This window comes from Dermacentor variabilis, chromosome 8 (genome assembly GCF_050947875.1).
Source record: "Dermacentor variabilis isolate Ectoservices chromosome 8, ASM5094787v1, whole genome shotgun sequence".
In the NCBI taxonomy this organism is placed as follows: domain Eukaryota; kingdom Metazoa; phylum Arthropoda; class Arachnida; order Ixodida; family Ixodidae; genus Dermacentor; species Dermacentor variabilis.
The window spans coordinates 105,302,070-105,374,158 of record NC_134575.1 but is presented as its reverse complement, the minus strand read 5'-3'; the positions used below and the strand labels follow the sequence as shown (position 1 = coordinate 105,374,158).

The 72,089-nt window shown below is 44.0% G+C and overlaps 2 protein-coding genes across 5 annotated transcripts in view; one reads left to right on the top strand and one right to left on the bottom strand.

The window, feature by feature from the left end:
• The window catches only part of LOC142590511 (cytochrome P450 3A6-like), a 168,694-nt gene extending 147,528 nt beyond the window's left edge, over positions 1-21,166 (top strand). For 3 of the 4 annotated variants that reach the window (XM_075702694.1, XM_075702693.1, XM_075702696.1), the window contains 9 exons: positions 5,351-5,588; positions 8,090-8,220; positions 11,432-11,528; positions 14,757-14,820; positions 14,894-15,002; positions 16,160-16,251; positions 16,957-17,097; positions 19,968-20,130; positions 20,829-21,166. In XM_075702694.1, coding sequence (XP_075558809.1) covers positions 5,351-5,588; positions 8,090-8,220; positions 11,432-11,528; positions 14,757-14,820; positions 14,894-15,002; positions 16,160-16,251; positions 16,957-17,097; positions 19,968-20,130; positions 20,829-20,918 — 1,125 coding nt within the window. In that variant the 3' untranslated portion in view covers positions 20,919-21,166. The remainder of the gene's footprint in view (positions 1-5,350; positions 5,589-8,089; positions 8,221-11,431; positions 11,529-14,756; positions 14,821-14,893; positions 15,003-16,159; positions 16,252-16,956; positions 17,098-19,967; positions 20,131-20,828) is intronic. The other variant, XM_075702695.1, reaches the window with a different exon arrangement.
• Positions 21,167-57,609: 36,443 nt separating this feature from the next.
• On the bottom strand, positions 57,610-62,779 carry LOC142591209 (uncharacterized). Its single transcript, XM_075703571.1, has 3 exons — positions 62,648-62,779; positions 60,609-60,794; positions 57,610-57,957 (listed from the first exon to the last, which is right to left on the bottom strand). The coding sequence occupies exons 1-3, from the start codon at positions 62,682-62,684 to the stop codon at positions 57,674-57,676; spliced, it is 507 nt and encodes a 168-aa protein (XP_075559686.1). The 5' UTR covers positions 62,685-62,779; the 3' UTR covers positions 57,610-57,673.
• Positions 62,780-72,089: the final 9,310 nt, after the last annotated feature.

Here is a 72,089-nt window from a genome sequence, read left to right as displayed (position 1 = left end):
TCTCTAGGTGGCGTTGCTCTGCCGCACGCACTTTAGCACGCACTAGTGTTCCTGTGTATTTACCCGCAGGGACCAGAATTGCGCATCGGTCCGCCGTTGGGATCCAGCTCTGCTGTGAAGCAACTCCTCGAACGCGCAGGAGGCAAACGAAGCGCGATGTTTCATTTGCTTTCTTCTATGTTGGTCGCGAGCTACATGCGCCAACTGTTCGTAAGCCGTGAGCAAGATGTCACTCTTTAATGCCGGATACTCTCGAACGATTGGCGCAGCCAGAGGGGTGTCAAACCCCCGAAATTTTTAGTTTTTATGTACATATATGCACGCACATATACAAACACACGCCACAAACGTACATATAGGAGCCCACTTGATCCCTCAAAATAAAATCCTAACTGCGGCCGTGACTCGAACAGCTCTAAAATTCGCGTGTAAACGCGCATTACCTTGCAACAAAAAGCGGTGCAATGTTTTTCAGCATGCATATGAAGTTTTCTCACGGAGGCTGGAAGGCAAGAAATGTTTTAAAGGGCGTTTAGAGAAAACTTCGCACATGTGTGGTGGACAATTATGTGAGCACATTTTGCAAAAGAGAACTGTTGTGCCTGCAGTTATGTCCGTGACCGTTAACCGTGACCGTCATTCATCACTAACCGTCATTCACAGCTGCTGCACGTTTTCGATATATATGTGGTCCAGACACATACATTTAAACGCATTTCAAATATTCACATGTGCACATTTTAAGCGGAGGTTATTTTTACGATTCATACCGCAAACTTAACAGCTGCTTCGTAGCAGCAAATTTGTGAGTAGAAAAAGATTGAAGATGCACGAGCTTCTAGATCAAATTTATTTCGTACAAGGGAGAAATGGCTGGTGGCAGCAGGGGATTAGTGCTGGTTCTTGGAGCCTTGGGGGCAGAATTCAAAGCCACTGGAAAGGTAACAAGTTATTAAGAGTAAAAACACGTTATTTTTATTGCACTATAACCATATAAGATGGCAAACTTCCAAAGTAATTATTCACACATTGCAGACTGTAATATGACAACACATTTTTCTGTCTCTCTTTATACTACTCAGGCTAATTTACTATTAGACAGCACTTATTAAACGTACAAAAATAATTTCAAATTTCCTAGGTCGACTAAGACTGATCGAACAAGCGGCATATTGCGGGCGGTAAATGCTGAAGCTATCACGACTGTCTCATCAGCGGGAGCGCACGATGTTTTCGCATGCTACAAAACAGTGCACACGAGTACATTAATCGATCTCACATGAAAAATGAGAACTCCGCTAAAAAGAAACAGAGAAAAGCCAGGATACAGCGGGCAAATCGTATCTGCTAGTATTTACTTTGCTTTGGACATACTGTTATAGAACCCCATAGTCAGAACAATCGTACAGGCTACGCAGCGAATTGGGCTGGTTGGTGTGTTAACATCGTCGGCGTATATGTGCAGCGATACACAGACGTGTCGTCCATCCTTTGTTCCGCGTCTGTGTCGCGCTGCACATATACTACAAAAACTGCGCAAATGAACCTCTCATGCCAGACGTACGCATTTCACCGTGTACAGAGTATGTGTTACTTGAGATAAATGGTGCTTTAGTGTAAACAAGCCGAACTCACCTCTGTAAACAAGGTGAACGCACCTCGCATATCCTGCATTGTCCCTTTCGGAGCTGGCTGGTCTCGTCCATCCGCACGGCACCGCGTAAATTGCTTTGCCACCTTCCGTGTGATTTGGGCAGTTTGGTGCTCTGCACCCCATCATACTGGAATACAAGTTTCAAAATGATGTGTTTCTTACCACTTCACCACAGTTATTAATTTAATATCGTCGAACACCGTACCTGTAACGCGGAGCCGATCGGGGCAATGCACGCTTGAGGGTCCGCTGATTACAATTTCGAGGGCAATGACAGAAACGAGCCGGCGCCGTGCCCGTGAAGTTGGCTTCGCAACGGCGCAGTTGATCATTTGACGTCATTTTTGTACCACGTGAGAGCGCTCGGCGAATAGTGGCGTGAGCGGCTCCGGAAAAGTTATGCGCAACTCTGCTCCCTGCGGGAGCATATATGCGGCGTGCACACCGACGGACGTGCCACTGGTGGCGGCCTTGCGAAGAACACGCGGGAGAGGCGCCTGGCGCACGCCGTAGTTTGTTGTGTCGTTGATCGCGCTTCTCTGTCTTATTCACGTTTCCAAAGCAAGAAAGGCAACACCATTCGCACGTGTGGGGTGGCCAAAGCTTCAGGGAATGTCGAAGAAGAATTGTTGCAGGGTGGGGGGCTCAAATACCGGTGAAAACGTGCCGGCGATGCGGTTCTAATCATTTCCGGCAAAGCCTCATCAGCGGGAGCAACGGTAGCAAGAATGGTTCGTCGCTTCGAAGGGAAATTTCTTGTTCTCACCCTTTGCTTTGTCTCGTCGGTGTTTTTTTTTCACTCGATCATAGTTAGACGCGTGAGCAACGAAGTTCGTCTGTAGTGCAGCATGAGGTTTAAAGGCATTTCGTCAAAGTTCGGAATGCTGTTTGCCGCTTATATTGTTTTCCGCTTCTTTACCGCGTTGCGCTAGCTAGGCAGCACGACTGCACGAGCGCATTGCGTTGTATGTTAAAGCTACTGAAGTTTGCAAGAACTGAAATTGTTGGTTTCATGTGGCGCGGTAAATCCTCGCACCAGCTGTCGGGCACTTCATGTTTTTACATCTATATTATGCGTGGCTTCGCACATGTTTAACTGTTGCTAGTTGCTCCATGCATAACTCTTGTCGATTCTTTTGAGCTGCAAAGTATTCACCCTGCCTCGTTTGTAAAGGGTATAAATCACGCTGTGTCTTATCGGAATGATACCAAGGAAGTGCTTCTCTAACAGCTTTATTCTTTTTGCCCGAGGGCATCTTAGATATTGTTTGCGTTTTTGGAAATGTGTTTAGAAAATAGGTAGTTCAATGCGAGAATTGCTAATAGCTGCTGCATATGGTATTTTTGTTCCATTTCTCGCTGAAAAGTTCGCGTCCCGTTTGGGAAGTCATCACACCTCGATGCTGCCTGAGCAAACTTAACGCGCCGAGTGCCTTGTTTGTTTCACAACGTAGTCCCTTCTTGCATGTGGGTTTTGTACTCAACTGAATTCTATACTTACGCTGCAGACGACTAAACCGGGCCTTCCCGCCAGCGCTCATCTACTTTGTCTGGCGCTGCTCTGCCTTTAAATATATCATGTGGCACCTCTCTCTAGTAATATAAAAAATACTGAAAAGTTATTCAGTTTTTACCTTTGTACGTTTCCAAGCAGCTCCCTCGCGGAATTTAAAAATTGCACAAACTACAGCGGGAACGGCGGTTCATCGGCATATGCAGCAGAATTGCATGGGCGGTACAGCACTAACACGCGCTTTTATTAACCCGTGTGTTTGGTGACTTCGTTGGCTAGTGTACGCGTTTCCATCAATAAACTGGCAATTACTCTTCTTGAGGCGACTTCGACTGCACTTATTCGGCGATGTCACATGTATTCATCGGCAGAAAAATCACAACGGCATATGCAGAGATTGCACCGTGCGGATTTGTTTGATATAAGTCTGCACTAACGACGGGTGCATATTATTCAGGTACAGAAGCAGCATCGCGGCAAGGGTAGAATAAAAAAAAACCATCGCGAGATCGCATCCCTCAACAAAATTTATCGGCTAGTGAACATGAGCTCCACGTCATGTAAATGGGGTTCATGGCGTTTGTCTGCGGGACACACCTTGCACGTATGTGGACCATGTTGTCCCAAACACCGGTAACATCGTGTTCACACCCGCTAGCACAGAAGTCAGCATCTTCCCTAGAGCTGTCACCGCAGAAGAAGCACCCTGGCACCCGAACAAAGGAGAAATCGCAGCCGCGAACTTCAGCCATCCTTGCTGCAAAGGGTTGTCGTCTGCTACTGCTCCCGCGTGTACTATTGGAAGCGTCCGCTAGGTGGCTTTCAGTGGCGCCTCTATAGGCGGCGCACGAGGCAACACTAGCGCGCACAGCGCGCTCCGTACTTTCCCCGGCGCGCGATTCTCTTCTCCACCTCCACTCGCCTTCCTCATCTTGGCGTTTGCTTCCTTCGCTGTTTGAAGCTTCGGCAATTTCAGGAGCGCGCCATTTACGCTTGCGCGTAAAAGGGTAGTAGCAAAATGAGACAGAGTCTGTCATGAACAGGCAATTATGTGACGCCGCTAAGGCCTTACTATATAGCTCTTAATACGTAGTCGTGTTGTGTAGAACTTTTGATATGCTGCATGTTGTTAAATTTCTCCATTATACACAAATTATGTTCTTATCAAGTACTGCATGTTGAATTGATGGTCTCTGCAATTATTACTGAAGAGTATTTGAGTTAATAAATTACGTCAGCAGGAAACGCGACTCCGTCACATCCCCTCTTGTATATAATCACTTTTATTCATGGTACTTGTAGACGATCGTGTGCACCTCAGTTTATAAAAATTAGGGCATTTTTCTCAATATGTAGTGCGGTAGTTAAAGGGTGAAGCATGTGTTTGCATATAAATGTAAAGAAAGGTTTCAAATATGGCGTTCATGCAATGTTTTTGCACACATGCGCAAAGCAAGGTACCTATGAAGATGGGGACGTATTCTCGGGCGAGCGCTTTCGGCGATATCGCTTTCATTGCTCGCTTACGTCTCCTTGAGCAAAACCGGAAGAGCTGTTTGAGTGCTTGAGAAATGCACGTCAAAGCGATGGTATAGCGGAAAGTGGTCGTACGAGTATACGTCTCTGGTAGCGAAGGTTACGTAAGAGACCTTGCGTCGTAGGTAACTAATAAAAAATTTACCTTTTTGATTTCGCTAACACTTCGACTTGAAAACGCCGCTGCGTGGACACTGGCTCCGCCTCTGCAGTGAGCGGCATTCACGGCGGAAAAAGAAACACAACAACATAACGTGACATCAAATATATGCTGTGCTAGGCTGAGGTATAATTCCTTTACAATTTTCTATTTCTATGTTGCTGTTTCTGCATATCATAATTAGTTTTACTCGCCTGTACACCCACTCCTGCCATAGCTCTAACGGGCTGCAGTATGAATAAATAAATAAATAAATAAAATATAAAAAACATCACGCGTGCCCATAAGTTATCATAGCGATACATCCATATATAAGTCTGTGCGCTCGTGCGCGCGTATATGCACAGACGCGCACATACGCCCTCACATATTTGAAAAAGAAGAAGAAAGTCTACATTCCAGTTATTTAAAAATAAATTTAAGCAATGTCTTTGAAACCTGCCGAGTTGCCTAAAGAACTGGAACTCCTTGCTTATTCATGCCACAGGTGATGCCGTCTCTGCTGCACGCCCAACAGCAGTTCATCGATGTCCTGGGTGAGCACGCGGAGCGCGGCGTTGACGTGGACATCAACAGCCTCTGCGAGCGCTTCACCTTTGACGTGATTGGCAAGGCAGCGTACGGCATCGACACGAACGTGCAGCGCAATCCCGAGTACCCGTTGTTCAAGGACGCACTCGCCGTCCTTCCGAACGTCACTTCGGGCCTCCTCTACCATCTTGCCCGTGAGTGATAACAGTGCAGTTCATCGACGGGCTGATCTTGAGTATCAAGAACGAAGTGAAGCGAAGACGAGGCGAAATTAAGACCTTTTTTTTTTTTCGAAGCGATAGCTTTCAATAGCTACGCTCATAAGCTATCACCGTCTACGCTATCACAGTCCCTCTTATGAGGGACGGTGATAGAACACGGTAGGCGATGTGAGCGCGAGGAGTAAGCACGAGGAAGAGGAAGAGAGTAAGGAGTGGGAAAGGTAGCACGTGCGCAGAGGAGAAAGAAAGAAGGAGGTGGAGAAACTGTTTCGAGCGGAGCAGAATTGTAACACAGGTGGGAGAAGGAGAGGGAAGAAAATTGAGCGTCAGACCACATCCTCTCCAGACAAATGCAGCTCGGGAAACTCAGCACGGTAAACGTAAAGCTATCACTACTTTGATTGTCACCTTCTTATTCCTAGCGAGCTCCTTTATAGCTTCATATTATATTTTAGAGGAAAAAACTAACGAATAAAATAAAGCAAAACTGCAATGAAGGAAAGTACACCGTACCACCGCACATAGTACTCGTGTAGTTTTATGTCTCGGCTGTGGGTGATAGCCGTCTGAAGTCAGTTCTTCAAAGCGTTCATTAGCTTCCAGTCGAGCGCCTACATCGTATTGCAATGCGCAGTCATCCGTAAAAGGCAGAATTTGACGAGGAGGGGAGCTTGTATGATGAATACTTGGCGAGCAACTGAAGCGTAAACCCAAAGCCAAATCTGCCCCTCTTTACCCCTGGGTGTATGGCTTGCTCTTCCTTAATGGTGAACACGCCGTGGTTGCGCAGTGGCTATGGTGTTAGGCTGCTGAGCACGAGGTCGCGGGATCGAATCCCGGCAACGGCGGCCGCTCTTCGATGGGGGCGAAATGCGAAAACGCCCGTGTACTTAGATTTAGGTGCACGTAGAAGAACCCCCGGTGGTCAAAATTTCCGGAGTCCTCCACTACGGCGTGCCTCCTAATCAGAAAGTGGTTATGGCATGTAAAACCCCACAATTTTTTGCCTTAATGGCGAGTAGCTCAGCGGGCCGTAAAGATTGTTGGCTTGAGAATGAGGTTGCTATCGTTCGCCCACTGGTGATCATGTTGGTCGCCAAAATTTTTATTTATATTTACTCTTAGAAATTGATGGGGCCCTTTGCGTTATCAACGTCGTGTTTTCTCACAACGTTGTACTTAAAAAAATAGCGTTATTATCGGCCTTTTTAAGCTTTTTCTTGTCGACGCGAGATGGCGTCAAATCACAGAGACGTCTTTCAGATGCACTCCATACCTTGTGCTCGAAGATCTCTTCACTGTCGCCGTAGACTATATTCAATTCTGGAGTCGGAATGCACCCATTATATAAATGTAAAAAAAAATTTCCAGCAAATGACCACGATTGATTGCTGCGAGGAGGCACGATATGTTGCTTCGTTTTTCTGGAATGACAATTTCCTTTCTTTTTTTCATACTTCAGTTATGAACAGTATAAAACCGCAGTTATGAAAACACAAACGGAACGTGTTTAAATTGAGGAAACAGGTGAGTTGTGCTTACGCTCGTCGCGTACTGACAGAGAGCATCGCTCACACGAGATGTGGAGCGCACCGCATTCCTTATAATGATCGACACAATCACAGGGCAATCGGCTAGAGAATGGCCAATGTACGTAGAACGCACTTACACAAGTTTTGCGGGTACGGGCTCAGCGGCCCTATTCACAAGAGTCCTCTTACGTGAGTCCGCTTCATCACTGGGTCGTGTTTCTGCGGCCCCCACTGATAGTGATCGGCTTGATAACCGGACAATGGCCGCGGGAACGGTCATATTGAGTTTGTGCTTGAAAAGGAAATTTTTGCGAATGTGGGTGTGGGGGCATAATGAATGCGGTCCCATGAGTTAGGGAATGACACTAGAATCTATGACAAGTCGAAGATTTCAGTGCATAGTTCTTATAATTTTATTAGTTCATAGCTACTATTGGTGGTTTCAGCTTCTGTAAGCAAAAATGCTGTCTGTTTCTTTTCTGAAGTGGCACTAGCTGTTAACCTGCAAGAAATTACAACTTCTCTGCAAAACATGCAGACACTTCCTTCCAGGTTACAAGTGTATGAACTTATAGCCAAAATATCTTAAATAAGATCTGGAAAAGATGTGCTCACAGCATCACCAAACTGAGTGATTGTACACAAGCAGAAATCGAGCTTTTCTTTTTCTAAGCAAGGCCGCTTACATTAAGCCACGAAATTGATACATGTAATGGTTCCGAGCTAATAAAATGTTCCACTTAAGTATTGCTAACACTAAGAGCGTAATAAAGACAAACCATAGTGACTTGGTTTTCCGAGCATTGATATGTACGTCTCTTTTTATGTTTTCTTCTTTTGTTTTTTTTTTCCTCATATACAGGTACATATTTGTGGCGGTAACCCCAAAATGCTCCCGGGGATAACAAAGCCGAATAAATGTTCAAATATGTTTCGTTTCAGAGAATCTCTTCCACTGGCCATGGCTCCTTAAATTACCTGCCCTGGCTTTAGGCGCCTTCTACGCCAATCCTCTGGCGGACATGACTAGGAAGTCCACTGAAATTATCCAACATCGGAGAAACAATCCGCAGGTTCGTGTATGAAAGCTTACCTCTACGCATTGTATCCTGACTGATGTTTATAATTCATTACGACTTCTAAATGCGAACACTTTAGCAAGCGTAACATATTGCGTTGAACTCTCCTCGTGTTGGACGACCTTGCCCCCATTCGGCGGATGCAACTACAATGTCCCTAATTATATGTTTGATTTCGGCCTTCTATTCTGTCCATAGTGCATACTGCAAACCAAGAAAGGCTGTGATAAGATTTTCGTTGAGTACCCGTTTTTTCTTTCACCCGTTTATCTGTGCCGTTAATATATCTAGACTCATGCCGTCTCAAAACTTGGCAATGTGCCGCACGCATCTTGTTTTCAACGCCAGTCCTGCAAAGCAGCATTGAAAGATTATAAACGCAACAAAACGTGAGCCATTTCTGCAGTTATAGCTTTCCATGGCCTACTTATTCTCGTCTCATGCTTCAGAAATTGAGTAATCGCGCAACTGACAAGAAAAGCGCAACTTCTGGAAGCTCACTCCAACACGTACGCCAAGGTGAACTTCCTGAAATCAGACAACGCCAAATAAAGAGAGGGCTCTTACTAAGCCGTTGAATGACACCAGTTTATTGTAACCATTGGTTTACTGTTACGCTGGTTGTATTGTTATCGTTGCAGAATAAGCAGCGAAGGGGTACAGGCGTAAGTAACATATATCAGGATAAACTAGAGATAGGTAAGATTGTATACCGTGATGGATGAAATAAAACCTGATTATCTCACGCAGGCTTGGCGACTATTTGATGCCATCAGAAATCAGCACCACTATTAAATTTATCCCCTAAAATAGTAATGCAAACAAATTCACCAAGCGAGAACTGGAGGGTGTGTGCATCTTCCAGAAACGCTGTGGTTCGAAGCTTACGGGAGTGTTGACTGCTCAGCGATCGAGATAAGCAAGATACCGTTAGACTAGTGTTTGAAGAAAGAATAGATGAGATAGGAACGCGATCAGTACAAGCATAGATAATAATATAACATAAGAAGAGACAAGTTGAATTCTAGGTTGCGATACGGTAGCGCACAAGCAACACGCATAGGCTAGATGAATGTTTGTCGCTACCCGCATACAAAGGCTCAGCCACAACCTACCATTGTCATCAAGAACGCTATCAGTGGCGCACGCTATCTGGCTTGAATACTAGCATAGTGCGAAAACAGAGGAAGTTTCCTCGGACGAAGAAAAAATAGACCTGCACCTGCTCTGATCAGCAAGTTTATTAAAAGACCTTAGCAATATATATATCTAACACTCACTACAAACAAGAAGCACAGAAGCTAAACCTAACAAGAAACAGTAAGCACGCAAACTATAGATCTGTAATAACGCTCCCACGTACACATGCCCCAACACGTTTGCCATTTGTCGAGAAAGGATATATTGTTATCCACTGAAGCGGTCGACAGATGACTGATGCTTAATATTTTGTTTTCGCGATGTGGTACGCTTAAATGACGTAGCAAGTTACACGTTCTTTATGTTGCGCAATGATGATAGTACTGGCATAGTACGTCGCGCACGGACTGGTGCCACAGTACTGATGTATGTTATTGTTTATTCGCCCGTGTGAAATGGGCCTAGTTCATTTATGCATCTATACCAAATCACCCAGTGCCAGCTCTCACGAGTGTAATTTTCGTGCTAGATGGCATTAGCCCCTCCGACCAATGTAGATATAGAAACTAACATACAGCTATTAGCTGTCATCTTGTCGACTGAAGAAAACTCGTCCATCATCTAACGTCCATCACCCTTTGACATGCTTCGATGGCGCAGACTCACGCAGCGTCGTATCCGGATCCCAGGGAATTCGCCAGCTTCAAGGGACGATTATCATTTCTTGGTCCTAAGAAAAGACAACCACTACATTTTAATGGTGTTATTCTAGCTCATGTCAATCCATACTGGCGTCTAGGCGCAATAATTCGCACCAATTCCTGAAGCGCCCGTCACTTTTGTCGCAAGCAGTTTGACAAGGATACCACCGCGTGTACGATGTCCACACCGTTAGGCAAATTCGTGCAACGTTAATTTTCAGAATACGGTTCCTAGTGTAGTATTATAAGAACACGAACAAAATGAGAAGTATACCAGCCACCTGAAGCCACATTAACTGTATTAGTTTGTTTTGTTGCGTTTTATAGAAGGTGATGGCTCTGCTCGTTGTATAGCATCCTCCTAGGTAATGTACTGAATTTAGCTTAAAGAAGTTAGTTGCTATACGTGGTTAGTTCGTACGACGACAATGCAAAGTAGTCTGCTGTGGTGCAACGACAATGGCAATATTGTGTAGGTTGATTTCTCGCCTAAAGCTGCTGCATCACTTGAAAGCGAGACATTTCTCTCAACCTTATGGGTACAATACGAATGTAGTAAGAAGTTTTATAGTTTTCTTTTTATTACGTGCATTGTAGGCACCTAATTATGGACTATAATTTAGCTTGATATTTTCATTATAGTTTCCTGCTGGTCCGCTAGCCTTATTGACATGCCTTGCACTCCTGCCTTTAACCACATTATCAAAAGCTGGTGCACTACAAGAAGCTAGGTGGTAGTTTGTAGCGTCGAAGTTTGGCTTAAATAAAGCGACCCGTGCCAAAGACCACTATATAACGAGCTAAAACACCAATGAAGCATATTGGCAATATCGCTTATGCCCCAAGGTATCACCCTAGCTACATATCAACGACGATATGTGGGAAATTATGTAGCGTGTCACCAACCATGGCAGCCCATTGTCTATGACATTGCACTATTGAGTTAGAGGAGGCGGGTTCAATTCCGCCTGCATTTCGATCGGAGAAAAATGTAAAGACGCTCCTGTTTATAGGAGCGTTTTTACAAAAGTTAGTTGCACGTTTATGAACGTCATGCCATCAAAATTATTCCTGAAATCGCAGTTATGGCGTGTCACATTGACATACCGTAGTTTTGAAACATAAAACCTGAGAATTTATTTTCTGCAGCGTGTCATCAGAAATGATGTTCCAGGAACTATTTTGCCGAAGGAGCAATATAGTGAAAGAATATATAGGTTGTTTTGGTTTTCAGTAATATGGAGTAATTAGGACACTCACGTGTCGATTGGTAATGAATTCAAAGAATAAACATTCCTTGCTTGAAGTAGCATTGTTGAACTGTATGTTTACTCTACTGAATGTATTATTATTATGTTCATCAGGTGAGAGTACCGGACATGGCTCAAATTCTTCTCGACGGTCTGCTCAGTGCGGAAGAACCTGAAGTCGGGAAACATGACGTTACCGCAGGCAGTACAGGTACCACGTGAACTCCCAACTTCACATACCGACCAAACTCCTTGTGACAAGTCAGGCAAAAAACACCGAAACCCGGCAGAAAAAGAATCGGACGTCCTCACGTCCAGATACGAAATTCACGGAGATAACACAAGGTCCACTGATATACGTACCTTGTAAATTTTAAGCAGTGAGCCGAGTGTTAAACACGCCGATCGCGATGCTATTTTTGCAAAGTTGATGAACGTTTCAGGTAGCCTCAAAAAGTCCTCAGTGTGGTGTGCAACGTTTTAAGGAGATCAAATACTTCGGCAACAAATAGTTTTCGCCTCAATCAGGCCTATAGCTGCTGACGCATTGTCTCCTAATGAACCAAATGTTGAGAGCATGTGGCGGGCATCACAGGCGAATATTATCCATCTATTGACTAGTTTTACAGCCCTAGACAAGCATCGTCAATAGATGGCGCGGCTTTTCCAGAGAAAGGCGCCAAAGTTGAACCCGGCTCCAGTACGCGCCTCAAACATGAGGACACTTGGTGTGCCTCGATCGGTTAGCCTTCTTACCGTCCGCACGAGTCGCCGAACGGAGTTGCTTGCCATTAAAAAGCTTAAAGGACGCAAGTGCCTTCGCTGTGCGGCGGACCAGGCAGAGGCTGCACCTGCACCACCTGCAGCGCGCTGCCGAAACGGGCGAAGAACGATAATCATGTGTTAATCATCTGATGATCGTACTTGTCAGGGAAGTGCTTCTGAAAGAATCGAAAGGTGTCCGTAAGAAGCAGCCTGGATTGCTCCAAAGCGGAATATCGCTCGATGTGGTGCATTTTATGCATCGCACTTCCCACAATGTCAAGCAGACAGCGTGTATAGGCACAAGTAGCTGGCGTTATTTTCGCCCCACGCAAGCTTGCTTGCTTATGCACGGAATTGTCTCGAATAGTGAAAGAACTGGCAGTTGCTGCAAAAACACACGCTCAAGGCTTTTTCAAAATGCGCGATGAACGTTGCTTATGAAATTCGATTGTATTGTGAAAAGTCATCTACCTGGCGAAATGACCGCTGCGTTATTCATCGTGGAAGGAAACATGGGCTTTGGATAAGAAACAATGGCAATGCGCATTTGCTTGCGCATTGTCGAGTTTAAGTGCGCGCGCCGCGGCTTCGGGGGATTGAGATTCTGGGAGACGCAGGCATTCCACGGCTAGAGAGTTTATGAAAGCGTTTTATGCTGCCCCGAGAGGGAATGCATGTGTTAGGAAAACTTTTTTTCTTTAGCCGCGAGCAAAGGTTCATGCGCGGTACGTTGCGGAGTCCCCATAATTACCATACTCCTATTGCAAACACTTTGCTTTGTTTGTTGCTTCATTGCGTTAGTCTGGTAAACTCCTTATATCAGCGCGTTTCACGGAAATAACGCTTAGTTGAAAGATTGCGCTTATTAGTGTCGATGCTCATCCCCAGGAAGATCGCTAATCGCATTATAACGTCACCAATCATCTGCAAAGGATGCATGCGCCGCCAATTTCGCGCAACAAAGATGTTAAGGGGAGTTCTACAGCGGTGTTTGCGCGGCGCGGACGGCTGCGGTCCGTGGTGAGGGCCTCCGGTCAAACCTTCTGTACTCTTTTCCAACGTGCTCACCACATACGTCACACCATCGGCGGGAGCTGTCGCTCAAGCACCTGCGTTCCGTTATTTCTTTAAGTGCACGCTCCATGTCCTGCACTCCCCGGTATCCAGAGAAGAGCGAACGGCACAGCTTGCGGTGGGAGCCATGAAGCGGCCTTCTGAAGAGACAGTCCTGCTTCGTCCCGCAACGCCACCTGCATCGGAGCCCTGAATGTTCCAGTGTGACGACATTGCGCTAACGCGTAGCGTCGCGCTGACGCAAGACCACTGGAGTATGCCTTGGTTATAGCACACTACAGCCCTACTAAATGAAGTGAATTTAAAAAGTCTCGGATAAAGCGAAAGGATCGCACCGGATATGGCGAACCGTTTGCAAAGCATAGGGTAAGCTTTGGGCAGGGGCAATATAGACCTCTGCGACCTCCGAAGGGAGTGAGAACCATCTCACACTACTTGGATGCCTTGCCCGGATGTCTAACTCGCACGACTTGATGAGCGGCCCGCATGATAATATATCTGGGATCTTTCTAAGGCACGCGCCACTGTCTACTAGCGCACCAACTTGTTCGGTGCAGCGTTTCATTTATCTCAGGATTCTTGTGTCGGCAGCGATTATACCCACATGGGTAGCAGTTCTTTTTATACCGGATTACTCGCTGGGCATGACAAAGTTTACGGTAATCATAGGTCATCCTTCTAATTACCCCAGTCCATTCCTAAAGAAATGTCCTTTACTGTGTCGACAGCGTAATATCAAGAATAGGCTTGGTAAATAATTTTATCTGTAGCGATCACTTGAATTGCTTCGTCGAGTGGTGTAGACTCGCATGCGTGAGAGTCGGTCGCGACATCTATTGAGATGTGGCATTAATAAAAAATTCGCTTAGCCAACCGTATCAACGACGCCAAACTGAAAGGCTGCTTGGCGCGTAGAATTAGTCATGTTGCTCCGAAATGCGCACTTAGATACATGTATACACACACACAAAGTCGTGCGGCAATTTTGCGTGTATTCGCAGGCTTCTTTCACACTTGGAAAAACGCTTTGATGTAGCACATATTGATCAACAGAAAGCTGTATCGGGAGTATTTCATATTGCTCTACAATGTACTGACTGACACTTTTTGCGTAATTGTAACATTTGAGAAGTTTAATATTAATAAAGAATAACTATGCAATTAGCGAAATCCAAAAGTATATTCTGAGTGTCTTCAAACGAAGGCAAACAACATTTCCTTGGTTCTGTCCAGCTACGTGGCATTTTCGTATTTTTAAAGTTTGGTGCAAGTTAAGTGACACACCATATATATATATATATATATATATAAAACCGACAAAAGGATTTACGAAATATATATATATATATATATATATATATTTCGTAAATCCTTTTGTCGGTTTTCTTTAAACACAGTCAGAGCACCTGCCTCTCCAGCTCACACGGATTTCTTTACCTTGTTTTCCTTAATACGTATGTCAGTACGTTTACGGCCGAAAAGAAAGCCAACAGTCAGTAGGAATCAGTGATCACTTAGCTTAATATGCTCAGTATTACTGCAGTGATTGGCAGCGGTGTAATGACGCATTTCAGTAATCTTCCTTGTGTTTTCTTCAAAGCTCCACTACCACAAGATATACTAAACCAGCTTTCATCAAACTGCATGACGGTTTTCCTGGGTGGGTAAGTCTCAGTTTCAGCCAAATATGGATGCTGATACACTAAATAATTTATTGGACTTGTTTGGCAATCGCAGGTACGACACCACGAGGCTGGTTCTGACTTGCTGGTTTTACCTTATGGGAAGACATCCGGAGGTGCAGGAGAAAATGCGTCAAGAGGTGCTCGAAGCTTTTGAAAAAGAGGTGGGCGTCCATCTAAATAATTCATTTATCGAACCATAAGTACGCTGTATCTTCTTTTGCCGCCGGAGCCTACACCAGCTACATATAACTAAGGAACAAGGAAAGTGTGCTTTATTCTCTATAGGATTAGGTGATACTACTGCCATTGTTTTCTTGACTTTCCCGAAAATTCAGCGTAAGCGCAAGCCTCGAGTGAACCTATAAACGTCTTGTAAGTCAGGAAGCATACTACACAGTTGGTGTTCAACCCTTCATAATTCTGATATATTTCTCACAGGGAAAGCGTTAACAGTGTAAATTTTTGTATGATATGTTGTCAAACGACCACAGCGGTTTATTTTCGCCCATTAAAAAGGAAAAAAGAACTAGACAGATAATAGCCAATGCATATAGTCCTCACTAAAATGTGGGGAACGTACGGGTACGTCGCTGGCATGGTGGGACACAAATTCACAAACGTGCAGGCACACAAGTGACACCAAAAAAGTAAATCAGCCCACAACAGGACCTAACGGATCTGTAGCTTCAGCGAAAAAATATTCCTTCAGCCGGTACACAAATGTATTGTTTTGATTTATTTCACTACGACATGCAGCACTACCGTGAATCGCCGCTCAAATTGTACATTTGCTCTCGCTGCTGGAAAAAAAAGGACACAAATCAAGAACCAACTGATTGAAAAGCTGCAATTATTAAAGTGAATACTAAATATTGAAAGCGGCTCTGTGAACTATTCAGCGGTAGAATTTGAAATAGTCGGGCTGTTTCATTTATTTGCAAACGATGCGCTAGTAAGCAGCTTTAACCATAGAAAAACAACGATACAATATCTGCCGTCGCTGGCATTTGGCTACTTCCCTCTTAAACTGTATCTTTGTGTGTTTTTGGTGTGTGATGTATAATAATGTACAATGTTCCCACTACTGCTATATCCCTATATTGGGCTGCAGTATATGTAAATAAATAATAAATAAATAAATTATCGACCCCAGCGGTACATGTAACAAAGCCTATAGTTACTAAAATGTCGTTTGAGGATCGGCGAACGTTGTTCCTGATACTCACACATCGGCCAACAAATTCATCGCGAGTTCCAGTGGTTTAACCGTTTAACCTTTGCTGTGCTATTTGCGTGTCTCCTTCTATTCGTGCTTTAGGGAGATCAGCTATCTTTGCGTACTCTGACGACGCTTCCCTACTCCAACCAAGTCATTTCTGAGACCATGCGGCTATACCCTCCTATAATCACGTGAGAATTTTTCGTTGGCTACCCGCAATTCACTGCCGCTTCTACGCTATCGCAATGTTGGGCTAAAGAATGGAGGTTTTTTTAATTGTGTAATCGATAAAAGCAAGAACTTCAACTTGAATCTCCGGACAAGAAGACGACATTGTTAAAATGCATCGTAGACACGCGAGCAAGGCTTTTCAATTAGCACTGTTTCAAACAACATTCTTAAAGAGCTATGCAAATTGTTCATTATTGAAATATATCTGTTTCGTTCCTAATAGCCCTAAACCGACGTAGCATTACGGTGCAAACAATGAAAAGTGGGTTACAAGGTCAGCGCGATCATTTCCAAGGCTATATCATCAACGAATTCGGCCACACAGAGCAGTGCAAATCATAGTTCGTGGCCACACAAGAACACAACTAAGCTGACACAATTTTAACGGCAGTAGAAAGGATAATAGGGTCGCCGACAACATCTATCACTTTTTGACGGGTCATAATGTCATAACGAATCCTCAGACGGTGAGAGGACCAGGTATGCAGAGCTTCGCTGTAAAACGGCCCATACAGCTCAAAGATATTTCAGATGCATGAAATCTGTGCTTTCAAACGGCTGTTCTGCGGCACAATGAATCTGACCTAGTCAATGATTAGTACTCGTTTCAATCTGTATTTCGGCGGCATAATAATGTTCATGATTTCCAAATCCATCATCGCCAGATTTACCTCACGTTGTGCGGATGAAGACTATCATTACGGAAAATTTGTCATCAAAGAAGGAACCTCAGTTCTGGTGCCTACGTACCAGCTGCATCATGATCCACAATACTGGAACGAGCCGGAAAAATTTGACCCAGAAAGGTGAGCGCATGTTGATTATCTTGAAGTGCCATCAATTTAGATCAATTAGCAGTTTTCGTATTCTAGTGAACCTTAACAAAAGAACCAACCAAACGTGACAGGAGATACATAAATCAGAACCCGAATTTGGCCGTCTCTACAGAGATTAACGTGTGCTTGCCGAAGTCTTGATAACCATCTCATTAAATTTTGTACCATATCAGAAAAGGTATATTTTCACGACGTTTTACCTCATTTATACGTGGTAAATACAGCTGTCGGAAAGCGAAAAAATGAAATTTTATGCACTGAAGTTCTGTCAGGCGTTCTCTTACCTTGGCTTCGAATGTCTACTTTCTCACTTGCTTGTTCTATCTCTGGAAACACAAGATCGCACCTTCATGCGCCTACTGTAATGATGACGGCGGTGCGATGTTTTACAGAGCCGAAGACAGATAAAGGAAAGTAGTGCCTATTCGGAGGCGTGTAATAAATGCGATGGAATGTCGGCAGTAAAATGTGCCTACCATCGTCCCCATGCTGCTCAGAAACAGCAATTTTTAAGCAATCATCCCAGATTTTTCTTTTACTGACTGTACTTTTCTTAATACTGCAAACGGAACACCACGCCGGTCAAGCTGGTAGTATAACAGAACGAGATTGAATGTTACTAGGTGACAGTACTAGAGAATGTGACAAATGCTTCATCTTGTGGATTTCTGAAAACTCATCTACCATGTTTCCGCGCTTCGAGGTGTCGAATCATTCAGCGTCGCTCTATCAATGTGCTAGCTTCCTGATTAGCTGAGATGTTGGAACGATTGCCCCGAGAAGGCGTTGGTCCCTCATTCAATCCCCGCACTTAGACAAATGTTTTGGAAAGCTTTCTTACTAAAAGACCCATATGGGTGTTTTATTTAGCTTCGGGCGCCTACTGTGAGAATCAGATTTTTTTTTCTGCTGCGAACGTACTGCTATGATGTTCATGTTAAAGATTCGGGCTGGTGAATTTTGATTATTTCTGCGACGGCTATCAATAAACTGCTTGTGGAAGAACAAGGGTCGAGTAACGGACCCAGTTATTCTTGACGTTGTATTTCGACTGTGCACTTGGGAATATTGTGCTGGCGTTTGTGGTTCTTTATCGACCGACGCACTGTCTGAAACTGAAAGTGTGTGATGTAGGTTACTGGTAACTGGTGGTACCCGTGGTGTTCTCGGCGCATTATCTCTGGAAACTGCGACATAGCTGTTCTAGAGCAGTGTCGTTTTCTGTCAGGAGCACACTGCTTATGACTGTTGGTAGCGTGCAACGTCCCGTATGAGTGAAGCACTGTAAGCGTGCGCAATTCTAATTGTATGATGGCAAACACAATCAAATCGAGACCACGGCACCTACACGTTGCATAAGGTAACAGTAATTCATTTTGGTGTCACATTTTGCCCCAAGACTGCACTTTGGTTAAGCGGTCCCTGACCCGAGTTACAACTTATTAAAGAAGCGGATTATTTTAGATTTAACATTCGTGGCGCGGCACCACCCTCAAAAAAAGAATATGATATATCCAGGGCATCATAGAGCATCTGCTTGAAAAGCTCTAAGTAGTGAGGGACTGGATTGGTGCGCTACTGAACGAGGCTAATTTTCTGCGTGAGCAGTGCACTGCATAAAATTCGAAGCATCAGGGTCGTGAGATGCCTTGAGCGCTATCTCGATGGTTCTTCGTTCGGCGCTTGCTAACTGAACGGGCATCGGACATAAAAAGTATGTAATCTGCCCAAGGACGAAAAATATCAGTTACAATTTTCTCATTGTATCGTAATGACTCATTAGGAATGAACTTCGCCGAATTCCAGCCATATATTAATAAAATAGTAGGTTACCAGGCATATTGAATGAACAACCTATAAATTAGAATTTGTCACCGCGTCGCTGACATGTGGCCCAGTATTACCGAATGACTCGCTACTACGGGTAAAAAAAAACGGTAATTTGTCAGCATGGCTCTCAGCGGGATTTGATTTTTTATGATCTCCGATGCCCATTCAGTTACGCAGCGCCTAGTGTACAACCACCGACAGAGGGCGCAAGGTGTCTCGCCTGACTCACGTCTCGCTTTTGTGTGTTTGTTTTAGATTACGTGACCATTGACCCCGCTCTAAATAGGACTACCATGCTGAAGATTGTGCAACGCAAAACAGGAGTTCCTCCAACCATAACCTATATGGGCAATAATTTTGTTCCGTAAAATGCCCCACTGCTCTAATTCAGGCAGTTCAATCGGAGCTGAAGTATTTAATAGCAGAACTCAGCTCACTAGCTCGGCTTAAATATTTAGTAAATCAACGTTCGCCATACAGTTACGTATTTGCCGCGTCTAGAAATGTGGTGCCACACAAAAGACATTATAGTTTGCATAAGCAGTGTTCATGACACATTTACGCTACTGCCTTGTCTATACTACGGTGCCAAACCAACGATATTAAAATCACCATTGCATTGTCCAAAACATATCACTGTATTCTTTTTGAGGCAGGTCTCACTTCTTTTATTCGCAAATAATAATCCTTAACCTACTGAGAGTTGGTATACGGCTCTCAGCATGCCATTAAACAGTGAATAATTTTCCTAAATGACTGGAATGCTAGCTGCTTCACGAAAGGTGATGTCTGACGCTAAGAACTATTAAACACCTTACATGCAGAAGAAAATTCACTGAAACGTGACAGTTGTGTACCCATCTTCTCCGGAGCGGTGGTATCGATGCAAAAGAAGTAGAATCGCATTTTACTTTCTACCGCTTTCAATTATTATATGCATGATTCATGCTCAGACTGAAACACCACCAACTCATTAAGTTAGTCACCATTTGAATATCTTCTAATTGCAGGTTCAGTCCGGAAAACAAGCGCTTCATTAACCCCACAGCCTACCAGCCTTTCGGCCTGGGACCGCGCATATGCCTCGGTCAGCGACTAGCGCTTGCTGAGCTGCTCTCAGTTGCCGCGCAAACGCTTCGCCACTATCGCATCACCCTGGCCAGGAGTCAGAAGGTATTGGAGCATTGTTCACTGGATCAATATTGTGAAGATTATTTACTTTTACACAGATAAATGTAGTTCTTATGCATAATGCTTTTTTTTTGGAAATGCTAAATATAATTTGTTTTCCTTCACTCGTCAAGAGTATTCTATTTGACATAACTTCATTGCGTCCTTATCAGTGTCGTTCACATTCAAATATAACCGACCATTTTCAGAGACTAAGCTTCTCGGACCGTGGCCCCATGTGTCACAGGCTTACAAAGCGACGCGGGCACTGATACATTTCATGAAAGCGACTGGCCTCAATGACTAAGTATAGGCGTGAAGTTATATACATCTCCCTCTCTCCCTCTCCTTTCTTTTCTTCCCTTAAACCCCTTTCACTGTGCAGTGCAGCAAACCGGACGTGCGTCTGGTTGACCTCCCTACCTTTCCTTCCTTCCTTTTCATCCTCCTCTTTGAATTATTGTTAACAATAATGTACGATCGTTCGAGTTACCCTAATTGGTTTTTATGTACGCTTAAATATAATCGCGCTTAAAAGTATTTTTTTTTGTAAATGCTTCACTTATACAGGTCAAACGAACTGTACTAACGACAGAAAGCTTCGTCCTCTGACCAATGTCACGTGGTAGGAATGATTAACTGTATACTGCTGATAAACCTTGTGAAAGAATACATTTCACAATTTTTTTTCTTTTTTGCAGTATGACCTCGAGATATACACCTACTCTATTATGGCAGCCCCTAAAGAGACGGTGTTTATCCGATTACATAAGCTGCATGGCGTGACATGACTTCACCTTGGACCCATTTGAGGAATACTGTGTTTTTCAAAGGTGCATAAGAATTTTTCATACTACACAGCGTCATGATATGATGCTGCAATGCCAATAGTACTTTTGTGCAAGAAAAATGCCATGACCGTGCCCTTATTATATGTAGGAGGGACGTCTGGATATACGTTAGTCACTTATAAGAAGAACCATTACCGGCCCTAATCAGGCAGGTTGTGAGTGAACCAGTCCAATAAATAAGAGATCACAACCTTGGTCACACTGTCTGCCTTTCATGTTACTCTTCCGCAATGATATAGCCGCCTTAGAATGAATGTTGCGACGAGCTCTGAATGAAAGTACGAAGAAACTTCTGTACAGAACTGAAGATCGCGGGCCGAAAGGAAAATATGAACACATTTACATGTGAAACAAGCCGATTTGTCAACAACGTGTATGAGGCAATCGTTATGTCAAATATCAACTTTGAATTTACACTATTACGTCAGAACACGAGCGTCTGCTAGTGCAGGTTCGACAAGAACGCTACATGCATGTGCGCTACATATTTCCTGAAAACAGCATCTGCTCGCCTTGGTGCAATGGGCACAAAACGAAATTACTCCCACAGAGATCAGCTGTAGAAGTGAGCTGTTGCTAATTGTGAACACAGAGCACGAAAACGCGACAGCCTTGTGCCTCAAGACAGCCTTGTGCCTCAACGAGCTCTGTTACTGGAAACATATTTCAAAATTTTGCTGGGAAAGTTTAAACTGTAATACGTGAATATGCAGCAAGATATTCTTTTGTATATATCAACAATCTGAGGAAGTAGCGGCTGACAAGTACTGCTGAGACAGTCTCATAAATCCTTGGATAAGGTCTTCTTCCCTTTGTGCTGTGTCCCGCGATGGTAAAGTGTGCCGTGTTCGCGACACTTATATTTAGCGCATTACCTTATTTTTTTCATTAGCACAGAAACTCAAGCTAGCTGGGGAGCGTTGGTATTCGACAGACAGCAGCAGGCAATACGATTAGTAAGGTGCACACACTAGCGATGAACGCCGGTATGTGCACTTCATGTAGTAGTAGTGTACTTTCGAGTAGTTTGTGAAGTATTTACTCAACCGTACCGGAAAATGGACTGCACAAGTCCACTATGAACGGCGTGGATTGTATGAGGTCACTCCGGCTGATACCTGCGGTAAGTGAGCGTCACAAGCCGCATGAGAGGGAAGCCTAAGTGGCATTGTGGGTCAGAGCATCAGAGGAGAGAATCTCCTGGCACGACTGACATCTGCTGGCCAAAACTGCGGTGCTGCAAGTTGCTTACTCCATAACATCGCAAAACTACTCCTGGCCTCTGCATCGAACCTTAGTGCCAATAAGGGTCCTAGCAATTCACAAACATAGTGGAGTCATAGTCCGGTGGCAAAAAATATTTCTCTTTTGTATTCAAATATGCGCAGCGTATGCAACAAGCGGGATGCTTTATTGTCTGTCGTCGACACGTGCAGTGCCGATATTGTTATCTTGACAGAGACATGGCGTCCTAGCAAAATTGAAGACCGTGAAAATTTTGGAATGCGAGGGTGTTTACCGTTCTTCGATTACCACTGCTACAATTCAGCTTGCGTCACCATTAGAGCTAGTGTGAACGCGCATAGGCTTTGAACGCGAAACATTTATCATTTGCGTCGTTTACAGGCCCCCTTTCTCACCTAACACATTTTGTTCAGACCTTCACGATGCCTTAAATAGTCTAATCTTACGGTTCCCTTCCACGCCACTATTACTCCTCGGGGCCTTTAACTTTCCTGGCATTAACTGGCATACTGATCCCCCTGCAACCCAAGAGTGCTGTTATGAATATTCCGAATTCATCAGCCTTTGCCTCAATTTTAACCTGCACCAGCTTGTCCTGAAGCCTACTCGATGCTCTGCACAGTCGGCTAATATCCTACATTTAATCCTCACTAAATCCCCGGAATTTGTTTCGCCTCTAACTTACCTACGGGGTATTTGCGACCATTGTATAATCCAGTGTAATTTGCAGTTAACCATCCCATCTGTTACCTCGTCGAAAGTTCTACGTGATTACAGAAATGCTGATTTTGCCGCAAATAATTACGAACTAGAAACTTTCATCACTGACTACATTCCAAGTTTCCACTCTCGATCTGTTGAAGAAAACTGGTCAATATTCAAAGAAAGACCAACTCCTTAATGAACCAGTACATCCCGCAAAAACGTATTTATTCTAATTCTCGCGCACCTAGGTTCAACTCGCGTCTAAAACGCTTACTAAACAAAAATAAAAGGCTTTTCCGACGAGCAAAAATACCTGGCAATCACGAGCGTTCGAATGCTTACACAATAGCACTGAGAGACTACAAGAATGCTGTAGCAGAGTCTAAAACAACACTTTATGGCCACACGTTTCCTTCTTTCTTGAAAGACAACCCACACAAATGTTGGAGTGTGGTCAACGGTAAAAAATCTAGTGCCATTAAACCGTGTGATCTTAACAACGAACCTGTCGATCGCACTGTCTGTTGTGAAGTGTTGAATGACGTGTTCATCTCTGTATTTTCGGATTTTGTGCTGTGCGCGAGCGCTGTTTTTTCTGATGTGCATTATTTTCTAGTGCTTCCTAATACCATTGACCTTGATGGCGTTGTAAAGTTGATACAGACCTCAAGAGTTTCTGCATGCAGTGGAGTAGATGGTATCAACTCGAAATTTCTTAAGGGAACTATTATTCTTCTATAATTGTGAGCGAAATCTTTGCTCAGTCACTTCAAACAACCCTCCTACCGAAAGATTGGAAGGCAGGGATAGTGATTCCCGTACGTAAGTCTGGCGGTCATTACTCCCCACTTAATTACAGACCTATATCCCTAATCAAGGTTCCCTGCAAATTAATGCAGCACATAATTTACTCACACCTGGTTTCATTTCTCGAGTCAAACTTATTTTTCACCCCCTACCAACACCGATTTAGAAAACACTATTCCTGCGAAACACCGCTTTTGTCATTCACTAATGATTTATTCTAGCCGATGTATGCTAACGTTATTATTGACTGCATTTTTTTAGACTTCGCCAAAGCCTTCGATACTATTTCACACGCATTACTTTTAACTAAATTAAGTAACCTCAACATTGATCCTAACGTGCTTGCTCGGATCAAGTGTTTTTTGTCAAATCGTTCCCAATTTGTTTATGCTAACGAATGCTTCTCTTCCACTGGTCGAGTAACCTCCGGTGTACCGCAAGGGTCGGTTCTAGGACCATTATTATTTTTCATTTATATCAATGACCTCCCAGACCAAATTAAATCATCAATTAAGCTATTCGCCGATGACTGTTCTCTATCGTGTCATTTCTAACTCTGGCGACTGCGATACTCTTCAACCAAACATTGGCATAGTAACATCGTGGTGTTCTAGATCCGAAATGAAGCTCAATTCTAATAAATGTAAGGCGCTGCGTGTGTCCTGTGCTGTCAGAAATATCACCCTTCCTACGTACAATGTTAACAACATACCTGCAGAAAATCTTTCATCTACAAATATCTTGGTATCTACATCACACACAATCTTACATGGAACATTCATATATATTACATTTATGGTAACGCTAATTGCATGCTTGGGTTTCTACGGCGTAATTTTTCATCGGCAACTGCAACTGTCAAGTTACTTCTGTACAAATCCTTAGTGAGGCCTAAACTTGAATATGCATGCTCCATTTTCGATCCATCTACTATAAAGCTAAAAAATGCCATCGAATCCATTCAAAACTGAGCTGCTCGTTTTATACTTTCGAATTATTCTCGTCATGCAAGTGTCTCTTCAATGAAACTAACCCTTGACTTGCCTACCCTAGAGTTACGTCTTAAATACTTTCGCCTATGCCTTTTTCATAAGATTTATTACACTAACGAAACACTTAAGAATGAACTAATCTCCCCGCCATCATACATATCGTCACGCACGGATCATCGTTTTAAGGTTGAAGTTCTAACTTGTCCCACCAACGTTTATTTTGATTCTTGTTTATCAAGAACTACGAATGACTGGAACCGCCTCCCTGCCTCTATCGCTGCCATTTCTGAGACCACAAACTTCAAGAATATTGTTAACGAATTTGTAATAATGACTACACTTCTCTGTAATGCCCACGGGCTTTGAGAGTATGACAATAAACAAATAAATAAATAAATAAACGAATAAATAAAAAGGGACACTTGCTGTTGGTAGCAGTTTGAAATGTTTTCTCCATCAATAAATATTCTCCTGTCGGTGAGGCATTATTCCTGACCCTCGTCGTTACTGACCCAGTTCTGCAAGTCATGGGGCAATTTAAGGGTCTGCTGTTCAGCTGCCAAACAGAAGCTGCTTGAAGAGCTCTGCGCGCTTTCTCTGAGCAGTGGAACCACTGTACCTTAAGTTCGCACGACATCTTGCCTGCGCAGTGCGCCTTTTGTATATATCAAATTAAAGTACGTTGATGTTCTGCATTATGTGGTGAATTTTTTTGTCATTAAACCGCTTACGGGAGAGTACACATCATACCCTGTTGTGTGAAGGCGTCGGTTGAGACCAATGTTATGGAAGTGTTCTTATCGATGCGTGATGTCAGCGGAACTGCAGAATCAGATTATCGCGAAGACTAATTGCGCGCACGCAACATCCCATAGGCTCAGCCATAGTATCGTGCTCCATGTTACGGGAAACTATATATTGGTGGCTATTTAAAAGTACTTATTTGACATGGAAAGGAGCAGCTGTCGGCGCGCGAGGGTGGCGCCAACTACTTCATGTCTCATGAAGAGGCACTGCTTGCGACATAGGCTCTCCTAAGTAAGTGTACTGTAAGCCTCAACAATGCAGCATTACAAGGAAACTCTCAAAGCAATGGTGTGAAAAAGGAGCGGTACTACTTCATACGAAAGCGGCAAATAGCAGTAAAATAAAACCGTTATGTTAAGAATACTTCTCAAAAAGATGAGATGGTGCATGCACTACATGATCTAACAGCACCGAACTCAAGTTAACTGTAAAGGCAATTAGACAGCTCATTTGCTTAGGAGCAATGACACAATGAAGGTAACATGATGGTTTCAAAATTTGCACGCAAACCAACTTACGCATGGTGATCGCAAGTGGCACTCAGCAAAACATCTGCGCCTTCGACCATGTGACACCAGGAAGTGCTCACAGCGACTCACCGGAGCTCCTTCTAACACCATTCTCAAGAACTTCCAGTGGCTTTAGAGAAAGCTGATGCGTGACGCCCGCACCCTGGCCCGCTATGTCTGATAATGCGGCCCCCTTAGCGACATTGACTCGAACAGCGATATTAACGTGCCACGCGGAATCCACAGGCGTTCCTGCCAGTGCCTACACTGGGTTCATCTGAGGGTTGTTTACACCAGTGATTTTTAATGGAAATTACATTGTTCAGCACACCGCTGTGTATCATTTTCACTGTGACCGATCAGTGAATTCTTGAGGCCTGCCTTGAGGATGTCTATAGGTATTGCTCACGCATGATCAGGGACACGCGAAGGCATGAAAGGACACTCACTGATGTGTATGTGACGTTCCTGCATGCATGGGTGCATGTTCCTGCGTACGCGATGCCTACAGAAAATCATCAGCTATGAACAAGCACCTCTCGCTGCACCGGTTGGCTTAAAATGAATCTTGCAGTACTGCAGTCTGCTTAAAATGCATTTTTCACAAGCGTCATAGCAAATGATTTAAAATATCAGGACACTTTCAAATACCAAATTTCATTTAAACATAGCATTTATTACACCTGTGTATTGCGCGGTCATTCACGCCTATGTTTAAAATAATTTCTGCTTCGGTCTTGTGTGGTTGAAAAATGAAAGGATAATTTTTATGACACGCCTTGTTTGGTGAAGCCGGAAGTTATAGCTAGTCTTGTTTTTCTCGAACTGCTAATTCATTCATTTTTGTGCTACGTCATCACTTATGAAAATTAATCCAATGAAGATTATTTCTTGAAACATTGCAGGCTGCTTTAATATACGTCATGACGTGCACAAACTATGTTTAATAAATTATAGAAATAACATTTTATAGCATGACCTGCTATTACTTATTATAGGTTTGCAAGGAGGTAGTTTTTTGTGTGGTTTTAGTCTATATTGACAATTCCCGAATGACCGATCACATATATTTAATTCTAGTTCAGTTTGCGGCCTATAGGTATTCTTGCATAAGTACCAAAGTATTTTGTAATACAGCCATTGCTTTGAAAGGTGAAAATGCCGACGTGAGGTGCAACTTGGACACCTTAAAGTGAAACTGAACAAAAGAACTTTATTATTTTTTTCATCGCTTTAACAGCAAAAATAACATTAGAACTATCTTTTCAAGAATAGACACAAGTGCGGTTATTTCATCCTAAAAATATTTTTTTTTCCTCTTTACCGACTGCCATCACCCCTCAAGCAATGGGTCAGACTTGGTTCCAGGCTGTGAACCGCGTTATGCATCGCGCGTTTTAAGTGCGTTTACATTTTTAGAGATACAGACCTCAATAAGATATTGTAATCTACCCAAAGGGACTATGCAGATCCCGCTTTCGTGTGTGTTGCTTACTTTTTGCTTGTGTGCTTCCTGGTGTTTTACTATAGCACTCCAGGATCGGTCAGAAATGTTTTGGTCAGCCTCACTTCTGTCTGTCACACAACTTCCTGAAGATCGCGAAAACTTCTAATCTCATTTCACGTGTTCACAGTTGCTATTCATGATTAGGCCGGACAAGAGAAAATCTTTTTCTTTTCGAACCTATGCATTTCTTTCTTCGTTTGCAATTAGCCCTCCGCTTCTCGTCAAATACTTCCGGGTTGCATGCACTGAACGTGTTTGTCAGGAGACGTCACAAAATTGCGAAAACTCACCACGCGATAGTGACGTGTACATACTAAAGTTGCAGTAATATGCCTAACAAAGATGAATAATTTTTGCGATATAGCCAGAGACTTCCCCGTTCCAAAGGGAATAAAATATGCCTGCCCGCCGATCGCTGTGGCACTGATTACTAGAAGCTGCCGGAGCGAATGGATTTCTCTAGAAATCGTCGCATTAGTGTATAACGTTGTCGAGCCCTTTCGGCACGTATACAACGTCGCATCGCCAGCTCTTCTTCGCTAAGGATCCGTTTTAGCAGCGTTTTTGCGTTCTGTTGAACGCCGTGACGATCTTGGAGCAGCCACCGCATACTAAGCAAAGGGAACTGGATCAATCGCAGACCAGGCGCCGCACCAGCCTCATGCGGTTAACTTCTTTCAAAGCGTTGGCTAGGACCCACTAAAACCCTTGCCACTTCAGCGTGCGTCCCGTCTCTTATCAGCCAGTCAGATAAGAAAAGCCTGTCAAGGAGGCAATGCCATTTACTTTAGTACAACAAGTAACCTCTTATAAACAAGAAAATGTTTTCATTGAGCTCTTCAAACAGAGCTGCAGGTCACTGCCTGGTGATAGCGTCACCGCTTACGGAAGCTTGACGTCCGAAAATTCGAACAAACCCAGAATTGAATAATTTTATGTTATACGGACCCAGTAGTGAAACCGTGAAGTATCACGTTGTTTCTTTAGGTTCACGTTTGTGGGCTTTATGCATAAAAAAGGTGGCACTAAGCAACGTTGTAATCAAGTGACATAATTCAAATGTCTTTCACCAAGCGTTTCGAGAGCCCAGCTCGGTCAGGGCTCCAAAATTGAAACTATTGGGAAATTATATTGTAAAGTTGCATTAATTTCACACCTATCTTGACGCATGGATGTGTTCGGCTAACAGTTGTGCAGGTTGTAAGTTTAAAGATGCTGGCCCAGAAATTTTAATGAATTCAGAAATAAACGCTATTCTGAGGTCTCTACTCAGTTTGTTGTTGGACTGTCCTGCATAATTCGCTGTCCGGCATAAATTACTGCAGACCTACAGAGTTAGCGATTCTAGATATATTATTCAGGGGAGTGTTGCAATTATCTGTTTTGCGTCGTCTACGTACTGTGACAGCTCGTAGCTAGTCTTGGTACAAAGCATGTAACTTAAAAAGTACCTACAGTTTGCTAGCCTTAAGCCATTACGCCTGTTCTTGTGAGCTGTGACTACGCCGTTTACAGGTACAAGTCGCTTCTCCACCATGACATGCTGCGAGAAATAATTTCATGAAGCCTAGAAACACTCAGCCACAATTATTCTGAAGTGCCCATTACAACGTCTACATAAAATGCGCGCAAAAATTGTATCTTGCTTCAGAAACATTATCACAATAAATGCGGACGTCATCCTGCCGACGTTGTTGTTAATGTCGACGTCGTTATTGTCGGTCCATCTCACGATGAATCACGAAGCAGACCGACACTTTACCCAGTTGATCATGGACCCAAGTGACCCAAGTTCACTTGCAAAAAATTTGGCACGAGAAAACGCAAAGGCAGACCTACCAATAGATGGGGGAAGTTCCAAAATAATTCTAATTGCATTTATAACATTCATGTGTTCTCCGACGATCACACAAGTTATGTTGTTAATGGAACTATGGCCGTATTTCAGTACAACACAATAACTACACTTTTATGGGAAGCTCATTGCTTTTAAGCCATCACTGACGTCTAGGTTCTATATAGACGTAGCTCCCCAGTGCCTGCTTGCTTAAAACTCGTTCTCAGCGAAGCACACAGACACCCTGGTTATCTTTCTCTCATACTCAAAAAATTTTTATTTCACATCATATTCTACTTTGCTCGGCTACTCAGTCGAAGTGGCATTTCACTTTTTCTCTCTATTAACTTCAAAAATCAAGCGAGACCGTGACATTGGTTCTATATAACCCTTTTTACATGCGCCAGATGTAACTTAGAGTGCTGATTGCGTAAAGAATAAATGTGAGTCTTGTAGATGCAACAGTGCTACAATTCGTCGATTCGCGGACCCGTGCATTGCTGCACAATTCCGAAGTTACAACACGGCCGTAAAGAAAAGGATTGATGGGTAATTCAGGTGTCTGATATCTGAAATGGAATAAATATTTGATAAATTATTTCGCGACATCAAAAAATATATTGGCGCAGTGGTAATTTAACCACGAATAACAGCATAATCAAGTCACCAAAGAATACATGCTAAACATGCTTCAAATCAGTAATCGCTTGCATCTAGTAAAGTTGTATTTCCTGATAGAACGGTCATCTACAAAATAAAATTGTAGGCTCGCGTACATAAAGCAATTGCTAATGACATTGCTGTGGCTCTCTAAGTCTTAGTGGTCTTTGTCGAAGTAGTGTCTTTAGACTATTGCACGAAAGTGAAAAAAATACAAACGTTCACCAATCATGAATATAGCAGCACGGGAGCTCTGATCTGTCCTGCGATAATATCTAGGTTTTCAACAACGTACTTATGAGTGAAAAAACGTTTTGCATGCCCAGGCTATGAATTTTCATGTTCGCGTAATTCTAATACCAATTGATGGACAGGAGCTCTCAAGACGGATCCTTGTGATTCTTACGGATTCTCGATAAATTTTTGTCGGCCAGTATTGCATAAAGCTTTAAATTGTTTAGAGTCAGATTTGTTAAAAGCAATCAGCAGCTTTTAGCCGGCATTGGTGAATGAGGTGCAAAACTTCTCCACGGAGTGCTGTAGCACCTTTAAAATCTTTGTGTAGCAACTAGAACACGTGCACAAAAAGACATAAGCAGAACCAGCAATTGCCCAAAATGTCTGCCGGAGTACTCATAACGGTACCGATCTGCACCTTCCTCGGGAATAAGCTTCCAGATATTAATGTAGTTTTCTTCTAGTGAGACCACATTCTGTTTGATGTAAGGAGTTCTACAAAATCTGGATGTCAACAAGCTATTTATGATAATATTGAGGTAATCACATTTGCTATTTAAGGTACTTCTTTACGAGAAAAAAATATATGCGACTAGAATTTTTGCTATTGATGCATGCGATATGATTCCTGACTTCATTCTCTGATACGAGTGAAATTTATGTGTGTAACGCTTTGTATGTAAAAATTATTATCCTTGATTATACTGTTCAAGGACTCTCGTTATACGTTGGAATCGCTCTGCTTACCGCTCAGAGTGTAAAGAAGTGTTGTAGCAGTTACTTTTCCTGTGACTAAGTTCTTTATAAAAAGACTATCGTGTTTTACGTGCCAGAACCACGATCTGGCTATGTGGCACGCAGTAGTGGGGAACTCAGGAAATTTGGCCACCTGGGGTTCTTTTACGTTCACTTAAATCTAGGTGCGCGGGTGTTTTCCCATTTCGCCCCAAGCGAAATGCAGACGCCGTGGCCGGGATCTCATCCCGCGACGCCTCTTAAACACTCTTTAAGCTAGATAATTGTTTTTCATCATTAGGGAATGAAAATAACAATAAGAACAAATATCTCACCTAGTGCAGTAACGCCGACAGGCACGTTGGCAGAAGGGAGAGTGGCTGCTTCAGAAACCTGACTCAGAAACCTTCCGGAAGTCCGCCAAGTGGGTAGTAGTGATTCTCTCCGTTGAAATAACTGTAATCGCTGTTACTATACACACCGTATTGACTGGGAAGTGCGTAAGAACCGTGGTATTCTCCATTGTACGAGCCTTCATAACCGTGATAGTGCCCTTGTGCAGCATATGGGTAATCTCCGTAGCTGCTGACCCACGGCTCTTCGTCGCCTACATCTTGATAAAATCCTGGACCGCGGGGAAAGTAGGCATCGGTATGTGGGCCGTATTCACTCCTATCGCTACCTGCACGAGAGAAATAGAGCTCTAGCGTGTCCGGAATTCTGCGAAACGCAGGCAGATCGGGCGAAAAACTGCGTGAGCCGGAGTTCAAACATAAGTTGCCTAGACGGTGCGGCAAGGCTGGTGGCGCGGAGCTCAACCTAACGCAGAGCTATTACTGTAGTTACCAAGTGCATCCTACTTCGCTGTTGGTGTAACTTTCGGGCTAGTGAACACGATTATGCCGCTGCCGGAAGCTTACACCAGCAGCGAAGTAGAACACACCTGTCTACTTCCTTGAGCATTGGTTTATGTGAACTAGATTTAGTCCTGGGAGCGCTAGCCGGCGCCACCACTAACAGAAATGGTGCCGGACGTAGCACATCATTTCGACCGTGAGTGTCGAGTAGTGCGAGGAATTTAGAAGACGGCAAGTGGCCTATAAACTCTCGCATACTACCTCGTGGCATCAAAGCTGCCAAAATCGAGGCTCTCACTGTGCATTGCGCCAGAAGAAGCAGAATCGAGGGTTGTGCGTGCAGCTTCCAGTTTCAGGAAGTATTTTTCGTCGACTTCATTTTCCCTTTAGCTCATAATTTCTACACTTCAATTCTAAACAGCCAAAAACGTTCCATATGCCTCCTTGGTATCATTGTCGGTTGGCTTTTTATAGTTCTATCTCGAAAAAAATCTAGCCCTAGAATTCTCTTTATTACTTCCTTCTCGGAGACATGATACTGGAGCACCAACCACTGCGTGTGGTAAGATGCATCTCAGATGGCTGATTTTACTTTTGACAGGGCTCAACTTCCCAAAGGAACACACCAGCTGTTAAGACACGATGTAGTGTAGGTGGGCAAGGGGTGCTTCAAGGCAAATGAACAACGGGGGGGGGGGGGGGGGGGTAAGGGGGTTACCGTGCACTCAAAGGGCCGCACATGAGCGTTTTTCCAACCAGCCTCTCTTAACATGCAGCAGCACCAGCCAGAAGTGACACCCGGAGGTCCATATGTTAGCCAGCGGAATGTCATAGGCTCTGAGCTGCTGCGACATCTAATTCAAGCATGTGCTCTCCATCTCTGTGAGGCTTTCCGAACTATCAGATATGCAACGCAATTATTCTAGCATTGCCATTTGCTGGGCGTGTTGGTAAACTGACAGTGAAAGCATATTTAGCGCCAGCGAACAAGGACAGAAGCGAGACGACACCACAATGCGCTAACTTCAACAAGTTTATTTTCAGGAAACAACCACCTATTTAACCCATGCACAGCGGCGCCACATCATCCAAATTTTTAACCATTCAAGGAAGCCGTCTCCTTATCTAACAAGTGGACCGAAGGGGCAATAACACATGGTTTGATTGGTTAAAAATTTGTATGGTGTGGCGCCACTGTGCATGGGTTAAATAGGTAGTTGCTTCCTGAAAATAAATATGTTGAAGCTAGCGCATTGCGGTGTCGTCTCCCTTCTGTCCTTGTTCGCTGGCGCTAAATATGCTTTCAATGACTCTAGATAGTTTCCATATCTGTATAGCTTATATTACTTTATTCCCATGGAAGGGGAATTATTTCCGCCATAATAAGAGAGAGGGACATTATGCAATAAATGGCAGTGAGGGGGCAATTCACGTTGAAAGCTGATCATGGTAAAACATAGGCACTTGGAACATTTGCAGCCCTGTGTGAAAACTGAAAATTTTATAATAGGCAAATAAAACTGTACAGCTTGGACGCTGCCTTCACATTAACCAATAAAGAATACGAGCATATGTTTCAACAGTTGCGAGCCACGCCTATGTGACCTATGTACACGGCTTAACACGCGCACCGTGAATTGAGCCTTTTCTTCTGTTGCCAGCTCGTTTTCATAGCAGTAAAACTAGTTAAGTGCAGCGATTTCCCTTAGCTGCCCTATTTTCTTCATCTAAAGCGGTGTAATTGTCGGATACTTGATGGAGGAGAGGTGAGTGTCTGCCTCTCTCGCACGTAGGCAGTGCAGTCGGGAAGCCTTGCGACAGAGGTTTCAAGGAATAATTTCACTGATCGTTTTATGGCCACGTATATCAAGAACAAGCAAGGAAACCCAAAATTAGATCCGAGAGTGCTGTGAAAGAGACTAGGTGGTGTCTCTTGATGTTTGCTTTTGGACTAACAGATTACTAAAAGCACAGACACGAGACACTGACGGTTGATGCGCAACAATTTTGCGGATCAGGCGTCTGTGCTTTTGGCAGCGTGCCATCGCATGAGCAAACTTGAAGCGAAACCGGTTAGTGTTTTTCTGAGTTAACGGGTGCCATGCGCTTGAAGGAAAAGAAAAGGAATATAGAAAAGGATCACAGAGCAATACAGGGGATATCTGTTGTGCACGTTAGGCTGATAAATAGAATAAACCATCTTCTAGAATGATCTAAGAACTTCAAACGCAGAAGTTCCCAGCGATATTACATTTTTGCGTTACTAATGAAATGTTTAAGAAAATGACTAGCAAGAAATGTTACATTATTTTCTGTGAAACCACTGTGACTAAGTACATGTTTTTATTATTTGATCCTTATTGATCTTTCGACAAGCGTTTATATTTATTTTATCTTTAAGCACATGACGGTGCTGCATGTGTTTACAAATTGCATGAAATTTCGCATACACGTCAGATGAGTGTATTTTTATTTGAACAAACAGGAGCGAGTCAAGCTTGTGCTTCTGTTGTTCCTCATTGCCTTCCCCATCATTGATAAGGATGAAACAAGAATTATTAGCACTAGTACTATTTCAAGTGTTAACAAAAACACGTGCTACTCAGATTCGGACAGCATCCCTTGTTCACAATTTGTGCTGTCAATATTGTTCAACGATAAAGTTTCATTTTTGAAATGATCTCAGTCAAATTGAATGCGGCTACTAGCACAGAACACGCCAGACAGCATGATTTCCTCCTTGTCGCCCTGCCTGATGTGTTATTCTGTGTTAGTAGCCGCACTCAGTTTCTCTCAGCATATTACGAAATGAAGGAGCACCAACTAGCCAAATTCCTCATTTTAACGAATAAAATGCTCATTAAAAAGTGTAAAAGTCAAATGCGCATAATGTTTGTGCACTGGTTGTCTCACTTGAGATTAACATGCCTAGAAAGGAGTAGCGTGTGTAGGGCTATTTTTATGCCTGGCCTAGCATACGCATGGATGTTATACTGATCAAAGGTTAATGTTAACAGCGCGAGGCAAAATCCGACCCATCTCGAAACTATGTGACTGCCGGTGAGAAATAGTGATTTGTTTCATGAATTACCGTAACGAAATCCGCCTTGATCATCGTCATCATCATCACTCTCAATGTCGACAGTGACACCTGGACCTCCTCCTGGACCATACGGAAAGACTCCACCTCGCACCTTACGCGCGACTAATTCAATGGAAACCTTGCTTCCACCAAACCCTTGTGCAGTGGATAGGACGACTGGAAGAAAAACATGTACGACATAAATGCTCGGGTATAAACAGTCACGTAACACTCCGCCGTGAGAAGCAGTGTACATGCTGCTTCAACTTATGTGCACCTGAAGGGCCTCTATTAGGCCCTGTGCACAATTCTACAGCAAGAATTTTTCAAACGGGTTCAGCATTAAAGGAGATAGGAGACATTGAAATGCCGCGTCGCCAAGCTGTCAAAACGTGAGCTTCGCTTCCAACATAGACAATCTCTCTTTGTGAGTAATCTACCGTCCGCAATCTCCCTTCTTTCCCTGCCTTATCCCACATAACAACCAAGAGGCGAAGCCACGTTTGCGTCACGGGTCACGTGTTCTTCCCCTCTATCTCTCCTTCCCATTTTGCCTCGTACTTATAGTGGCAGCTGTGAGCTCCATAGTACTGCACACGCCGTGTTTTAAGGCCCGGGCCTGGCCTGACCTCAAAAGGACCATGTTTTGGCCTGCCCGAGCACGGTTACATGATTTCAAGCTTGACCCATACCGGCCTGAGTCCGAAACATCCGGACCCTACCCGAGCCAGCCCGGTTTGGATTGACGCATTAGCCCTTGAGCCTACACGAAACATGATCGAGTTCTCAGTTATGGTGAGATACTGTCGTGTGATCAAAAGACTCCGGGTAGTCTTCAAGCTGCTTCAAGCAGCTTTCTTCCCTGCATCCCGTTGTCCTGGCCGATTTGTAACTGTCAGAAAAATAAACATTTAATATCGCTTTATTACACGCCGAAGACATACTTATTATTGTTCGATTTCTCGATATAAAAACGCGCATATACATGGGACCGAGCCGAAAATAGGGAGAGATCATGCTGGCTACTGCCACCGAGAGGAGTACAACGCATGCCTACTCTTTAAGGAGGAGGATATAGAAAAAAACGTTGATTATTTCCGAGAGGCAAATTTCACTACTTCAGCTTTTGTTGCTGCTAAAGAAAGCACACCCTTTGTTCATCATGCTTGTGCGTAAAAATGTGACATGACCAACCGTACTACACCTTCTAAATAGTTGTGGGGCAATACACAGTGGAGGAATAGGTGAACACTCGCGTCCACGCAGCTCACAATTTCATCAAGCTTTTGAATCTCAGATGATGATAATGATGATGATGATGATGATGATGATGATGATGATGATGATACTATTATAATTTATTGGCATCCCCTTTGAAAGGGAGAGGCGACACATAGTACCCTTGCCTAGATACTTCTCTACATACCTTCTACTGCTACCTACGCCTGCAATGGAGACGGTCGTATCTCGTCCCTGCTTTTTTTTTAGAGCGCAGCCTTTAGCTGTCCTTCCCTGGGTTGAGTGTCGACTTCCCTCGGCATAACCGCGCGAACGCGCTTGTGCCAGTGCTCGTGCGTTCGTTGCCGTCTTCTACCATGGAGGAAGAAAAATTGGCTGAAGGCTTAGCTTGGTTAAGCCTGGAAGATTGCAAAAGCAATACCCTTGGCTGCGCCTTGGTTCGGCTGGTGGTGTGGACATGGTTGCCCTTTGTTAAACTTATGGCTGTACATCATCCGACATAGCGCAAGGCAGCGCGCCGACCACTGCGAGGAGCCGAGCTGTAGCCCCATTTATCCTCCTAGCGTGACGTCACACCAGCGAGCGCCCTCTCTCGGTAGCGCCGCAGAAGCGGCGCGCAAGGCTTCGCCTCCACCATCGATGCCGCGAGCTGGGGCCCCGTCTCTCGGTCTGGCGTGACGTCACACGGTCACGTGACGCGCAGCTGTGTAAGGAGGCGCCACGACCACCGATGGGCCGAAAGTGCGAGCAGTATTGCTTTCGCAATAAAAGGAAGGAGAGAGCATCGCGCAACGGGATTCAAATCAAGTGTGTCGCACGAGCACGTGATCGGAGATACAAGGAAAATGCGACCAGAGATACAGGCAGAGCAGCCGAGAAGCTCCCGGCCGAGCACGCGTAAATACTACCTATAAAAAAATTGACAGTCACTTTAGCATAGGCCAAAGACGGTGAAGGCGAAAACCTGCGCACTCAAGAGACATTCATTAGAATGCGTTGCTACTTCTTAAATCTTGTGCTTCTCCCACCAAAGATCGTGGGTTCGGTTGTTTTAATTGATTCTACCTTAATTACCTGTACCTTAATAACCTTCGTTATAATTAACACCGAATGTCGTGAGTTCGAGTGCCTCAATCAACTCTGTACTAAATGAATGTGGCTTAATTAACTCCGCCTTGACACCAAAGGTCGTGGGTTCGACTTCAACATAAGCTCGAGGGTTCGGCTCCCCCCGAAAGTCATGGGTTCGAGTGCCTAAATTAACTCTACCTTAGTCAACTTTGCCTTTTTCGCATGATGAGCGGCATCGGAGCCAGCTGTGGAAGAAGACGACGATGAACGCGAGAACAGTGGCAGGAGCACGAGGGGCGGTATGGGAACGCTGGCATCATGGGCAGCATCGGAACCAGCTGTGGAGGAAGACGACGACGAACGCGTGTGCGTTGGCACGAGCACGTGTTTGCGCGAGGCGAGCTCACACGACTTTCTGAACTACACAGCGCGTTTTCAGGACCATGGGGGGTGTGAGCCACTTACGGCTTTCGCCTTAATAAAGAACGAACTGCCAGACACCCGACGTCTCGGCGAATCTCGAGTCTAGCGCCATAATCTCGACGCAGGAGGTCGCTTGTCGGGCCGACACTCAGCAATCCACTGAATGAAGGGACTGGCGTCACGCAACATTCGTTTGCTAAGCCTGGCTGAATGACGTGATGCTCTCTCTTACCTCTTAAGGCATGAAATTCTTTTAGCTCCCGCTGCCTGCAACCTTCAAGTGACCTTCAACCAAAAGCCAGAGCCGTTATCATCATCATCATCATCATCATCATCAGCCTGGTTACACCCACTGCAGGGCAAAGGCCTCTCCCATACTTCTCCAACAACCCCGGTCATGTACTAATTGTGGCCATGCCGTCCCTGCAAACTTCTTAATCTCATCCGCCCACCTAACTTTCTGCCGCCCCCTGCTACGCTTCCCTTCCCTTGGGATCCAGTCCGTAACCCTTAATGACCATCGGTTATCTTCCCTCCTCATTACATGTCCTGCCCATGCCCATTTCTTTTTCTTGATTTCAACTAAGATGTCATTAACTCGCGTTTGTTCCCTCAGCCAATCTGCTCTTTTCTTATCCCTTAACGTTACACCTATCATTCTTCTTTCCATAGCTCGTTGTGTCGTCCTCAATTTGAGTAGAACCCTTTTAGTAAGCCTCCAGGTTTCTGCCCCGTAGGTGAGTACTGGTAAGACATAGCTATTATATACTTTTCTCTTGAGGGATAATGGCAACCTGCTGTTCATGATTTGGGAATGCCTGCCAAACGCACCCCAGCCCATTCTTATTCTTCTGATTATTTCCGTCTCATGATCCGGATCCGCCGTCACTACCTGCCCTAAGTAGATGTATTCCCTTACGACTTCCAGTGCCTCGTTGCCTATTGTAAATTGCTGTTCTCTCCCGAGACTGTTAAGCATTACTTTAGTTTTCTGCAGATTAATATTTAGACCCACTCTTCTGCTTTCCCTCTCCAGGTCAGTGAGCATGCATTGCAATTGGTCCCCTGAGTTACTAAGCAAGGCAATATCATCAGCGAATCGCAAGTTACTAAGGTATTCTCCATTAACTTTTATCCCCAATTCTTCCAAATCCAGGTCTCTGAATACCTCCTGTAAACACGCTGTGAATAGCATTGGAGATATCGTATCTCCCTGCCTGACGCCTTTCTTTATTGGGATTTTGTTGCTTGCTTTATGGAGGACTACGGTGGCTGTGGAGCCGCTATAGATATCTTCCAGTATTTTTACATATGGCTCATCTACACCCTGATTCCGTAATGCCTCCATGACTGCTGAGGTTTCGACTGAATCAAACGCTTTCTCGTAATCAATGAAAGCTATATATAAGGGTTGGTTATATTCTGCACATTTCTCTATCACTTGATTGATAGTGCGAATATGGTCTATTGTTGAGAAGCCTTTACGGAATCCTGCCTGGTCCTTTGGTTGACAGAAGTCTAAGGTGTTCCTGATTCTATTTGCAATTACCTTAGTAAATATTTTGTAGGCAACGGACAGTAAGCTGATCGGTCTATAATTTTTCAAGTCTTTGGCGTCCCCTTTCTTATGGATTAGGATTATGTTAGCGTTCTTCCAAGATTCCGGTACGCTCGAGGTCATGAGGCATTGCGTATACAGGGTGGCCAGTTTCTCTAGAACAATCTGTCCACCATCCTTCAACAAATCTGCTGTTACCTGATCCTCCCCAGCTGCCTTCCCCCTTTGCATATCTCCTAAGGCTTTCTTTACTTCTTCCGGCGTTACCTTCGGGATTTCGAATTCCTCTAGACTATTTTCTCTTCCATTATCGTCGTGGATGCCACTGGTACTGTATAAATCTCTATAGAACTCCTCAGCCACTTGAACTATCTCATCCATATTAGTAATGATATTGCCGGCTTTGTCTCTTAACGCATACATCTGATTCTTGCCAATTCCTAGTTTCTTCTTGACTGTTTTTAGGCTTCCTCCGTTCCTGAGAGCATGTTCAATTCTATCCATATTATACTTCCTTATGTCAGCTGTCTTACGCTTGTTGATTAACTTCGAAAGTTCTGCAAGTTCTATTCTAGCTGTAGGGTTAGATGCTTTCATACATTGGCGTTTCTTGATCAGATCTTTAGTCTCCTGCGATAGTTTGCTGGTATCCTGCCTAACGGAGTTACCACCGACTTCCATTGCACACTCCTTAATGATGCCCACAAGATTGTCGTTTATTGCTTCAACACTAAGGTCATCTTCCTGAGTTAAAGCTGAATACCTGTTCTGTAGCTTGATCTGGAATTCCTCTATTTTCCCTCTTACCGCTAACTCATTGATCGGCTTCTTATGTACCAGTTTCTTCCGTTCCCTCCTCAGGTCTAGGCTAATTCGAGTTCTTACCATCCTGTGGTCACTGCAGCGCACCTTGCCGAGCACGTCCACATCTTGTATGATGCCAGGGTTAGCGCAGAGTATGAAGTCTATTTCATTTCTAGTCTCGCCGTTCGGGCTCCTCCACGTCCACTTTCGGCTATCCCGCTTGCGGAAGAAGGTATTCATTATCCTCATATTATTCTGTTCCGCAAACTCTACTAATAACTCTCCCCTGCTATTCCTAGTGCCTATGCCATATTCGCCCACTGCCTTGTCTCCAGCCTGCTTCTTGCCTACCTTGGCATTAAAGTCGCCCATTAGTATCGTGTATTTAGTTTTCACTCTGCCCATCGCCGATTCCACGTCTTCATAGAAGCTTTCGACTTCCTGGTCATCATGACTGGATGTAGGGGCGTAGACCTGTACAATCTTCATTTTGTACCGTTATCAGGCAACACTAAAACGAGAACATCCGGGCAAGTTGCGAAAACAAAACGGGACCATTCGGGCAACCAATCAATACCGCATTACATACACTAGTTAATTACCAAACAGCTTACAAAAAATATTACTTCCGAATTCTTTTTAATGTTTCTTGACAATGTCACTGAAGCTGTAACTTCAAGTACGCTGAATTTTTATTTGTCAATTCCGATAGCGACGTTCAAAAGACAGATACAGGGCTCTATACGCTTGATTGTCATGATTTGGCGTTGAGTTCTCTTTTTAACGCCAGTGGTCCGCGAGTTCCGCGGCGCGTCTGGCGCGCTGGCAGCGCCCGGCGCGCCGCGAATGGTCTTTTGATAGAGACTATACTTGCAATGACGTTCTGTGAGTGGCAGGACATATGGCGTGGCTTGGTGTGATGTGATGGTGTGTGCTTTTGCGAACATGCACTACACTCATATCATCTCCAACCAATCTGCCTTGCCGGTAGCCATTTCATGCTTACATCTGCTCTCGATTACGGGAGAGACAGCAATTTTTTGCTTCCTCCATCTATTCCTCCACAGCTGGCTCCGGTGGCGCTCATCATACCAGCCTTCCCATACTGCCCCTCCTCCTGCGAAGGCGAAGACGATACTCGCCCACTGCAAGTCGGTGCAGTGATTTCGATCTCAAATTCCTTGCCTCAGTATATCGCGAAATGAAAACGCTTATACAGCTGCGCTCAAATTTCGCATTAGGGAGTATCCTAATTGTTGGACATTTCCCTAACCCTTCATAACCTAACCTCACCTTCCCTGACCCATTTCATATGAAACGTATCTTCCCAGATAAGCATCAGGACCACACGTGCAAATTGCGCCAGGAAGGACCAGCAGCACTCAAACACATGTTGTGGGAGTGCAATGTAATTATAGGAAGGATGGCAGTAGCCCCGGGGACCCTGTGGTTGAGGTGGGCCGCCGCTCTGCGCAGCTCAGACCTCAGAATTGATGCTTTCGTCCGCTTTAAATCAAAGTGCTTCGGGCAGGTTAACGTTGCCTAAGGGCCTCAGTGCGTGAATACCTTCTCAATACATTATAGTGTTCTCGGGATTTTCGCTGCAGCAGACCAGCAGATCAGCAGCAGCTGATCTTGTTGCGAATGTTTGCTCGGGTATATTTTCGTCTTTAGGCAACCAGGATCGAGCTTCAAATGTCAAGGCACTGCCCTTTGTTTTATTGTACATATTTTCTCTTCTAATTTCTGTCTAGTTATTCTCGTAAATCTACATAGTCTTGTTTGTTTGCATTATTTTCATCCAATTCACTGTCTCTGTTCCTCTCCCTCTCTTTTCGATGACACCTGGTTGTCTATTTGCACCTTCAATTACCATGTACTTGCTTCCTGACTTTGTTTTCATTGTACTCGATTCTGTGTCCACGCTTTTAAGGTAGAGATGCTTGTGCACTTTAGCAGCCCATTCACTTTCATTCATGTTCCTGAGTCTTTCTTCAAACATAATTTTGCTCTGCGCTTCTCTTGACTTCAAAAGAGGTCCAACCCACGTCTCTCTGCACTGCTTCATTTGTAGTTTTACCATGGGCTCCCAAAGCAAACCAGCCTACCATCTTCGGTTAAATTACAAGACATCCGATTTTAGGAGAGAGAGAGAGAGAGAGGTTGTTCTTCATGATGAAGGGAAATGTTGCACAGAATGTCATTTGCGAACGTTAGCGCCGGCACCATTGCTGCTTTCCAGATTCCACGTGGCACCTCATGTTTATTGCAGCGCCAACTATTATGATTTCAATTCAATAGCCGTTTCGGTTGGCGATAGTTGTTCGCCGCAGCCAGCCAGGTTCGCAGCTATTACCAGTAATGACAAAAAATACCCAGTTCCCACTGCAATCGGGCCCGAGCCCTCTGGGCTGGAGTCAGCTACTCTACCAGTGCGCCATGCCAGAGCTTCCCAGCTGCTGCGGAAACACGCCCTATAGAGACGTCCTAGCACGCGATGGAGTCACGCGATCTCAGATACGCGCCGCGTACCATCAATATGTCTACACTTTGCACTGCAGTTGCATATTATTGCACCATGGGGCGCGTCATTTAGTAGGCGCATCGTATCGTGCCACTTGTCCCGCGATGTAAAATGTGCGCCAGGCAGCGCTGATACGGGCAATTTTCTATTGCAGTTGCGTTGTATTCCACAAGGTAGCTCAGCCTGCCGCAGTTTTATCATGTCGTGTCACGTCTCAAAGAATGCGACATGTGCACCGCGTAGTCTCTATACCTGTGTTTACTCTTCAGTACACGTTACCCCTCAGTACACTTCTCGCGTAGTACGAACCGATGTTGAACGCGTGAGTCGCACAGGTACGTGTGCGCCTGCAACCAGGCAACATCGCGCAGCACAAACCGCAGTTTGCCGTCGATGTCGCGCTTACAGATCTGTTCGTTCTCGTAAAAACTACGCAGTGATACTAGGCCTAGTGCGTGCTGCCTAGTGCGTGCTGCCTAGTGCGTGCTGCCAAAAATGCGGACAGAGAGCTTGACACTCTCAAGCGCGTTCACTACGGTCTCCTGTGGAGTCACTCCTCCAGCTTACGTTGTGATTGCGCGGCGTGTGCCACGTGGGTCTGTGACTTTTTTTAGCCCCCAAAGTGCTCTAGGTTTTATTAATGGTGTATTCCGCTACCTGTTTATTTTCGTATGATATTGGTGGGTGCTTCAGTAAGTCTTTCCTTCGTTTATGGATACGCCCAGGTATTCGTATTGCGTGACTATGGCTATGACTAGCGCTTGAATAGATACCACGTAATTCCTCATCTTTTCATTAAAGATGCTAATTGCCGATATCTTTTTGCTACACATCAGGCCTAAATTGGCCACTGCATTTCCACACATAGTAACAACTCTCTAAAAATATCTTGGATTGTCCGCTAGTAGCATTACGGATGTAGGATAACTAAAACCCTAATTCACTCTTTCCCAGTCTTCTTTCTATGTTCTTAACAGAAAGTATTAACAACAATGGAGACAGCGGACATCCTTGTTTCAGGCCTTGATGGCATTTCCATCACTTCGTTACATTTTTGACCATTTCGGCCAATATAACCAATGCGATATACATTGATGAAACTCGAGCCATACGTCATGACACGAATGTAGCTTCATATGGTTTACTCTCTTTAAGAAGTACCAGAATGCACGTCCACTAGAAGCTTTTTTTTTTAAATAGAAATAGGTCACCCGAAAGGGTAACATGTCACATAGAAACGTGCCATTTTTGTTGCTTTATTCGGCTTCACTTTACTGGTGTAGTAAACAATTTAGGTATCTCTATTTCAGAACTGCAGCAAATTCGCACACTTGATAATTTTTCATCGCGTAGGTCTTCAAGCACTGTACATGTAAAGCGTAGATGACGTAGCTTTTTTGTCGCGACGTGTGGATATGCTACCCTTGTTTTTGCACGTCAATTCGCAGAGAGCCTGCCTAGTGCTACACAAATATATGTGACGCAGTGAACACGAGGGTTGAATACCTTAACGTACGAAAATATAATTCAACAGAATGTGCACAGAAATAATATAAATTCCTGCATTGAGTTTTATTATTACACCTTTCGGCAATGTTCCAAGTTTTGCAGCATCTGCATGGGCATAGATATATATCTAAGAACGATGGACACATGATAGTCTATGTTAATTTGGACTATTAAACCGATAGACTACGGCAGAGTATTCAACTCGCCTGAACATACATATATACAATAATGGAAACCAGTGGCAAGAATAGCGCTACAGCTTAACACACAAATTTATTTGTGCATGAATATTGCTGAATTTATTTGCTACCACTTTATTTCATTAATTAAGAACTTGTTTAAAATTTGTCACTTTTGTTTCTTTAATCATATGATCACGCACAAGGCAGTTCAAAAAGTCGCATCAATGACTCTTGCCGGAAATCTACATAATTTGCACGACATCAAGTTATTCCAAACTACTGTGCTTTTAGGCATGTTTATTGCTCTTGAAAAATGTAACTCAGCTGTTCTGAAACTCTTTTCAATTATTTTTCTTACTGCTGCCTTACGAAGGATACTTTGCGCAACTATGTACTGGCGCTCTTTGGCCTTAGATATCCTTACGCCAATAAACTTCAATCATCATCGTACTTTGCGCCACTAAAGAGAGTCTAGGCAATTTTTCTTGCAGTGAGTCTCCCACCATTCAAACAGTTTCCAATCTCTTCAATGCCATTGCAATGCAAATGTTTTCTCATGTTCCATGATTCTGAAGCAATTCTGTGATGTCTTGCCACTCTTGAATTTCGGCTATGCCCCACCTTCATTCGAACGCCGGTTCCTCCACTTCTCGCGTGAGAATGATCATATCTAGAGTTCCAAGGAGTTAATAACTGGGGATTCACCAGAGTTTCTTAGTGCCGCGACGACGACCGAATTCTGGCAGAACCTGTCTCAAGATGATTATTGAAGACACATAGCATTTAAGCAATGTAGCGACCACGTAGCGACCCATCGTATTGACGACGACACCTTCATTTACAACCTGCAGTTGTCCTTCTGAGATTTCATTTGCTCTGGTTTTTACGACTTGCACTATTTCTGTGAACGGCCTGCTTTGCTGTAACCCTTGTTCGCCAGGGACATTCATGACCGTGGTGGCAGGACGACGACTGTGTGCCAGCGGTGCATGCAGTGACGACAACGGAATTACAAATAAGGAATTACGTTGATGAAAAAAAATGGTGGTATGATGATGGCGGCATCAAGACAATGGGATGGCGATTCTCAAGTGTTGATGATGTTATAACGGCAACAGCGTGACAACGACGTAATAAGGACAATGAGATGACTATGAGTGCATGACAACAATAACGTGACACTGACAGCATGATGAAAATCAGATGACTAAGCTGGAATGACGGCAACGGAACGACCACGATGACATCACGGCAGCGGTATGACAATGTACGACGATGCCGCAATGCCAACGATACCATGAAAAGGGTTGCATAATCGCGATGAACTAACAATAACACAATTAACGCGGAATGAAGAAGACATTACGTTGATGGAACGACGACGGTGGTATGACGACCGTGGTCTGACAATTGGATAACATTTCTGAAATAATGACGATGGTACATCAAAAGCTTGACGTTAATAGCTTGACAGCAATGGTGTGACGACGACTGTATGACTACCATGGCTTCACAACGGTGGCCTGGTGGCAATGGAGTGACGACGACGGTAAGACGAGACTCGTAGGACAAAGTTGGATTTCATACTATAGAACGACTGCGACGGCTTCCCGACAATGGTATGACAACAAATGTGCGACGATTACTATATTTCCATGACGCAATGACGATGGTGGCTTGACAACGGCGGCATAATCACGATTGGAAGAAAGCATGGGTACGATGGAATGACGCCAATGCGACTATGAAGGTGGTAGGATGATGATGGCATGAAGACAAATTGATGGCATTTTTTAATGATGATGATGATTCAACACCGTTTCGAGAACGACCTGGCTACAACGGAATAACGACAACGAAGCGACCACGACGGCATCGAGACTTCGAGGACATATGTGGTTGCTCAAGCTAGTAGACAACTTGAATCACATGGCATACGAGCATAGATAGATAGATAGATAGATAGATAGATAGATAGATAGATAGATAGATAGATAGATAGATAGATAGATAGATAGATAGATAGATAGATAGATAGATAGATAGATAGATAGATAGATAGATAGATAGATAGATAGATAGATAGATAGATAGATAGATAGATAGACAGACAGACAGACAGACAGACAGACAGACAGACAGACAGACAGACAGACAGACAGACAGACAGACAGACAGACAGACAGACAGACAGACAGACAGACAGACAGACAGACAGACAGACAGATGTGCCTGAAGTACGCAAATAATCCTAATCACATTGAAAAGTCAGGGCGTATTGTGGATACCGATTATTACTGGTCGCATTTTCCAGTGGCTCAACAGCGCCCCTAATGTACACTAATGATTGCAGTGTACACTGATCATTGCATTACGGCCAGCCTGCCCCGAAGTTTTGAGAAACATAAGTTTTAAGTCTTCGGTTTGTGCAGTTCTAATAACATACCCGGGTCTAATGTGGGCCTGACTGCCCTGGACAGGACCTGAGCCGCATGTTGCCCCACGGTGGCCCGGGCCCCAGCCAAAAATTCCTTACCCCCTTACCCGGCCCGAGCTCAGCCCGGGCTTTCAGGCCAGGCAGGGCCAGTGCAGGGATGTATTTTGATCGTTATACATTGTACGACCTAGCAAAGTAGCATGCCATAATTGGTTACATTGTAGACAGTGTATGGAAGTGTTTAGGCGCATGCCCTTAATTCTCCTGCCAAAACGAGCTCCCTCGAAAAGAATAGCGCACAGTTTTCGTTTGAAGCTTGAAGTGTTTTTGCACTGTGCAAGCGATTTGACAGTTTGAAGACACGATCTTCAACGTGTGATCTGTGCACCCCGCTTATCTGCTTGCATTACCGAGACATATTGAGGTAACCCTTCTTAGAAGCGTTTCAAGCGAAACCTGTAGAAATAGTATGTACTTCCCTTATCAAAAGTACATGGACAATGAATTCCGTGATAACATCGCTTTCTTTAGGCATTTGCATCTACCTTGACAATGAGGACTTCTGCAGTTGGATCTGACCTTGCAAACTTTTAAAGCCCTTGCCAATTTCCATTTCTGTGTCTGGATCACGAACTATTGCAGTATATTTGGTGAGTTTGTGGTGCGCATACTTTTTCTAAAAGATGTACATTCCGAAATACTCGAACTGCACTTGGGCAAGTTGTTATTTGCCTGTAAGTAGCACAAGCTGCAGACGAAAACCGCGTGGGCTCTTATCTTTTATGAAACTCATAAACATGAAAACAGTAAACCTTTATTTATTAAGCCTTATGGTTCCACGGATGTGGTACTGATGTGAATGTTTGGCGCTACGGGAGATACTGCAGCTGTTTTGCAATGATCGCAAAATGCATTCTTTGGGAGAAGGTGTACACTCAGCGCAAAGCCTATCGCTGATATGAAAACTCAGAGATCAAGAAATGTGACCATGCTAATACATGCAAGAATATTGATATTAGAATGGCAATAACGATCCATCTTTATATAAGTACATATTTGCCCATAAAATGTTTCTCTTGTATATGCACGTGGAATAATAATAAAAGGGCTCTGTAAAACGGGGTCAGTGCAAAGGCGCCTTACCTGTGGAGAGAAAGAAAACGGCAAGGAAAGATTTCATTGTAGAATCTATGTCCGCACTGCCCTTAGGATCTGTCAGATGAATACGCAGACCAGGTTGCCCACAAGTGCTTTTGATTCCTTTATACCTAATAAAAAGTGAAGTTAGCTCCCTTCCATTCGTTGTTCTCGTCGAACATCGGCAGGTGCGAGATAACTTGCAGCCACGTAAAAATAATGGAAGATCAATTTCCAGTAGCCAGCGAACAGATGCGACATTGAATAACCTAATTCTTTTATTCCTTGTAAATTTCTGGAAAAGCAAATAAAGAGAGATTGCATGGGTACTCCTTCTAGGCTGAACCAAATTGTATTCTTAGGGTACAACCACGTCTCTAAAGCAGCTGTTAATGCTTTTATTTTTTCTTCTACTGAAGCGTACTTCTCGGACCGAGCTACAGTTTTCATGGAACTGAGGCCTAAAGCTTTGTTTGCTAAGAATGTAATTTTTCGCAATGAGCAGATGGTCATCTCGTGGCCCTTTTCGGGAGAAACTTTTGTGGGCAGAGATAACATTAATTAACATTCGATTTTCACGAAGCGGCGTTTGTTGGACCATCGTTGCGATATTATAATTAGGCTAATTTTCTTGGCATCTCAGTCCTAGATCTAGACTCATAGATGTGACAAAGACCTGGAAATTTAACACTGTTGATGGGAAATATTTGTATAAGAACCTTAACTGGTAGCGTTGCACCGTTGGTAGCGGCACTAGAACACGCACTCTTGGCAGCGAGGGGAAAATAGGAGGAATGCGATAAGCAAACGCCGTGACACCTGTTATCCCTAGGTTTGTCCGGGATGCAAACTTTCATTGCGCCAAGTGCAACTGCACATGCACTTCGACTTCAATGTGCACTTCGAGGTGTTAATGTCCAAGCGCGCATGTTCAGTACACGGCTGAGCACGTTTCCTATCGAAATCAGAAGCGCGAATATTTAGGACCTCGAACTCAGCAAAGCTCCGGGCGAAACAATGTGATGAACAAACAAACATGGTTTCTTGTCCTTAACAATGGCTTCTCATTTCACAGCATACCTTGTGGCCGGGGTTGGCGAAGCTGGGGAGGCAAATTAATACGTTGAAGTCTGGCCGGTGTATGGAGAATATAGGGACACAAGCTACGAGTGGATATAAGGTACGATAAGGTAAGATAAGCTACGAAGGAGATAAGGATAATCGAGAAAACATTGCAAATTTGTGTATAAAGAATTCAAAAGTATCACAAACAATCTAGGTTCCAATGTTCTCTTTGGGAAGCGACAGTAAAAGCATGCTACGTTTCCAGTTGCTTGACTGGTTTCTGTTCGGAGTATAAAAAAAAGTTTACCGAGATTACACATTTTACTCTGCTCCATAACATTGTTACTTAAAACACAGGCACGAAGCAGGAAACGGCATCAAATGTCCATCAAAACTCTTGTCATATCGTTGTCTTCACTGCAGTCACCCTGAGGCAGCCTTCATCCATTGCCGTCCTTCATCATGACCTCCGGCCCTAGTATCACCGTCCATGTGCAACCTATACATATCGGTGGCCGAAGGTGTGAAGTAGGGTTTGAGCCTGCCTACCAGAAATAAGTCACTTGACCATCAGGATTGTGCTAAGGCACTTTTCGCACCACGCGGTATGAACCGGTATAACGGGGCGCCAGTTTACTCGGAGTACCACGTGACGGGTTGAGCATTCGTCGATTAAGCGCTGCCATGTTACACCTGTGCACCAAGCGTGGTGCGACAAGTGATTGACGTCAAGTAGGAGACCATTGCTGCCCGTGTCTCAACGCCATCGTCAGCATAAAGGGACCTAGTTCAAGTAGCTAAGCTCAAGTATACCCTACCACACCTGAAGAATTAGGTGAGACCTGATGTCGGCAAACATAAAGGCGACTTTTGTGCTCCTGGGACGTATACAGTCGAGCTATGGCGAACAGTCGAGCCGAGTCGTTTGGGCGCAGACGTCCTGCGCAGATTCGCTCGTAGATGGTGCAGAAGAGTGGAGCAAGGCGTCCACCTGTGAAGCGGGTTCTCGGCCCTACACGAGATAGAATAGCGAAGTATGGGCAGTGGCATGACGTGAATTAAACGCAAACGTTACGTACCATAAATGAGGATCTCATTCATGGTAGCCTGCCGCAACGTAATTCGAGAGAAGGACAGTTAGGATAACGTTGCAGGGCTCACCGACTCTGATGTTGCCTGGAAATGGTACGAAGTTGTGAAGTCCTGGTATGTAATGGATAAGGCTACCATCAAAGAAACCATTGAAAAATCCTGTGTGTCCTTAGCTATCGCCTAAAAGATGTGAAGGCGGAAACCTTATAGAGCCTACTGTAATTCATCTTAATCCACCCTTATCCTTCCTAATTCATCTTAATGCACCTTAATCCGCTTTTGCACCTTAACCCTCCTTCATTCACCCTAGCTTTAGCCTACCTTAATACACCTTAATTATCCTTGATGTGCCTTAATACACCTTAATCGACCTTAACCCACCTATATCTACCCTAATACCGCTAAATCTTTCTTGATCCACTATAATCGACATTAATCCACAATAATCGTCTTTAATACATCTTAATCCACCATATTCTACCTTAATCGCATTAATTCATTCAACAATCCATTAATATATACTTTGCTAATCATTAATCATCTCTTATGGGCATGCTTTGGTTCGCTTCTGGCCGTCATTGGGACACATGAAATTTTATGTACCTCACAACGCGACCTTGAAACACAGAGATCTAAGGGTTTCGCTCTAACATTGACTTATCGTCGTGTCAATTCATTAAACATCTGCGTTACAGCTGTGTTTCCTGTTCTATAGCATATTTTATTGCTACTGCCATTCTTAAGTTACTTATCATACATTCCAGGTATCTATCTATCCGTCTATCTATCTATGTCTCCAACGTTTTTCCTCCCAACTTGGGTCGTTGTGTAATTCATAGACGAATGATTACAGGGAGCATCAGGCTGCTGTGCTGAGGAAACCGGGTTTGAAACCAACTGCTGGAAGGTCTCAGTTCACTTGGTGCGTGCCACTGCCCATGCAACGCTCTTCAATGAACTTCTTTGCCACCAAGTTGGGTCAATAGGTGGGTGCCAGGGGGTATGTGTCTTTATATTACCCTCTGCGATCCCAACTCAGGATTGCCAGCTTATTACTGACCAAAATTCACTTGAAATTTGTTTGGTGCTTCGGTGCTAGAGAAACCGCATGATATGTATTCATACAAGCTTGTACGAATGTACATGAACCCAAACGCCGCGTGTGGACTTCGCGGTGCCGCCGCTGAATGAAGCAGCATGTCCAGAGGGAAGCGCGAGAGAGGCGCCCGGCTGCTTACGCGTCTCATTTATGACGCGTGCCTGTGGTGACAATATTGACATGTGTAATTAGACAGTTTTAGTTACACATACGTAGAGGCTTCACGTACGCAAACGTGAAAAGCCTGCGTACCTCACGTGCACGCCATCTGAAACGCTTTTAGCTACACGTACGCGACGCACGCCAAGAGGGACCCCGTAGCTCCATCTATCGGGAAATGTGAACACGGCGGTAGCCAATTCAATGCCGTCGCCGTGTTTCGATGCGAGCAGTCGGCGCGCGCGCGGCCCCCTATCGCTTGTTCGTGATCTTGCGGAACTCCCGCGCGAAGCTCTGTCTACGTGCGCAAGAAACGCAGGCAAAGAATTGAATCTCACGTACGTCCGTGAGACGCGCGCGCGCCCGCTACGTTCTACGCGTGGGCACTGCTCACACGTAGAAGCTCTACGTACGCAAAGCCTCTACGCACGTGTAACTAAAACTGCATATTATCTTTATCGGTCGACCACGTTTCGTCGCCTAACAAATGTTATCGCAAAGCGCGGGACGCGCCTGCGTGTATCCGAAGTTTCTGGAAAGTTATCGATGCTTCTATCCGCGGTCTGTTGTCGCCGAACCTTATGTTATCTGATTTCATCGCCCGACGCGTATGGTGTAGAACTTTGTGGAAGGCACGCGGGTCCCAACGGTTAGTCGGGAACATTCGACGATTGATGTATAAAAGACGACGCGCTTGACCTGTTGATCAGATTTTCGACGATCACCGACAGTGCTCGCCGCTATCGTTGTGCTATAAGTGTAGCCTGTCTTGTAGGCACAGGTTCGCCCAATAAATGTTTTGTCATTCACAGTATTGCTACTGTGTGCTTCAATGTCGCCAACACGTGACAATATGTTGTCACAATTTTGATGAATTTAAAATCACATTACCATCGACATTCATCCTGAGATTGGTTCTACCGCAATATTTTCCTTCTTTGTTTTTACTACATGTTATACACAAGAGGCGCCTTGGCTCTAAAGGCCATGGCGTCCTATTTGCTCGTATTCCAAGTGTATTGCTCTTGAATTTAGCGTTGGAGTATATCACGTGAGTGCAATTTTATTAGCATGTTTTCATTTTATCGCTGTATCCCGGCGTCTCCCGTTCTGCGATATATATAATTTTGTTTACTTTATGTAAGATACTTGTATTTTCTTATTCTGCACCGCAGCCCTTTGTCTTGGTCGGCAAAAGTCTTTCGCGAAGGTCACAATGCACAATTTTATCACATCTGTGTAAGAGATGCAGATGCGCCATAATTGTTTTTGCTGACAATCACATACTGACATGCAAAAAGTGCTTCCATTGCACCAAGTCTAAGTGCACATGCATTTGGACTTGGACATGCGCTTCGAGATGTGAAAATGTCTAAGTGCATATGCTCAGTAGGCGACTGTTCGCGCTTGCAATTGTGATCGTAAGCGCGAATATTTCTGAACTTGAACTCAGCATGATGGTGAACATGATGACAATATGATAGATAAAAAAGCATGTGTTTGTCTTTTGGAATGGCATCTCACTTCCCAGCATCCTTAGCAGCTGGGGTCGACGATACTACGGCGGCAAATAAGTATGTCCTTGCGCCCTCTGGCCGATGCTTGATGACTATAGAGAAAATAATTTATGTTTGCAGAATGCAAGAAAAGCATATACAGTACCAAGTTCGGAATTTCTCGTTTTGTCGTGTCAGCACTAAGCAGGCCACGTTTCCAGTTGCCCGGCTGGCTTCCGTTTGGAGTGGTAAGAAAAAAGTGTACCGAGCTTAAACTTTTTTCTCGGCTCCACAATATTGTTAATTTAAATACAGGAAGGAAGAAAGTTACAAAGTATATCTACAGATCTCTTTTAAGATTCGACAAAAAGCTTGTCTTCCACATTCTCATTGGACTATGAAACTATGAAAGAGCCTTCACCTATTGCCGTTCCGCCTGATAACCACCGGTTGTAAAATCGCCGTCCCGGTGTAACCTATACACTTCGGCTGTCGAAGATGTGTATTAGGGTTTTAGTTTGGCTACACGAACAGCATCCCTTGATGCTCACGCTTGTGCTAAGGCACTTGTCGCACCGCGCAGTACGAACTGGTATGTCCATGCAGCGGTTTACTCGGAGTCCCACGCGATGGGAAGAGGACTTGTCGAGAAGCTGGTGTCACGTTACACCTGTCCGCCACGAGTGCTGCGACAAGTGACTGACGTCACGTAGGAGATCATTCCTGTCCGTACCTCAATGTCATCATCAGCACCAAGTGACGTTGTTCAAGTAGCTAAGCTCAAGACTGCCCTACCACCCCTGAAGAATTAGGCGCGACCTGACGCCGGCAAGCATAAAGGTGACTCCGGTGCTCCTGTGACGTATACAGTCGAGCGTAGGCGAGCAGTAGAGCGCAGTTCGAGTGGGCTATGACGTCATGCGCAGATTCTCTCGTAGATCGTGCAGTAGGCTGGGTCTCGGCCCTAAACAAGAAAGAATGGCTAAGTACAGGCAGTTTGATGACGCGATGAATTCGAGGCAAACAGTACGTATGGTAAGTGAAAGTCTCAGTCATGGTGGTCTTCCGCAACCTAATTCGAGAGAATGTCGGTCAAGGTCAGGTTGAGGCGCTCAGTTAGGCTTTTGGTCTCTGGAAATGGTGCAAAGTGGTGATGTGGCAGTATGAACTCGAGTAATAATACTTTATAAAAAAAACATGAGAAATGATGTAACGTTGTGTCAAGTTCTAACACGTCTGTACACCTGTTGTGTTGCTTTTCCTATAGCATATGGTATTGCGATTAGCACTCTTGACGTTCTTCACAGAGTTTCCGAGGGCTATCTATCTATCTATCTATCTATCTATCTATATATATATATATATATATATATATATATATATATATATATATATATATATATATATATATATATATATATATATAAAGACTCTACCCGTTTTCCCGCCACCTGGGTCACTGTGTAGTGCATAGTCCATGGTCGAATAATTAGAGAGAGCATAAGGCTGTTGTGCTGAGGAGCCCTGGTTCGAAATCAACTGCCTTCCTGAACAGCTTGGATCACATGGCATGTGATACTGGGTACGTGTCACTCATCAGTTGACTCCTTTCACTCCAACTTGTGTTACTGGGTAAGTGCCACAGCTTAAGTTCCACTCCGCAGTAAACATACTTGATGCCTACTTGGGTAACTGGGCATGTTCCAGAGGCTGTACAGCTCTCTTCAGTGACTCTCCTCTGTGCAAACTAGCGCGACTGGGTACTATGTGCCGCTGGGTACCTGCAACTCATGAATGGCAAAGAAAATCAGTGAACATTTATCGGGTGTTTGGGTACCATCAAAGCCGCGTCGCATATATTCCGACAAGCTTCCCTGAATGTATATTCCCACAAGCGCCACGCGTGGACATCGTGGCGGCGCCGCTGAATTACCCAACATGTCCAGAGAAAAGTGCGAGATAGGAGCCCTGCTGCACACACGCTTAACATACGAAGCGTCCTGTGGTGGCCATTCGTTGCCTCACGATTCACTACATTCATAATCACAATAACGTTAACATTCCTCATGAGATTGGTTCTGTCGCCATTCCTTCCTTCTTCTACTATCGTTATTGCTTTTCACACAATAGTAGGATTGGCTTGGAGGCCATGGCCTTCTTTTTTTTTTCTCGTATTGGAAGCGTCTTGCTTTTTTGATTAGCATGGGAGTATTTTGTTTAAATACAATATTTTATTTGCGTGTTTCCAGTTTTCCGTTCTATCGCGGCCTCCCCCCTCCCCGGTTTAGAATATCTTTTTATTTATTCTCGCTTGATAGAATTCACTCGCTTTTTTTATTCTTCAGCGGAGCAAATTGTCCTGGTCGGCAAAATCCCCTTTTTGCCACGGTCACAATGCACAGTTTTATCACACCTCTGTGCGAGGCACAGATGTACCATATTTGTTCGTGCTCACTATTACATACTCACAAGTAATGTTGTTGGCTGCACTGACGATGCAGTATATTTTTTTTTATCAGCAGATGTGTACATATTTAGATGGATCATTTCTACAGAATGAGGCCTCATACGTGTAGTCAAGGACTGCATGGGGACTTTGTTTGAAGTTAAATGTAGCAGAGAGAATAAATTACAATGCCTGCAAAACAAGGTGGCAAGCAAAGCGGGCGGCTTTCGTTTCTGTGATCACGACGGTGGGAAGTTGACACTACGTGGCACGTACTGCTCCTCGTTTACAAATATAATGCGATAAAATTTATTAAATGGTTGAATAACGAGGCGATGTGAAAGGTAGAAGTAATTTTCTAAAAGAAAAGCCTCTTTAATGATGTTACGCTGTTGTGGCGAAATTATTCAGGCAAAATTATATGGACGACACCACTATGGAAACATAAAATCCTCCTAATAACCAATGCTTGCTTCGGGCTAAATATAGCTGACACTTATCCAATTTTAGACGGAAATAGTGTAGGATAGGCGTTCAGATGACTTTGGCTAAAGTTTAAAGTTTATTCATGTTGATTCATATTGTATGTGGGGCTCTTTTCTTTTTCTGACCAGGCGTTTCTAATCCGTATGGGATACTGGTTGCAAAACATTTCGAATAGGATGGTTAACAATGATAATCATCACCTTTTGAGATGTAACAACTTAATCTTAATGTTTGTGGCTCCACAAATTGGAGACGCTCATGTTTGACTTTTATAAAATCAGAGCAGTGCCCTTTTATATACGATGTGAAATCCTTGCAGATATTAAAAGGGCCCCCCCCCCCAATCGCATGAAACCAGGAAAATTCAATACTGCGAAATACTTTATTTACTTTCTCATGAAGCTTAGTTTTTCAGAGGCTATGAAAATTAGGCGAGCATAAACATAAATAATGAAAGCTTTCGAGAAAAATCCTTTGTTGGATTCCCATCATTGGTGTCTTTTACCGTGCTGTAATACGGAGCGTTTGTGTGTAGGCTTGCAGGTTATCTGTAAGAAACAGCGAGAGATTAATGAGGATGGGCGCTTATTATCACCACTATGCACTGCATGGCAATATATATGCTAAAAAAGTAGATCTTGAAAATAAGTGTGTTCTTCGAGTGCACATTTTCTGTCGACAAATGATTATTTTGACAAGGTTCGCTGAAGATGCTCAAAAACGGGTGTATTGCGGATTTTTCGCATCATAAATAGTGGAGTTTCTTAACGCACCTTCCTTGGAATTCGACATCAGCGTCATGCGACATGCGACATGCGAAACCTCAAGACCATTTTCCAGAGAAATTGCTCCTCCATTTCTTGAGATGCTGTATCGCGCACACTTATACACTCAGTTATTCCTCTCATACGGGTCAAAGTATCCGAGTTACAAGTGGAGGCATTCTGCGGCCTAATTATTTTCACAGTCGTAGGAGCCAAAACGTTGAAACGTTTTCTTAATATCGTTATGGCGTCAAACACTCGGCACCACTTCGAAATTACGGCTTACATTATAATTTTCAAGGTATCAGCAGTAAACTGTCCACCAGCATTCAATCAATCGTTCGCAAGCGTGTCACCTTCTTGAAATCCAGTGCAATGTCGAGAGTTTTTGACGCTATGCGTTCATGTAGATAGCGAAACAGCATTTTGAAGCGTAGCGCAGTCTCTTCTTCGGCGAACGCCCTTTGTGGTAATTGCAATTCGCAGCTTGATCGAGTCTCTGTCAGAGACGCAGTTGCGGCCGATTTTGCGCACGATTACATGTTAGCCAGCAATTGCATGGCGACGGTGTTGCAGATTTGCAGTATCCGTGTGTTTTATTCAAAGCGCTGTCTCATGTTATCTGCCGTCAGATGGCAGAGGCATTAAGTTGACAATGAGCAATTACATGCCTTTTGCAGCGTGGTGGCCCGAGCTAGCCGCATTTTCTTTCTTATTTAACTAAATGGTCCCAGCTCACATCGCTCGTTCATAAATGCCGTGGTAATGCTTACATGGACCGAGAAGGACTAGTTGTTAGCGTATAGAAAGGAGCCAACAGCTGCCTGAATCGGTTCGTATTTCGCATAAACCTCTTCTCATGTGGTGTGCGATCCACATAATCGCGTTTTCAGTCTAAACTCGCGCGCTACGCTATGCGTACTTTCTTAGGAAAGGTTGGTTTATTAGCTCGGTTATTTGGCTAAACCTGTTTCAGCTAGAAGATCAGCTTGATTACTGTGCAGAGTTCTGTCAATTGCCCCGAGCAGCAAGAACAAAACGAAATACATTTAGTAACACTTGTCTCCATTCTTTTTCTACTACCTTGTTATGAGCTAGAAATAAAAAAAATTGCGCTGCAATTTTTTAATTGATCGAGAGGTAGAAACGAGAAAGTCACCTATAAATATGGGCAGAAGTGGCAGAAGCCGCAGCAGCTGACGCCGTGGCGCCGTCTGGTTGGAATTACTGGTGGCGGTTGTTCGAGCGGTGGGTGGAGCCATAGACTCCATGACCATATCCGCTGTTGTAACCGTTGCCGTAACCGTAGTAGCCATAGGGACTGTAGTTGTAGCCGTAAGGATTGTAGCCGTAAGAATAGTAGCCGTAAGGATTGTAGCCGTACGGATTGTAGCCGTAGTGACCGTAACCTTGTGGGTAGTATCCGTAGCCGGAGGGGAATCCATAACCTGGATTGAAGCCATGAGTTGGCTGGAAGTTGGAACTCGAGACTGAAGGATATCCTCCTCCTGCACCACAAAAACATATGCGTTAAATATAAGGAACATGTTGCATTGTAAAACAAAGGAGTTTGCGAAGAACAGCAGCGGCAGCACATAAACGAGCTACAGCATTGCGTTTTCTAATGTAAGTTCGAGCTGAAGTCCCTCAAGATTACCGCAATCGTCATAGAGTCTGCTACGCACGCATATCGACGTTAAAGTGACGTTGTATTGGTATTATTGTCCTTCTATTTCTGTTCGGCAATTTCGCCTGAAATGAATAATTCTGTGCCGCGCACAGCCCCTTTGGTAGAGCGTCAACCTTAAAATTATAGAATAAATGTCGTCGCCAGAAACTGCCCGGGTTCTTTAAGGCAAGTATAGTCGCTTGACGCTATACCGAAATCAAGCATGACAAAGTAAATGCCAAGTTACAAATTGTATTCAAACACGTTTTCATGGTCTTCATTTTCTATTTCGCAAACATTCAGCAGCATAATGAAATCTATCAGAAGTAGTTATTATAAGTATTTTCCCCCCAGAAGTATGATTCTGAAGAATGCTGACTGTATATTCGCACTTTCTCTAGGTCTATGATACGCCCCAGCAAAAGTAGCGCAAAGGCTGCGCCAGGACATAGATGACCAATGTACTTGAACCTAAGTTGTTCAAAATGATTTACGCGTATTGAGGTTTCAGTAGCTTATGTTGAAAAGGGTGTGAGGGAGTTTAAATATAGCGCAGATTTATGAGAAGTTATAAAATAATGAAAGCGCCTGCTCTCATAATTACAGGCAGATATGTTCAGACCTGCTCGAACGGCGAATGCGTGGAAGCGTGCCGGACGATTTGTCACATCTTCGCGTGAGTGTGTAATCAGCATGTGAAAACTATAGCTTAAATAGTTCAGCATGTTCTTCGCCATTCGGTGAAACGCCTATCTTTCCCTATGGTGGAAATACAAGCGCGGATTTGCAAAATATGCGTGTCATCACTTCAACGTTATTTATTGCTCACACTAGGCGTCCAAGTTTTCTCATATATTTCCAACAAAGCAACCTTCAGCTACATCTACGGTTAACCTCACAGAGTTGACATGAAATAGTCTTGTCCAACCTAACCAACACGAAGCAATGATGAAGGCACTAGTCATGATTGGGCATTTTTCGCTTAGGTTCGAAGCTGTCTTAAGCTTGGATAAAACAATAGTACATTTAACGTAATCTGACCAAAAATGGCAGCTTCTTCTTTGGCTGCTGCTCCTGCTATTGCTGCTAATTATGATGATTGTATGCTATTTTTATGTACACTGCAGAACGAAACTCGTGCAGTTTACCCAGCGATCCAACTAGCGATCTCCAAACCAGCGGTCTCCATTTTCCCCTCTATTGAGGTCGTTGATTCCAAATTGCGCCTGCAAATTTTCCTGATGCCATCAACCCACCTAATTTTCTGCCGTCGTCTACTGCGCTTCTCTTCATCGGTTACCTGCCCTACACATTACGTGGCCTACAGAGCTCCATTTTTTTCTTTGATTATTAACTAGAATATCCGCCATCCCCGTTTTATCTCTGATCCACATGGCTCTGCATCTCAACGTTAGGCCTAACATTCTTCGTTCCATCGCTCTTTCTGCGGTGCTTAACTTCTCGAGTTTCTTTGTCAGTCTCTAAGTTTCTGCCCCATATGTGAGCACCGGTAAAATGCAGTGATTATGCATTTTTATTTTCGACGACAGTGGTAAGCTCCCAGTCAGAATTTGATAATGCCTGCCGTACGCGCTCCAACTCATTTTTATTCTTCTGTACATTTCTTTCCCATGATCAGGGTCTCCTGGGGGTAATTGATCTAGAACGTACTCGTGCGCATACTCTAGAGACTGACTGGCGGCCATGAATTCTTGTTCCCTTGCCATTCTATTCAACTGTACGTTTGACTTCTGCATAATAATCTGCAACTCTACTTTTACACTTTCCCTGTTAAGGTCCTCAAAGGTTTGTTACAATTCGTCCCCAGTGTTGCTCACTTATCCGCAATACATGTCTATAAAACTCATGAACGTCAAGCAATCCAATTCCTCAGGCAAATTCAACTTATAGGAGTCTAGTGAAACTCAAGAGAAACTCCGGACTATGAAAGGGACCTCTCTTAGGCGGCTTTCATAGCTAGCAATAAATACAGCGAGTGCGCAACCGAAAAAGACACCGAAGAAAAAAATAGAAGACCAAGACGTAACTCATATGTGTCTGTTAGTATTTAAATGAAGGAAGTTTTTTTTTACTGTTGTGTATACGCGAAGTATTAGGTGCATTGTGCGCTTTGCTCTACAAGGGCTCAAAGCTTAAGGCACTAACCACTTCTTTACATTTATAAGCTCTCTACAAAAGCTATCAAGCGCAGTCGTAGCCCTCCGATTTTATTGGCATATAACTGGGAGGTTACTTCGAATGCTACGACATCAGATATCCCAAGTGTAGCATGTTTCACCTGTTGATAAAACCCATAATCACGTTTCTTGAGACGGTATTTTACTTTTCCTTTCAGGATCCGTGCCGCATTGCATGAGCTGTATCGGACTCCTGAAAGTCATTTCGCGTGTGTCTCTTTCGGACTGCTCTCGGCTCTAAGTATACACCACAATTAGTTGTTGTTATAAACAGCAACACTTGAGCACTTACCCTGGCCTCCAAGACCACCGCCGATATTGCCTCCAAGAGTGATGGTGACACCCGGAGCTCCACTGGGACCAACGGATTCAACTCCACCGCGCAGAGCCCCTGTCAGTTCACCTCTTGTTGCTGCACCACTTGAGGCAGCTCCACTGGCTGTGTTTACTGCCCGATTTTGGGCATTTCCAAGGGCAACTGGAACATATACATTAATGCTGTGTGGAGTAGCGTTACAAGGTATACGTCTCGTTATGGCGACGACAGAAAATGATGAGAGCTCTCTCTGTGAGAAATATCCTTTTCTACTACATTTCATAAAAAAACAACTAAGCTAAAACACCGATGGATCGTATCAATCTTTCCATTTTTCTATACACCGTCGAACAATGGAACAACTGAGATGCGCAATAGCGGAACTGCCTATTGAACAGTGTACCATGGAAATGTCGCACAATGTCTTTTACGTTTATCTTTGCTTTCTGTTACCTAAACTTCATATGTTGTGCAATATGTAAACCGTTGTCCAAGTATATACGACGTACCCACCCTGCAATGTCTTCGGATATCCGGACAGCAGTATCCTTAAATTTATTGATAACAAATAATAAACTAGTAAATCAATAAACAAGCATATTAGAATAATTGTGGCTCAAGAAATAAAAACATCAATGAAGCAACACAGTTCATCATCTAGAATATTCATAGAAAATCATAGGCAGCAGTGCGCTGCTCTAACTAAGCTGGCATTTGAGCATATCGTCTAAACAGAAAATTTGGCAGTATATGCCCTCAACCTGTTTACAAACTAGCGGTATCACCTAGGATAGCCTGTAACAGCTTGCAGATGCTCTTACATATGCCTCGAAGGTTTCTCACTGGGATTAAATGGTAACTTGGTTGCAAAGTTTTTTTTTTGCGCGTTACGTAGGTCCATGTGTGCTCAAGCCTTCACCACAACCGTACAAGACCGACGTTCTTTAACATGGTTTGGTTGGTTACGTCGGCCGCCCATTTCGAAGCAGCTTAAAAGAAACAAAGCATCGGCTCGGATGCATGCGAGAACGATTACTAGCAAGAAATCGGCGTATGTTCAGGCCGTCACGAGAACGAAAAAAAAAGAACGTTTACTTGGTACACTTTTCTATAGAAATAGGCTTAGTGGCATTCCGTTTTCAACTTTAAGGCTTCAGATAAATCTTTCTCAATTGACAATGCACAACGCCGCCTTCGCACAACGCCTCGAATGCGCGGGCTGATTGTGTCATTCCATATCGTTTACAAGATAAACGAGTTCAGCGCTCACAACTTCGTTTCGCACCTCGAAAATTATTACCACACCTAAGGACGGTGAAAGCTACAAATGAGACTCTCAGCTTCGCTTAGCAGCTCGTTTAGCAGAGCGGGTCGAAGGAACGGCAATGTGTGTCATTATGTCTGTGTCTATATCTGCCTTCTCAAAACAGGGTCATTGTGTCTTGATTATATCTGATAATGAAAATCAAGGAAAAATTACGCCACAACCGCCACTGACGTTCGTTGCGAAAAAGAATCGCGTTAAAATGTACCAATTTCAAAAAAAAAAGAAAAAAATATATATAATCGACGCCTTTTAGGCATATCGCTAGAAGAAATAATGTAACATCGAAAACCCCCATAAACATTATTATTTGCGAATGAAATTGTCCAAAGTTAGCGGACAGAGTAACTGAAGAGTCTTAGCAATGTGGTCAACCCGGTACAAAAGCATGTTTATGTACAGCGCGTGCAAATGAGGCTGAGCAGAGAGGCTGACATCAAATAGGCGCTGTATCGGAAGTGCTGTCAATAGGATCGACGATCAATGCAACACAGCAATCTCTCTCTCTCTCTATATATATATATATATATATATAAACTTTCAGTTATGAGCACCGCTCGCGTACTATCGTGCCTACTTTGCTTTCAGCATGATCCGTTCGCGCTGTCGGCAAACATGAAAGTGCAACTAGCAGCTCAAGTAAAATGAAATTAGCCGCATACATCTTCCAAAAGAGGGAGGATAATCTTACTTGCGGAGAGAAGGCAAGCGATGACGAACGCTCTCATGATCGCGTTGGTGTTCGGGATGATGCGTCCGCAAACAGTCGGCTAATCCCCCTGATGAGAGTGAGGAAACCCGAAGGGCTCATTTCTTTATATAACAAAAACCAGCCTATTCCTAAATCATATTCAATTCTTTTTTCTCTTCTTCATGCACGCCTAATGATTCAGCCCTTTCTTTTTTGCGCACAAGCAATTTTACATCGATCTTGCGTAAGCCGATGGCGTCAGTGCAGGTATTTCGCACATTAGCACAAGCAGCCTTTGCCTTGTCGCATTGTGGGTTTATCATAAAGCCAGATGTAACGGGGTATCGCGCAGCGTATGCTGCCTTGATGTCGACTTCGCTTAAGCTATACGACTGTTAATAATGTTCATTCTGTGACGACAGCCATCGGTGTCGACGCAGCCAGTGCTGATAAAGTTTCTCCTTGGTGTGTGGACGTTGTGCAGACCTTCTATTATGTTGAAATAATTTCACATTTTCTTTTTATTTATAAGATACTCTCCATTGTTGTGCATTCTGTAGGTCGCCTATTTGTGATTTCGTGTTTCGGCGATCATCTTTAGCTTAAGGACACTGGCAACAGCGAAGAGACACGTGTTTCTTTTTAGTAACAAAGGGAAGCTCGCATGTTCCTCTCGCCTTGCGCAACAGACTGTACCGGATCGCATGGTAGCTATGTAGTATACTGGTGATTCTTCCCATAAACTTATTTTAGTTCATTACCTTGGCCTCGATGGCACTTGTGATACATGTCGCGCTAATGCTCTGATAACTTCGCGCTAATGCTCTGATAACTGTGCAACGACGTTTATCTAGATTTATGAAACCCCATCAGCTGCAATTTTATCTCACCACATTTACTCTGTAGTGTAACTGGTTGAAACATGTGCAAATTATTCTCATGGCCAGCAAAAGAGAGCGAGAAATCGATTGATTAATTGGTTTGCATGGCTGAAGGAGAGTTCTAGAGAGAGATGCCAAGGTTGTAACATGGCCGCAGGGGGGCCGAAATCAGTCTTAGTATACAAACGTAAAATATATATGTAATAAAATTGAAAAATAACAAGTGAGGTACCCGCCGTGGTTGCCCGGTGGCTATGCTGTTTTGCTGCTGAGCACGAAGTCGCGGGATCAAATCTCTGCCACGGCGGCCGCATTTCGATGGGCGCGAAATGCAAAAACACCCGTGTACTTAGATTTACGTGCACGTTAAAAAAGCCCAGGTGGTCCTCCACGACGGCGTGCCTCATAATCAGAAAGTGGTTTTGGCAAGTAAAACCCCATAATTTTTAAATAACAGGTCAGGTGCTCTTTAGATATAAAATATAATTTACAAAGTGATCAAGAGATAAAGAACTGCGAAGATTGAGCACACATCTTGGACTCTATGTGAAACAAAGCGTTTGTGAAGTACTGTACATTTGCCCATTTTATCCCTGCATATTTAGTCCACAGAAAACTGGCGCGCCTATGCGGCCTCGCGTATCCTTGCTACGCAAATGCGACAAAGCTGAGACAGGCTTGCTACCTTATTTCTTATTTATTTTGAATGTACCGGTCATTTCTTACCCCGTTGTCGGTATGTGTCATATTACTGGAATCACAATCATCATTAACACGCCGCAATCATCTCAGAGCTTGTTGGCGGTGTAAAGGTATGTATCTTCCGTCCTTCTGGCGAACTCCTGTAGTGGTTATGCGACATTACACAGAAATCCTCATCATAGTCTACACTCGGGCAGATTTCTTGGTTGACCGCCCAATGTGAGTATGTGCCATAATATGCGAATCATGACCATCACCAACGGCGGCAATCATCACAAAGAGCATGGTGGTATTGCGATATGCGCCTCCCGCTTCTTCGCCAAAACCGCTTTGTCGAAATGCCCTCGTAGCCAGAAAAATCATTATTCTAATGAACGCGTGACGACCTTCCGGAAGTACTATTTGGTGTTGCTACGAGAGGAATGTACCGGCAGTGACAAAACCGGATCTGCCCATGCGGTCCGAACTGCATCTTTGGGTCGTCCGAGATTAGGCCGAAGACCTAATCCCTCTGCTGAACGTGCTTCATTTTTTTTTGTAAAGAAAGCGAATGCGAATCCATTCGGAGAAAACTAGACCAGCGACTGACCGACAGATCGACTGAGCCAGGCGAAACCATGGAATGAAAAAAGCTTCCATTTAAAATGTAAGAATGGGCAAGTACCACAGGTTCCTCACGCGGGACCTTCAGCGCAAGGGCCGGGAATCACGTGCTCTAAATGCTACTATTGTAGCACTAGTCTCTGATAAGGAACCGTGGTACAGATCGCATGGGTGAATATGATGCCGTACATGAACATCATTTCAAGAGGCTAATACTAATTTACTGTCAAGAAGAAATCATTGCCTCGGAATACGCTGGGATGAAGTGGAATTCTCTGCCGGTGTTGTAAAGGAAATAATTTTTTTTTCTGTGAGCTTCTAATACGCGACATTCCAGCAACACGTGGAGGACAGTCAACCTCTCGCCACATTTAACAATGAGAGAGGGTTCTTCACCTGTCAACAGGTGAAGAACAGGTGTGGGCGATACGTGTGGCCGATTCCGAGAACGACAGATAGTGACCCAATTTCATCGTATTTTACTTCCTGTTGTACAATTACTCAACTTTGGTTTAATAGCATGCAGTTCTTTCAATATTAGTGTGTCCCATAAGCGTTTGAAATAGCTTCTACGCTTTTTTTCGTAGTAAAAGGTTCAATTTTATCGCAAGGGCAGCTGTAGAGAAGTTCCTGCTTATTGCTCCTATTGATGTACATCGCCCTCAAGTACATTACCCTCAATGCATCTATGCCCAGGCAAACAGCATATTGTGATATGTTAATTAGAAATATACATTCTGCACAGCAGTGAATACAGGTAATAAAGTACAGGATTTTTATGTTGAGTGAACGACGACACTGCAGGTCCTACGAAGCTTAAGGAGCCGCTGAATATAATAGCTTTCCCAGTTTTTTTTTTCTGTATTTGTTTTACAGCCGGCAATACTGCACAGGCCTCAGCTGAGCAGATGCTTATTTCAGGAGGCAGAGCTTACTTCAGGAGGCATAAGATGCACCAGCTTGTGACCTTGACGGATTGGCGTAATATTCCAAGCAGGAGTACTTTGTCTGCAGTTCTAGGAAGTGCATTCTTATGTGTGCATCTAGAGCACACTTCGTGAACTGTACATACGACGTGTCACATTCTGTAAGCTTCTTGTACGATGGGGCAGCAGTCTTCTTGGGTACATCAGGTTCATGAAGTGCAACATCCATCTCTTCTCAGTTACTCACACGCAGAGAGAACTACTCTCTCGCTGCAGGTAGGTTATGAAACACTGTGGCAGCGGTCATGTCGTTTAAGGTTGAATAATAAAAATGTTCAGTCCTTGCGTGTTCTCTCAGAACACATGTAAGACTGGCACATGATCGCTGTAAATGAAGAGACCACTCACTGAACTCTAGGTAAAAGCTCTGCATCAGCCTTAATTTGAAGGCACTAGTCTCGAGACGGATACCTAAATGGTGAACAGGCTCTTCAATCTTTTAATTGTGCTTAGCGTTGCAAAATGATAAACCACAGCACTGTAGTCAAGATGTGAGCGTACCTAAGAGACATTTCTGATCGCTACTCTGCGTTGTGCAGGAGAGAAGTTTTAAAAGGCTTATTGTTTTCAGGTGTTTTATCCTGAAATACTTAATGTGAGAAATAATCATACGCTGAGAGCACAACACGATTTTTAAAAGCTTGTGCTCGCTGCTCACGGAAAGCTAATTTCCACTGACCGCAATAGTCGGAACTGCTGCTACTCCTCTCTTGTTTCAAAAGAGCACGCAACTATTTTTATGGATATTTATTTGAAACCAATTTCCTTTTCCCATTCATACATCTTCCCCCTTGCCCACTCAGAAACGGCAATAATGGTTGGTTTAAAACCTAACTGTACGTCTTTAATCTATACGGAATAAGGCATGCTGCAACAAGTTTGCAACGTTAGGCATTGTACAACAAAGCGCACCGCCTAGTGGCACACTAGTCGCTCGGGTTAAAGGTCTATATAAAGCATTGCCAACTATCACGCAGGTTCTGCGGTCACAGAGATAGCCATCAATTATATTTAACATGCTGCCACAGACACCCAGTGTAGAGAAATGTAAAATTCTCAAACGGCCGTAGGCTTTCTCATGTCAAGAAATACAGATAAGTAGGACTGTTTATGACCAAAAGCGTCCCTAATATTCGCCTCCTCGCGGAGTAAATCGTCGACTGTTGACCTGATATCCCTCAAAGCGAATTGGTACTGTTCAAGCAGTTTATTGGTCTTTGAAAAGTGCAGCAGGGGCCGATTTACCACCTTTTTGGACAAATTCCTAATGGAGCGCGTTGACCCTATAGGCCTATACTTGTGGATAAAGACGGGTCCTTGACCTGTTTAAAAATTCAGATTAAAACGGCTTCTTTCCAAGTAGACGGAATGTACCCTGAAGGCAATGTGGGGCTGAAAGGAGACGGGAGAGTTTTGTGGTTGTCAATGTGCAAGAGCTTTATCCTTTCGGGGGAGATTGGGTGGGGGGAGGGTCGAATAATGCGCCCAGATCCTGGAGCAGATTTATTACAGCAGTTCAGTATTGCCTGGAGCTCTCTTAGGTTAAGAGGATGGTTGTGTGCCCCATTTGCTGCGTGTTTTTGTTACAAAGGCTGTCTGCCCACTTGTGTTTTGTACCTAAGAAATCTTTCGCTATTGCGTGAACAACAGGAGATGTGTTATAAATGTAAACCCAGAAAGTCTGCCTGCTCTTTGATGTTATTTCCCCATGTATTTACCATAAGAAGTAGGCTTGACTGCGGGTTTTCTATTCTGTTTTCTCTGTTGCACACATTCAGTTCATCACTTCAGTCGCGGATACCAGAGACATATTTGTGCCAATTGTCTGCTCTAGTTTGTTGGCGTGCACTTTCTCTTTGCGATTTGGCATACTTGATAGTAAATAAATTTTCCACGGTTGAAGAATCGCGTAGAAGTCCTCACACTTTGTTTCGCTGTCGTTTGGTAGTCGCTCCTTTTGTTAGCGGGATGCATTTGAAGGCACCATCAATAAGGAAAGCTGTGAAGAAGCCACCAGCCACATTCATGCTTGGAACGCAAATTTCCTTCCGCCAAAAGTGAGGGAGCTCTCAGAAGAGCTTTTATCTTCTCATTTGTCCTGTCACCGAGGAACGTATTGCGAGAATTTATCCTGTTTTGTTGTCTTCAGCACTTTAGAAAAGTGGTCATTGCCGTAGGTCGGTTCCTTCTAATTTAGCAGGCATGCCACACTAACAAAAGAACATTTTAAATAATCGGCCTCTCGCATAGCAGCGACAGCCCTCCCATAAGCTGTTCTGTGCGTTCGCATCTCCACGAACTACATAAGGTTAATGTAGTTCATTTAATAAGGCCTGAAATTCCTGTTTACGGAGCTGATAATGAGGAGGCATAAGTGGAGAGCGGGTTGTGACAAGTTTATGTTAAAGCACGTTCGAGCTGCAACTGCCTCAAGGTCCGTTTCTAAGCATTCACACCCAATAATTTTATGAAACATATTTGCAACACCGCAAGAGGACGGAGTGTCGTCGTCGCGGTCTTTAAAAAATGAATAGCATATTGGTGCACAAGGTTTCTATGCTTAGCGTTTAGGTTGGTTTCCTGTACACACATCATGTTTAGCTGGATTTGTCGGAAAAGCTGTTGAACATCATCAAGGTTACGAAAAGTACCTCCGAAGCTCCGCTGCATTATCTGTGCGTTCATATTAAACTACATTAGTTCTGCGTGCATCAAGCAAGGAAACAGCGTATGTTTAGCGTACAGAGCGCTGTTGGGGCCCTGTATTTAGGGGTTTGTCTTTTCTTTAGAGCGCAAGAGCGAATGACGTTGCTTCGTAAGCGCTGGCTTGCCGAGCGACTAGGTGTTGTGTCCATCGCCTCTTGCTGGGCGCTGACCTCGCATTCTTGCGAGTGGTGCTTACCTTGAAAGCCTTGCCTCTAAACACGACACATTGATGCCCAGCCGCCCGGAGGTCCATGGGCTCACTTTAGCCTCCGAGCTGTGCTGCCGACTACCAGCGCCGTCACAGGCCTCCCGTCTTGTCGACTTTAGAAAGACACGGCAGCCTTGGCTACTGCTGCCGTGGGGGCGGATGACGTTGCCGAGCACTCACTGCGCACGGCGGGGGCAGCCTGCCAAGTGGTGTCGTAGTGCTGCTTCCCGACACACCACTTTGGCGAAAGTTGTCACCTGTGCAAATGGCGGTGAAAGACGCGGATTTGCGTCTTTCAAAGCTATATTCCCCTTGACATTGGTCGAGAATATTTCTTTTTATTCCTACCAGGCTGCACAATATCTTGGTAGGCGGGGTGGCCACCATAGCATCGTCAGCCAGCGTGATCTTCACTATCAAAATCTGCACACGTAAGACACCCTCGGCAGCTTTGAGAGGCGTGAACAAACCTCTGCCACTCGAAACAGCATCGCGGATCTGGAATATTGGCTCTCACACGGATGAGCGGCTCTGGCAGCGTCACGGCGTCCAGCTGGCTAAATCCAGTTGGGATTATCGTACACATTGCCGCTTGCACGGTTGACCATTATCACCCGGATTGTGTACCGACGCATACCTGCCTGCCCATTCCATTCCCTGCGCACTCATCGATTTTCCCCGGCGTCACTTCACCGAAATAAAATGGCGGCACGAAATGCTACGTTTTCAAAATGCTTCAATTGTGCATGGCCTGCGAACGAAGCGGCATCTGCAACAGTGATATAGCGTATAAAGCCACCTGGGGACTGCCCTCTCTTCAGTGGCTGCTGCAGCGACATGGCGTAGAGTTGACTAAATCTTGCATGTTCTGTATTACATGTAGGGTATAATATCAATTCCTAGTTCTATAAATGCGATGATCGCTTTTTACTGCTGCTACCGGACCCTTTGGCTGTATTGTCTTGTGCAATGCACATGTTAAAACAATTATTCTATTGTGTGGAGATAGACACACTCAGGCTGGTCCTGGACTGAAAATAATATTGTTAAAGCTACTTGCTGGTCTGTCCCCAATCAGGCAGGAGATCTCGTCTTTGTGGTCTAAATTTGACTCTTTTGAAGAACGCTTTGGTAAACTGGAACATACCGTGTCATCTGTCGTCAATGTGACGCTACGCATCGAACAGCTTGAGAAAACAGTTGCAGGTCCTAATGAGCGCGTTAGCAAGTTCAGTACTCGAATAGATAATTTAGAGAACAAGTCATGGTACAACTTGATTCTTTATGACCTCCGAGGACAGCCGCCAGAACCTGCTGAAATACTGCTTGGGTCAATATCAAGGATGATTTCGTCTAGAGTTGACGCCAAGTCTGATATAATAGAAAGATGTCACACTGTAGGCATGCAAAATCTGTTTAGCCACGTCCAGCTCTACCTAAACTTTCAGATCACAGATGCAAATTATGATTTTGAGCAATTCACATAAGCTCAAATGAAGTAACATACATATCAATGAATATTTCAGTGTCCACGTAAGGCATATACAGAAGGAACTGTGGAAACCGTTTGTTTAAATACGAATAGAAGGGAGCAAATTAAACCTAACGCTTAATAACTTCTTGTTTGACAATGTGGGCTACACTTTCACACAATCACAATGTCGTTATCAAATGTAATGCTGACTGATGGAATAAATGGAAGGCGTAAGTTTTTTCTGAAACAAATTGATCATTACTAAATATTATTGTGCGTAAACCATTAAATAAGATAGGACCTTTTCCCTGTCTTCTGTAATGTTATAATTATCCCCAGATTTGCTTAACAAAAACCTGGTAAAAACAATAGATTATGGATGATGAGTTTCGGCCACTTTGTCATACTGCTCTAAGGAACGAAAGAACGACTAGTCGATGTGACGGTGTAGCATTCGTAATAAAAAGTGGCGTTGAGTACATTGTGCTATCAAAACTTACGGATATTCAATCCGTCTGGTGCAAGGTGAGGCTGCATGGTGGTCATCCCTGCAAGGTCATAGCCATCGGCACAATTTCCCGACCCCCCCTCTAGCTCATTTTCCGTATCAAGAGACTTCTCAAACATCGACATTCTGCATCCTGTGACATCACCTTTTTGCTTAAGATCCTTGCACCTACTTTACATACTGTAATTATCGGGGCAAAATATTTCTATTTTAACAGTACTCTAGGTATGTTTATGAAGGTAAAGGCATCTAAGTTCTCGAAAGCTATAATTTCTCCTGACTATAGCCATCTGCTTTGAGCAGCAATATTGCGTCTTTCTGTGATCCTTTAGTCATACCTGAATCATTTATTAGCCATTTGAGTGGAATTTTCACTTCTGATGACGGCTTTATGTCAGATTTTTCTGCACCTACAGCACTGCCTCCCGTTCTGAGGCATAGAAATTTCTATCGCAAGTGTACACAATGTTCTCTTACATTTTGATACGCCAAAACAAGCCTGATCAAACGAGAAACCTAATATGTGAAATGCTGTAAGATGACATAATACCGTGTTCATTGCAGCCTCTGCGGCAGTTCGGTAGTTATTTCTTATTACACTCAGACAGTGTTTCCGGACCCCTTTTAAGGCTGTTTCATCGGTCTGTTACCACCACTAAGAAAAATCTCTGAAGTAGCATACGTCGCAATTCGATTTTCGGAAATGCCTTTGAACATGTCTTCGACCTTGCCGGTATGACGCTCAGGGTTGCTTGCTGCCAACCTTTGTGCAACACGCGGAATAAATGCTCAAATGTAACGCGAGAACCTGTGCTTATGATGTTGTTAACCTTTCTTTTATAGGAGTAGAAATGCACGTGTTTTTAATTCAACAAAGGATTTGAGGTTTATTTAGACTTGCACATGACGCGCTTGCTGAACTTAAGTGCGACTAGATAACGCGCCCGTTTTCAGCTATCCGCCGTTTAGCAGGAATCTGCGCTGACGACGTCACGTCAGGGCAGTCAGATGTATCCTAATAAATGTAGAATAATAGATGACATGTATTAATGTATGTGTAGACGTGCCTGCTGTGTAACTGTGGTGCCGAATAATGTAATGGTTACTATAGGTGCCGTAAGAATACGCTATCCATAAATTATTGTAAGTTTATTGATCCCGGCGGATGAAGAATGAACATACACCAGTGTAAAGCGGTAGAAGTGCCTAAATGGTATTTATCGTGCTGCAACGCTTCGCAGTAAATTTAAGGTACTGTTTATTTCAAGTCACAGCGTTCAAAATGAAATTGTAGAGTATCCATTATGATACAGACAGCCGGTTTGGTATTTGAGCTCTTAATGAGCAGCTGCGTCTCGTAGTTTACGTATCAAA

What these genes read in the sequence shown, in the direction of transcription:
- LOC142591209 (XM_075703571.1), bottom strand. Translation starts at nt 62,684, where the DNA reads ATGAGAGCGTTCGTCATCGCTTGCCTTCTCTCCGCAA. An exon ending in CGCTTGCCTTCTCTCCGCAA is followed by an intron (nt 60,795 to 62,647) that starts GTAAGATTATCC and finishes TATATGTTCCAG; the next exon opens with TTGCCCTTGGAAATGCCCAA. An exon ending in CGGTGGTCTTGGAGGCCAGG is followed by an intron (nt 57,958 to 60,608) that starts GTAAGTGCTCAA and finishes TTTGTGGTGCAG; the next exon opens with GAGGAGGATATCCTTCAGTC.